Source organism: Nicotiana tabacum, chromosome 13 (assembly GCF_000715075.1).
Source record: "Nicotiana tabacum cultivar K326 chromosome 13, ASM71507v2, whole genome shotgun sequence".
NCBI lineage: Eukaryota > Viridiplantae > Streptophyta > Magnoliopsida > Solanales > Solanaceae > Nicotiana > Nicotiana tabacum.
Window position 1 is genome coordinate 133,259,684 of NC_134092.1, and position 72,089 is coordinate 133,331,772.

Sequence of the window (72,089 nt, forward strand, 5' to 3'; positions counted from 1 at the left end):
AGCATGGTATCTACTAGATTCAGAAAGCAATGAACTATTTCAATGCATACTCATTAAACTTGCAAAGTGAGGGACTCAGATTATTGAAAGAGAGAGGCGGACTTTACACGAATTGATCGCAAGGTCTGCAAATGATAACAGCCATTACTACTGGTTTTTATCTAACATTGAGCGAGGCAAATCAGATTTTTATTAGAAACTCCTATAGGCATGCTTTCTAGGCGTTACTGATTTAAGACTTTGTAGATGCGATGTCCAAATGCGAACCTTGTTTTAAACCTTATGCAGAATTGAACATTTCTGTAGGCATGATTTCTATATGAAATTAAATATGCAGAATCCTATAGACATGATTTCTAAGTGAAGTATGAACATTCAGAATTCAGAACATCCTATAGGCATAACTTCTATATGAAGTTAAATATGCAGAACCCTATAGACATAATTTCTAAGTGAAGTTTGAACATGCAGAATTCAGAACATCCTATAGGCATAACTTTTATATGAAGTTAAATATGCAAAACTCTATAGACATGATTTCTAAGTGAAGTTTGAACATGCAGAATTCAGAACATCTTATAGGCATAATTTCAATGTGAAATCCGAATATGGAAAATTAGAGTAGTCCCATAGGCATGAATTCTATGTGAAATCCGAATATGCAAAATTAGAGTAGTCCCATAGGCATGATTTCTATGTGAAATCCGAATATGTAAAATTAGAGTAGTCCTATAGGCATGATTTCTACCCTTTGCATGAATAGTTACCCAGCCCTATTTCACTAGCCAGCCCCAAATGTTTATTGCAAATTATTACAAACCAGAATAAATAAAATTACATTAGGAAAAGTAAAAAGTACAACTAGAGGAAACTTGATTCTGACTTCCTCTCTGAGTTACAAGATAAACCCAACTCAAAGACCATTGATCCAAAGCCTTTCTCCAATTTGAGTGTGTCGGAGCTACCTAATAGCCTCAAAGGGACTCCAGGCAGTGCTAACACCCAAATTGTAATATCATAATAGGGGCAAGTGCGGTGTGGAAGTGTCAGCCCTCAAGTGTCCAAGTTCAAAGGGAGCTCAAGGGGTCCCAAGGCAAGGCTCACAAGAGCGGGGCAGAACTTAAAGTCTAAGAGAGAGTACAAGTGAGGAACAAAGTTCTAAAGGGGTGAAAGAGAGAGAAACATCTACAAACAAGTACACAAAAGGGGTTCAGGGGAGTAGGGAAGTTGCAAAGAGCCTATGTGCTTGGGCAGGGTAAGCTTTGAGCATGCACAATAATAGATAATGCTGGCATGCCTATAAGCCTATCAGAATATACAATATCAGAGAAACATAGAGGTATGGGGTCAAGCTTGAGTCATGGGCAGTAATATTCAATACTGTCATGCCTCAAGCAAACCATATCATCAAACACATTGGAGTGGGGGTTTAGGGATCCATAATAGATTCAGAACAGGCAGAAGGAAATTATAGCATGCTAAAATAAGTACTGAACTAAACACAAGCAGTAGACAGACAAAAGGGTAAAAGTATGAAGTAAACACATTGTTGTGATGCTGGAAATTTAATCAGAACATACCCGTTTAAAGAAACAAAATACAGCAGTAGCAGTACTTGAAAGAAAACATGCCACAATACAAGTAACAAGAGAGAGAGTGCTTTTTGAATGTGAGTGTGAGTTTAGAAAACTAAGAATGTTCGTGTGTTTGTGTCAATGAAAGAGCCGGGTATTTATAGTGTGAAAGAAGGCAGAAAATAAGGCAAGAGAAAATAATTATGAAACTGGGTATCAATTAAAATCAATCAGTATAAGACTCCCTTTAATTAAGGAGTTAAAATCAAATGGTAACATGCAAAATAAGGAAAGAAATCACATAGGGCTGAATATGGCAAATAAGAAAGTATTTCCAGCATAGTATAAGTACACAGTAGGCAATAGTGGCTAGGTTCATTAGATTCTAATTAAGGAAAGGTCTGTAAGAATCCCATACCAATGTAATCAAGGTAAGGGGATTAGTCAAATTGAGTAGAAAAGGTAGGGGTCGAAAGTTCAAAGGAAAGTATTCAAATAGGTCCAAGAAATAGGGAAATCAGTACAATAAGGGTCAAGTAGAAAGCCTTTCTGAAAAATATAGTCCAGTTTCAACAATTGCAAGAACCAAATCACATAGAGAAACAAAAGTTGAAACAAAAAGGACTTCGAGTCCAGTAGAGCACATTCAAACAGATGAAACAGTTTTCAGAAGTTCAAATAGGTCCAAAGGGATTTTTTGAAACTAATCAGATTCGGAAAAGATGAACAAGTAAATCACATAGTAAATAGCCTCAAAACTCGAATGAACCCCTGAATCTTAGGGTTTTCGCCATCGATCGAGTGTAGAGATGAAAGACAAGTAATCAAGGCAACAATACTAACGAAATAAGTTCAGAAATTTCAAAAGGAACTAAGACCTTTGACATGTACTTTCCAGTAGAAGAACAACATAAGAAACACAGTAGAAGAGCAGCACAAAGAAACACAGTAGAAGAAACACATAAGAAATATAGTAGAAAAACAACATAAGAAACACAGTAAAAGATCAACACCAAGAAACACAGTAGAAGAACAATATGTTAAAGAAAACCAGAAAAGCTTTGAAATAACTTAACAAAAACCCTAAGTCAGAAAAGATAAAGGTTTTGAAGGTAAAGTTCTGAAAGAGACTTTGAGAAAACGTTTAAAAGCTTAAAGAGAACACAAATCTACAACAGATCTAAAAGAATCAGAAGAACCTCGAAGGTTAGGGTTTCAGAAGAAACCCAAAGGGTGAGAAAGGCTTGGAAACCATTGATCTAAGCAGGAGAGGTCGGGATCAGACTTGAATAATCATAGCCGGCCGGAGCAAGGCCAGAGATGGCCATATAACTCGAATCAAACAAAGTCTGGGCCAAGATTCTTCGTGGTTCGGCCTTGAAACTTTAGTAACCAGGTGTGTAGGAGTTATAGGAGGCCAATGTAGGACTTCAATAGCCTTGGAAGCCATGGATTCTGGGGTTTTAAGGCGGAAGTGGAGGGAGGTGGCTAGGGTTCGAGAAGCTTTGAGAGAGAATTGAGAGGGGGGGGGATTCAAGGGCGGCTACATATGCAAATGGCTAGCGTTTGGGGGGTAGGCCGGGTTAAAAAAGGAAGGGGCAAATGGTGGCCATTGATCATTTCGATCAACGGCTTGGATTGAATGGGGATCCGGGTGGGTTATTTAAATAGGTTGTGGGTCGAGTAGATTTAGGATTTGGTCTGGGTAATTGGGTTATTAGGTTGGGTTTAATTGGGGTGCTAAATCTGGCTAAAGTTGAAATGCAAATGGGCTAACATTTAAATTGCCATTTTCCCCTTATTTTCTTTATAAAAAATAGTAAAATGATTTCTGGACATAAATTCAAAGCACTAAAATGATTAATAATACATAATTATCAAATTAAAAATACTGGATTCAATTATAAACATAAATACAATTTATATTTTAAAAGAGGCCAATATTGCAATTATATGCAATTTGGCTTTAAAAATGCCAAATAAATTTGTAAAAATACGCAAAAATTATCTTAGCTATATTTTAGTACAAATATGAGAATCCAATAAATTAATTACCAAAAAGATAATTTTGGGAATAATTATTGGATTTTCTTGATAAAATAGGGCAATAAATTGATTTAAAAATTCTTAAAAATTAAGGAAAAATAAGAAAACCTTTGGACATACTTATATATATATGCATATACATGCTATTTTGAAAGTATTTTGCATATTAAAAAATATACAGGGAAAATTGGGTATCAACATGTACGAGGTTGTATGCCGTAGAGACTTTATGGGTTGTCACTAGATGTTGCGTGCCCGCAAGAAGAAATCAGGGTTGTGGAAAATGGGTAAATATATTAGCACCCACAGATGTGAAATAGACACATTCAATGAGAATCACTTCAACCTGGATGTAGACTTGATTTCTCTTGTCTTGATTCCATATTTGGAAGTGTCCATTAGGTTCAAGATTAAAGAGTGTATTACAACCGTCCACCAGGAGTATGGTTGTACTATAACCAAAATAAAGGCATATCTCAGGCGCAAACGTGCGTTTGAACTTAAATATAGTGACTGGGATAAGTCTTTTTCATCTCTGCACAGGTACATGGCCGTACTGCAACACTTTAACCCCGGGACTATTGTTGAATGGAGGCGTGAGCGGAGTCCGGACAGACCCGAATATATTTTCAACTATGTGTTATGCTCATTTAAACCAGCAATTGATGGTTTTGTGCATTGTCGTCCTGTAATTTCCATAGATGGTACTCATGTCTATGGAAAATATGATATTAAGCTTTTGATTGCAGTTGCAGTAGATACCAACGGACAAATATTTTCACTAGCTTTTGCCATTTGTGCCAACAAAAGCGAAGAGACGTGGACGTTTTTTTTGAACCACTTGAAGTGGCATGTTATCAAATAGCGTTCAGGTATTTGTCTAATATCTGATCGACATGGTGGTATTTTAAGTTCTGTATGGCATTTACCTGAATGGCAAAAACCCTATGCATACCACTGTTACTGTGTGAGACACATGATGGCCAATTTCCAGAAGAAATATCACGACAAGGCCTTGCATGATTTAAAGTGGATGGCTGCAACTGAGCACCAACAGTGCAAATTCACGAGGCGCATGGAAGCGATCCGACAATTAGATCCATGAGCCTATACTTGGCTGATGGGACATGAGCTTCACATGTAGACATTGCATGTTGATGGTGGCAGATGATAGGGAGCCCTGACTACAAATGTCTCGGAGTCATTCAACGGCTTGTTGAAGTCTGCACGTGGATTGCCTGTCACTGCCATGGTCCGGATGATATTCAAACAGATTGCAGAGAGGTTTGTTGAAAGGTATAGACCTGCATCGGTATTGATGGACAGGGGTGTTCAATTTATGCCAATACAGATGAGGAGATTTGAGAAGTACAGGAGGCGAGCACATTGAAATTCATTTTTACAGTACGATCATGACCGGGGTGTTTTTGAAGTTAAGACCGCTATCTGCGGACACCGGAGGAATAATTTACAGACGGTGAATGAATCCAGCAGGTTGTGTTCATATGAGAAATGGACCATCTACCATATGTCGTGCACACATGCCTTGAAGTGCTTTCAACAAGCTGGTTTAGGGGCAACCAACTATATTGATAGGCAATACAATGTTGTTGCATACGTAGACACGTATAGTGGGCAGTTGCAGCCATTGGGTGTTGAGCATTATTGGCGACCAGAACCTTTTAAAATAGTGTGTAACAAGGACTATTTGTGCAAGCTACAAGTGCAAAAGAGAACGCGTATACGAAACTGAATGGATGTTGGTGACACCGTTTATACGCGTAAATGTGGCATATGCTCGCAAACAGGACACGACCATCATAAATGTCCTTCAGGTGGTGTGCATGGCGGTGGTAATCCAGCTCCTGGTGCAAGTTCGTCGAATGTATCCAACTATCAAGGATACACCTAGTCTTTTGTTTTTATATTATTTTTGTAATACGTATCTGTACTTGTGTATGTTGCAATATCTATCAAATAAAATTATGTTCCACAATCTTGTTACATCTTATTTTTTAACATGATCTTTTGAATTAGGATGCTGATATGGTAGTTCAAATATTTAACTTATTGGTGTTAGTAAAGAAGACCAATCTTAAAATTAAAAAGAAACCTATAAAATCAAGACATCCTTTATTATCCTTCTTAAAATTTAATATGTAAGGCATGGTATAATACTACATTTTGTGTGTTGTCTTGTCGGTCTGAAAAAAGCTGAACCGATTGCACAAAAGCTATTTCGTCTTAGAAAAATTTAATATGTAAAGCATGGTATAATACTATATTTTGTGTGTTGTCTTATCGGTCTGAAAAAAGCTGAACCGACTGCGCAAAAACTATTTCATTTAAGAAAATATTAATATGTAAAGCGTGGTATAATACTACGTTTTGTGTGTTGTCTTGTAGGTCTGAAAAAAGCTGAACCGACTGCGCAAAAGCTGTTTCGTTTAAGAAAAATTTAATATGTATAGCGCGGTATAATACTACGTTTTGTGTGAAATCTTGCCTATAAATAACGGGCGCATTCTAGTTATTTTCTGCGCTTAATAATAACCAATAGCAAATATTTCCATAAACCAAGGTTTCTTTTTACGCTTTAACAAATGTCTCAACAACCCTTTTATGTCCCAAAGTGCGAGTGCGGCAAAAAATGCATAATGCACGATTGTTGGGAAGAAGCTGGACGCCGCTACTGGGTGTGTATGAAAAAGTTTTATAGGCAACCCGACGAACCTGTTTGCAATTTTGAGGTATAGATTGATGAACCCTGTGAGCAGGAATACTACAAAGACAAGTTGTATTTTCTTCATAATATGTGTTTGAAGCAGTGGGAAAGAGAGCGACAATCCAACCAAGAAGTTGCGGAGTTGAAGGCGAAACTCAAGGAGGTGGAAGAAGAAAAAAAAAGGAAGACCAACTCAAGTGGTGGGAGCAGAGAATACTAGGCGGTAGTGACTAAACAATGACATGTACATGTTGAGCGTAGTAGTGTATCTTTATGTTTCCCTTGTCATGTATTATCATTAGTTGTACTGAATTTATGTTTTGTTAGGTTTGCTATGTTTGTGTTTGTGTTGTACTATTAAAATAAAATTGTTGTTCAAATTTTGTTAAAATAAAATTCTTGCCATTATTTACATAATGTAGTATTTACACAAAATACAAACAAAAATAAATCAATGAGTCCCGCAGCTTGTGTGCTTCAGTGCAGCCGCTGGACTGAGTCGCATCCCCTGTCGCCCGGGTACACTATTAGGATCATCCTCATCAAGTCACCTCTTTATGTAAGGATGCGTAGTAGCATCGACAGTACATCTAGCAGGATCGGTAGAAGGGGTCGTCGGGCCGTCAGCAACCTACAAAACAATTACTAAGCTTAGCATATGAAAATGTATATTAGTAAAGTACGTGTTAAGTCAAAAACATTTTCTCACCATAGTCTCGTCAGCCTCCAGAGTATAAGCATTCGTGGTGTTTTCATCATCGCATACAGTGGCCTCGGTGATGGGCTGGGACGAAGCCTTAATAAGAAAACTAAAAATTAATTTATGGTAAATCATTAAGGAAAAGAAAACAAATTGAAATTTTACAGTAATACAAACATACCTGCGCCTGTGATAGACCCGCATCAACCGCCGGGGATGAGCCAAAACTCAACCTTCGCCCGCCATCCACGTCTTGGGTCGGCCGATCCTCAGCTGCGGTAGATATGTTGTCACCTGTAGAAGCGGCAGAAAACCACATATGTCGACTTGGGTGCCCATGCTAGCCCGACACATACTCTTGTACAGGTAGGAGAGAACAGCAACACCCCAGCTGTACTGGGGTAACTCATCTAGCTGCTGAAGATGATGTAGAAAGCGCATACTCACTAGATTTTCCGAAGTGTTTGGGAACAAGACACCGCCAAAAAGAAGGAACAATGCCAACCTCGTGTACCTGTGAATATGGAAATCCTCTGTCTCGCCGGTGATGTCGGGGTGCAATACCTCCATATGATGTCTAATAGCTGTCACAGAAATACGACTGCCCCCTCTAACTGCAGCTTCACCCTGTGGCCTGAAACCAGTATACTGCCCTAGCAAATCCAAATACTGGCCACACGTCATATCTCTCATATACTGGGGCAGTGCAACGACCAGTCCATCAACACGCAGCCCATATAAAACCTGAACATCCTGAAGCGTGATGGTGGCCTCTCCAGTGGGCAGGTGAAAATTGTGCGTCTCCGGTTGACACCGCTCTATCAACACCGTGATGAGAGACCAGTCGAGTTGCAGCTGCCCAAGCTCAAAAATCCTAAGGAAGCCCGTAGCACGCAGGCGATGGACTAAGCGAGGATGGAAATCTCCCTGCCTCAAAAAGTCCCACAAGTCGTCCGATTTCCTGGCGCGGAGAGTCTGATCCAATAGATGTCCCTCCCATATGTAGGAGGACCTATGGTCGCCCTGTAACACTAATATCTGATCCGAGGCTGGTCCAGGATGCACAAACGGCAAGTCCATGACGTCTACTGTAATTTAAACAATATTAATTGTGTGTTTGTGTAATAATAATTAATGTTTATTATTTAATAGGACAAAGTATATAACTATGGGTTTCAGTCTCGATATTTGAGGTCCAGTAGCACCAAGCTATCCTGAATTCTTATGTGTGTCAATTTCAATATTTTTAGAATTTTGTTTGTGTTATAATAATTAAATAATTAATTATTTAATTAGATAGAGTAAATATCTATGGGTTCCAAGCTCGATATTTGAGGCCCAGTAGCACCAAGTTATCCTGAATTCTTATGTGTGTCAATTTTAAAAATTTTAGAATTTTGTTTGTGTTATAATAATTAATATTTAATTATTTAATTGGACAGATTAAATATCTATGGGTTCCAGGCTCGATATTTGAGGCCCAGTAGCACCAAGTTATCCTGAATTCTTATGTGTGTCAATTTCAATATTTTTAAAATTTTGTTAGTTTTTTAAATTAAATAAATAATTTTTAATTGGACAGGGTATATAACTATGGGTTCTACGCTCGATATTTAATTTGACAACATATATTAATTTGTTAGTTTGTTTTATAAACTAAATAATTAATTTTTGTAAAGTGTAATTGGATAGAGTTTGTAGTTAGTAGATACTTAAACTACAGAGACTCTACGCTAAAAGGCTCTATATTTTACTACGCTAAAAGACTCTATATTTTACTACGGTATAAGGCTCTATATTTTACTACGCTAAAAGGCCACTATTCTTTAAGCAAATAAATAATCTATACTAATTAAAAACAACAAACATATGAACATAACATTCACGAAATTACATATAAAACAGTAAAAGATATTTATGAACAATTTTATTAATTATAAAAATTAGTTCTCAACTTTTAACTATTTTTTTAAAACACTAATAATTTAATCAGGGTAAAAATACCATACAAATTTAATCGCAAACATAACACAAATCAACGTGGAAACACATTCAAGAAAACAAATATGCATAATTATACGAGTTTCGACATAAACTAAATCGGAATACCTCGTTTTATGTTTTTTGAAATGTCGGAAATTTGAAATTTTGAGCCCGAAAGAAGGAATCCACAACAATCGAATTTTTTAATTCGGGACCTACACTCTTCACTTTTTGGGTGACGGGTGGGGCCCAATCGAATTTTTTTTTTAAAATGAGGGGGGACCGCTGCTGGAAGGTGGGGGGATTTTTTAATTTGAAACTAACTGGTTTCTGTCGTGGGGAAAAGACGAGTTTACAATTTAATAGGAAAATGCAGTATAATACTATGTTTTCCTAAAATGCAGTATAATACTACATTTTCCTATAAAATATAAACTAGTAATTAAAACGTAGTATTATACTGCATTTTAGATTAACGGCTAACTTTTTGTTAAACTAAAACGCAGTATAATACTGCATTTTAGTTAGAGATATAACTTTTTTTAACTGTATAAAGGTAATTTGAATCCAAAATACCATTATTTAGGTTTCATACTCCATAGAAACATGCCATTATAAGGATAAATCGAAAATTTTGAAGTTAAATATTTTCAAATATAAAAAGGTTACATTTATTTCTACCGAAATAATAAGCAAAGAGTGTAACATAAAATGAAATAGATAGAGAGTAATAAATTTGAAATTACTAGACCTTAGCGATATCATTGTAAGGAATTGAGCAACTTTTCCTTTGATAACTTCTTGTAGCACACTATTTTTGAGTCTTTGTCATACAAAAGTCCATCTTGTAAGGGGCACTTACCAATATATTACACATTCAATACTTCACCAAGAGCTTTTTTTTCTCTCATATGAGCTACAAGGACATTACACAGTAACATATGCATATGGTCAAAATCAAGGAAGCCCAAATTCGAAGTCTTAAATTGGGCTATAAATTCGAGTCCGGGCGACTCGATGTGGGGGTCGGGTCCAACTATGAAGAACACACCTCGAGAGAGCAAATCAAAGGCTTGGCACGACATACATCGAGGGCAGTACAATTTCGATGACACTCAAGAAAGAGAGAAAATTTCTCAAGAACACGTTGATCAAGGCATGATTTAAAGGATAAGATTTGTACGAGTCGGTATAAGTCCGTACTAAATTGTTATACACCTGTACCAATAGAATTCTTTACCACAATTAGGAATGTACTATATTGGGGTTTTTTCCTCCTATATAAAGAGGACCCCTATCATTTGTAAAAGACATACTATTCACTACAACAGAACATTCTACTCTACTTTTCTCGTGCTCCACTATTGTTCTTCAATTTTATTATTTTACTTTATTGTTCTTACTTTATTTGCTCTTAACTCACCTCGAGGCCCCCGAGATAGTAGAGCTCGAGGTTCCCGTTGCTCTAACAATAATGATTTGGTTCATCAATTCTTCTTATTTAGACCTAATATTACCTGTATATTCACTAGTATTGGAATAGATCACATATCTAAAACCACAAATCACCTTTAATTATTACTCACATTTTTTAAGGTAAATAGTTTGGCGCCCACCATGGGGCTAAAGATAATAGTGATTATTTCTTTACTAATTCTCGTTACACACATTATCTTTACACTTTTTTCTTGTCAAGATTTTTTGATTCTCAGGCTTAGACATGTCTAGCACACAGAATTCACCTATTGACAACGACGAAGGTCTTGGAGAAAACAGCGGTATAAGGGTCGGTGTACCACCCATAAACCCTGAGAAAGTGCCAAATATGGAGACGGTTGATATTAGCTCGTATAACGCTCTAAACGCGGATTAAGGTGCAGACCCCGTAGGGAATGCGCACAGGGAAGCCCGACCCGATGGCCAAAGAACACGAGGAATGGAAGAAGGAGGAGTCAGCCTCTAGGTGATATTCAAAATGTTGCAAGCCCTGCAAGTCTCCATCGCTCAACTTTAGAGTTAGAATAGAACTCCAAACACAGCCGAACCAGTGAACACTCGGTGTACTAAACCAGCGCTTGAAAGGCCCGCTGAAAGCGACTTGGGGACTGACCCCACTGTTATGAGAATGCTCGAAGAGCTCGCCAAAAGGACCGAGATCGGAGAAAAGAAGATTGAAGAAAAAGACAAAAAGGTAAAGACATACAACTCTAGGGTCGACCAGATACCGGGAGCACCTCCGATTTTGAAAGGACTGGACTCGAAGAAGTTCGTGCAAACATCATTTCCCCAGAGTGCGGCTCTGAAGCCCATCCCGAAGAAGTTTCGGATGCCAGATATCCCAAAATACAACGGAACCATTGATCCCAACGAGCACATCACCACATATACTTGTGGCATAAAAGGAAATGATTTGGAAGATGATGAGATTGAGTTTGTTTTGCTAAAAAAGTTTGGGGAAACTCTGTCTAAGTGTGCCATGATTTGGTACCATAACTTACCCCCAAACTCAATTGATTCGTTTTTCATATTGGCAGACTCGTTTGCAACAAGGAAGTCCGATGTATTAAAAATAAAGCAAAGGGAGAATGAGATGCTGAAGGAGTTTATGTCCCATTTCCAGTCAGAACGAAGGGAGTTACCACCAGTCTCCAATGGTTGGGCCATACAAGCCTTTATTCAGGGGCTAAATGAACGAAGTTCGATAGCTTCGAAGCAGCTGAAGCAGAACTTGATCGAGTATCCCGCCGTGACTTGGGCGAATGTGCATAACAAGTACCAATCAAAAATTTGGATCGAGGATTACCAGTTGGGAGCCCTCTTGGGCTTAGTTTATCCAAGCAGCTTACTAGCAAAGGAGTCAGGAAATGCAGACAGGGGGTCAAGGACGAATAAGGAAAGATATCAGCCATACATCGAGGATTGAAGGAACATTTCAAGGCATAACATACCTCGGCATGATCGAAGAGGAGATCGAGGTCAAAGCTCCTGGGGACTCATGAGCAAAATCGGGTTTGATAAGCACTTGGGACCGGTGGAGGCACCCCGATTATAGGAGTACAACTTCAGCATTAATGCCTCGGGCATCGTCTCAGCCATTGGCAAAATTAGAGATACTAGATGGCCCAAGCCTATACAGACCGATCCTTCTCAGAGGAACCCCAACTTGATGTGCAAGTATCATGGTACTCATGGGCATAGGACCGAGGATTGCAGGCAGCTTAGAGAGGAGGTAGCCTGGTTGTTCAACGAGGGGTATCTTCATGAATTTCTCAACGACCGGGCCAAGAACCATTTCCGAGAAAGAGATGCAAACAGGAAGAATGAACCTGAAGAACCTCAACATGACATTCACATGATCATCGGTGAAGTCGATGTCCCACAGGGACCTATATTCAAATGTACCAACGTATCCATCACAAAAGAGAAATGGACTCGGGACTACATGCCCGAGGACACTCTCACATTCAGCGAGGAAGACATCAAGGCCTTATCTCAGCCTCACAACGATGTATTGGTAATTTTTATCCTTTTAAATAAAGTTCAAGTTAAACGTGTTCTCGTGGATCCAGGTAGTTCAGCAAATATAATCAGATCAAGGGTCGTGGAGCAGCTCAAGCTGCTTGACCAAATTATACCTGCCTCTCGAGTCCTGAATGGATTCAACATGGCTAGTGAAATGAAAAAGGAGTAAATCATCTTCCCAGTCAACATGGCCGGAACCATACAAGACACCAAGTTTCATGTCATCGAAGGAGATATGATGTATAATGCTTTACTTGGAAGGTCGTGGATCCATAGCATGAGGGCAGTGCCATCAACCCTTCATCAAATAATGAAGTTCCTAACAAAGGCTGGCGTGAAAACAGTATATGGAGAGCAACATGCAACTAAGGAGATGTTTGCAGTACACAACTTGGCACCGGTATCGACACCATCCACATCGGAGAAGTTAAAGGACAACAAGGTTGCCAAATAGAAATCACAGCCCATACCCTCGGTTGTGCCCGATAGATAGGTGGTCGATGAACAGGTAGTCAAGGACGAAGAAGAAGATTTCCTCACCCCTCGAGCCTTCGTTTCCCCCGAGGAATCGGATGCGATGAAGTCCACGGTCGAAGAAATCGAGCATGCCATATTGATCGAGCATCTTCCAGAATGAAAAGTATACCTGGGACGGGGTTAACCCCCGAACTCAGGAAAAACTCATTCAATTTCTTATCGATAACATTAATTGCTCTTCCTGGTCCCACTTAGATATGATAGGGATCCCACCGGATATAACTACCAATCGACTAAGTGTCGATTCCAGATTTAAACCGGTGAAGCAAAAGATGAGACCTCAGTCCGAGGTAAAGCATGCATTCATCAAAGAAGAGGTAACCAAACTTCTTAAGATAGGGTCTATTAGGGAAGTAAGGTATACCGAATGGCTAGCTAACGTAGTAGTAGTCCCTAAAAAGGGAAACAAACTTAGAATGTATGTAGACTATAAATATTTGAACAAAGCATGTCCTAAGGATTCTTTTCCATTGCCTGACATTGATCGTTTGATCGATGCTATGGCCGTCCACGAGATCCATACTTTTCTCAATGCCTACTCCGGTCACAGCCAAATTCAAATGAACCCGAAGGACCCGGAAAGACTTCGTTCATCACGAAGTATGGTACGTATTGTTATAATGTAATGCCCTTAGGGCTAAAAATTGCAGGAGCCACATATCAACGCCTAGTTAATAAGATGTTCGAACATCAAATAGGCAAATCTATGAAAGTTTATATTGATGACATACTAGTTAAGTCCCTGAGCATAGAGGACCATTTGACTCATTTGTAGGTGACGTTCAATATCTTAAAAAAGTACAACATGAAGCTCAACCCCGAGAAATATGCTTTTGAAGTCGGCTCGGGCAAGTTCTTGGGCTTCATGGTGTCGAACATGGGGATCGAGATCAACCCTGATAAAATCAAAGCCACCGAAGAAATCACCGTAGTGAACAACATGAAATCCATACAACGGCTGACCGAAAGGATAGCTGCCCTAGGCCGATTTATCTCGAGGTCATCAGATTGGAGCCATCACTTCTTTTCCCTACTCAAGAAGAAGAACAACTTCGTATGGACTCCGGAGTGCCAACAGGCCTTGGAAGAATTAAAACGGTATCTCTCGAGCCCATCCCTACTCTATACTCTGAAGGAGGATGAAACACTCTACTTGTATTTAGCCGTGTCTGAGGTGGCGATAAGTGGAATGTTGGTTCGAGAAGAAAAAGGTACGCAATTTCCTATCTATTATGTGAGTCGAACCCTAAGAGATGCTGAAAACAGGTACCCACATTTGGAAAAGTTAGCTCTTGCATTGATAAGCGCATCTAGGAAGTTAAAACCATATTTTCAATGTCATCATATATGTGTATTGACTACATACCCACTTTAAAATATCTTGCATAAACTCGAATTATCAGGCTGGTTGGCCAGATGTGCCATCGAACTTGAGCGGTATGATATCGAGTATCAACCCCGAATGGTTATCAAGTCTCAAATTTTAGCAGACTTCGTAGCCGATTTTTTGCATGCCCTCGTACCCGAAGTAGAAAAGGAACTCTTGCTAAAAATAGGTGCGTCATCAAGGGTATGGATACTCTTCACAGATGGTGCCTCGAATGTGAAAGGATCCGGGCTCGGCATCATTCTAAAACCGCCTATGGGTAGTATCATTAGGCAATCTATCAAAACTTCTAAATTGACTAATAATGAGGCCAAGTATGAGGCCATGATTGCAGGACTAGAACTAGCCAAGGGCCTTGGAGCAGAGGTCATCGATGCGAAGTGTGACTCCCTTTTGGTAGTAAATCAAGTAAGCAGGAGCTTCGAGGTTTGAGATGATCAAATGTAGAGGTACTTAGACAAACTTCAAGTGACATTGCACTGCTCCAAGGAATGGACACTGGACCATGTACCTCGAGAACAGAACAGCGAGGCCGATACGCTTGCAAACTTGGGGTCGTCAATTGAAGAAGATGATATTATCCCGGGGATTGTCGTCCAACTATCAAGATTGGTGGTCGAGGAATACCATGCAAAAATTAATTCAACAAGTTTAACGTGGGATTGGAGGAATAAGTACATCGATTACTTGAAGCATGGGAAGCTTCCCTCGGACCCAAAAGAATCGAGGGCTCTTCGAGCCAAAGCAGCTCGATTCTCACTCGATGAAAATGGAACATTGTATAGAAGAACCTTCGATGGACCACTGGCAGTATGCTTGGGACCCGGGGACACTGATTATGTATTACGAGAAATCCACGAGGGCACTTGTGGGAACCATTTTGGTGCCGACTCTTTAGTTCGCAAGGTGATCAGAACGGGGTATTATTGGGATAGTATGGAAAATGATACCAAGGAGTTCGTTCAAAGGTGTGATAAATGCCAAAGATTGGCACTGATGATCCATCAACCCGATGAACAACTCCATTCGGTCTTATCCCCGTGGCCATTCATGAAATAGGGGATGGACCTCGTCGGCTCCCTACCAACGGCGCCAGGTAAAGCTAAATTTATTTTGTTTATGACTGACTACTTCTCAAAATGGGTAGAAGCACAGATTTTCGAGAAGATAAGGGAAAAAGAAGTCATCAACTTCATATGGGACCACATCATATGTCGGTTTGAGATACTTGCCAAAATAACATGCGACAATGGGAAACTATTCATCAGCAGCAAAATAACAAAATTCCTCGAGGACCATAAAATCAAAAGAATTGTATCAGCGCCTTACCACCTAAGTGCAAATGGTCAGGCAGAGTCCACAAACAAAATAATCATTCGAAACTTAAAGAAAAGGTTAGATGATGCAAAGGGGAAATGGAGAGAAGTATTGCCCGAGGTGCTATGAGCATATCGAACGACGTCAAAGTCGAGCACAGGGGAGACCCCATTTTCTTTGGTATACGGGTCCGAAGCATTGATCCCGATCAAAGTCGGGGAACCTAGCGTCAGGTTTCAGCATGCCACCGAGGACTCAAATCACAAAGCTATGAACGCTTCTCTCGACTTACTAGATGAAAAACGTGAGGTCACATTAATTCGAATGGCCGTACAAAAACAAAGGATCGAAAGGTATTACAACAAAAGGTCGAACTTTTGATATTTCGGAGTCGGAGACTTAGTCCTAAGGAAAGTCACCCTCAACACTCGAGACCCAAACGAAGGGAAACTAGGCCCCAGTTGTGAAGGACCGTACCATGTCCTCAGAGTCGTAGGGAAAGGATCCTACATACTTTGCACAATAGAAGGCGAGCAACTACCAAACAACTGGAATGTATGGTTGCTCAAACGCTCTTACTACTGAGGTATGACTTCCTCCCCTTTTTTCCATTCGTATTTAAATCTAACTCCTTGTAGATGTTCTATTGGAAATATCGAGGCACATTTCAGCTCGAAGACCTTGGGTTTTAAAGCATGCATTGCACTCTTTTTCCCTTAGATTGGGTTATATCCCAAATGGGTTTTATCGACAAAGTTTTTAACGAGGCAACACCTATATGCTACATAAAGAATATTCAACAAGTATTCAAGGCTTCTTTTCAATCAACCTCGAACACTGGGAGGCATCAACCTCGGAGGATGCATCCTCGAAGAAAGCAATTCATGCCAAGGAGGGCCTTGATAGGGGAATATTGTAATGGTCTAAACGGTCAAATGAACCGTGTCCATGTAGAATAGTCGAGCCCCCAACGGCAAAACATGTATGCATGTATCAATTATTTGAAAAAGCATTTTTATTATATCAAAACACTTTGTGCCTCAAATAAGTCTACTATTTTCACATGTAACGACTCAAGGGCCAAAACCCCGAATGCACCCGAATACTCGGGGACTGTCATTGATAATCGACATATCGAGTCATCGAACACTCGAACCTATAAGACCTAAAAGAGGCACACTCAAACTTATAAGACCTCAAAGAGGCACACTCGAGCTCACAAGACCTCGAAGAGGCATCCCCTCGATATTAAGGCTAAGGCCATCACACTTGGGGACTAAAGGCTACGACCATATAAAAAACTACGGTCATATGAAAAGGCTATGGCCGAAATAATGCGGTTTGGAGACGTCCGACTTCCGCGATAAAACTAAAAGGCCTTCATATACTTCAAAAAAACTGATTAAACCATGCTACCCTCGACAAAAGCAAATTATAAGGGGCTTCGATAAAATCAGCCCTCGACCAATACGAAGGCTTTGATAACATCAGCCTTCAAAAAAACCTCAAGAGGTATTCGATTAACATTGCATATCAAATTACAAATGAGATTCCAATCAATTGAACCTTCGAAAAAATCGAACGAATATGATACAAAAAATACATTCTAAGGCATACCAAAATTTTCACTAAGTCTTTAGCCGGAAAGAGGGAAAAATGTATAGCCATTTTAGAGGCCGAATTAGACCTACCGAGCCTAAGGGCCAACCCAAAAGAGCCTAAGGGCCAACCTAAAAGAGCATAAAGGGCAATTCTAAAGAGCCTAAGGGCCAATGTTTAAGGAGCTTAAAGGCCGAAGCACACCATGCTCGAGACCTTACCTAGATCGAACTCAAAAGTCCTTCACCCCGAGCTGACGTCGAATTAACTTAAGACTCAGCTCGAAGTTCGAACCTTAAGGGGGTAACCTAAAGGTATTATATTCTAGGTCCAATATATCGGACTAATCGTCAACAACACCAAATCTCATTTCAAAAGTGAAGGCAAGGTAGAATTTAACACAAAAACAAAGATAAAGCAAAAGTCATTTATATTCAAGAAATGGTCCAAAACACATTTACAAAACTTGCCCATGGAGCCCTTACATAAAATTAAAAGGGACCTAGTCTACCGTCGGGGTCACTCGCTCGGGGGCAGCATCTACCGAAACTATATCTTCGGTGGCCTGACCTTCGGTAGCCTGATCTTCGGGGGCCTCTTCTCCCTCAAGGACTTCGTGTTCATCCTCCCACTCTCGGAGCTGCTGACAGAATCCTCATCAGTAGAGAGCAGTGCAACTGCCTCTTCTTCTAAAGCCTTCATCTTCTCAATTTCTGCAGAAAGATCAAAGGCTTTGGCATGTACTTCCTCGAGAGCATGCCTTCGAGATTCCAGCCAAGCATGGTTGACGGTGCAAGATAACTTAAGGTCAGTTGCAGTAGATATCTCCTTAGACCGTGCATTGGCGGCTGCAACATCGGTTTGGTAAGAAGACACGAATGCATCAGCTTCGGACTTAACCTTAGATAACTTAACGGCTTCCTCAGTGTAAAGCTCCTTAAGTTTACGGCCATCCTTCTTTAAACTCCGAAGCTGACTCTTGTCCGAGGCTAGCTGTTCGCGAAGACTGTCTTTTTCAGAGGCCAAGCGATCCATATTTTGCTTCCACTCGAGGGTTACAACCTCTTTGGTCTTAAGCTTATCCCGGAGCTGCTCCACCAAGTCAGCCTTTTCCTAGAACTGCAAAGGTGGAACATTAGACGCCAAAACAAATAAGAACAAAATACGCCCACAAAGGCTATTTTAACTTTTCAACGAGCTCGGTCCACTCTCGGGAAGCCTTCACAGAACTAGCTCGAAGATCATTGAGTTCCCCATCTCTTTTGGCATAAAGAACCTTGAGTTCGTCCATCTCTGACATAAACTTCCTGAGCTCATCTTCACATCAGGCAAGCTCAGCTCGAGACTTGGAAAAAGCCTGATCAAAGAGCATTGCAGACTAAACACAAAGGAAGGAGGTCAGAAAAACAAGAATCAAACTTTGAATGAAGTTGATAAGCCAAAGTTCACCTGCTTTCGAAGCTTCTCAACCTCTTCGAGGATGGACGAGGCATCAAGATCGGGGCCCTCTTCGATCCCGACAAGGTATTTGCCGAAGATGCCATTCTCCCGGTAGGATGCTCGCACATCAAAAGTCTTCATATCTTGGGCATCCTATATTTGCCCTCAGAATATGATGCGCCTGGCGGAGAGTCATCTACATCAATCACCCCGAGTGGCTCTATCGGGGCCTTCTTCTTCCTTTGAGGAACCTCAGGGCTAGGTTCTCTGAGTTCATCGGCCAAGTGCCCTTCAAGACGGGGCGCTTTCTTGCTACTGGTCGGTTCGAGAACCTCGCTCGATTTCCCTCCGAGAACTTCCTCAGCTTGAGATTGAACCATTTTAGTGGCCTCCAGCTCAGTAGCCTTTGAAGGATCGGTGCCTCCTCCTCTCCGAGTTATTAACGGGTGATCATCTTTGTCCTTAGCCTCATCTCTCTCTTCGTCCTCAGCACGAGGACGTGCAACAGTTTCTAGAGTTAAGGCCACCGTATCGGCCCTAGGTTTTCGAATCTTGGCCTTTTTTGGCTTCGGGGACTCCGCGGGCGACCCTTTCCTTCTTTTCTTGTCCTTGGTAGGTTTTTGGGTCTCTCCTTCGCCAGCTGGGGGCTGCCTCATCAAAACAACATCTCTAAGGCCTGCATAAGCGCAAAATTAAGTGTATTGCTGAGGAGTATTTCACTAAGGGATTTGAATATGCAAATAATAAGGACTCACCGTGGTTTTTGGCCTCCCATCGGCCTTTGGCCAAATCGCGCCAAACACTCTCGGCGTACATGAAAGTGGAAGCTAGTTGCCGAACCCAACCTGGGAGGTCCGCAACCGCACCTAGGTACCATTCAACGGTTGCATTATCAAAGGGGAGTTAGTTCAAATAAAAGGGAAAATGTCTAAGTAATGAAACATGCTCGATAGGTCTGTACTTACGCTTCATATTCCATTCCTCAGGGAATGGCATCTTTTCAGCAGGAATAAGATCGGAGGTCCTAACTCAAACAAAGCGGCCCATCCACCCTCGGTCTTTATCCTCATCAATGCTAGCGAAGAAAGACTTCGGAGATCGACGTCGCAATTTTATCAGACCACCTCAATAGAGACGAGGGCTGAATAACCTGATTAGATGGTCGAGGGTAAAAGTCATCCCCTCGACTTTGCTTGAAAAATACCTAATTAGGTGAACAATCCTCCAGAAGGAGGGATAAATTTGGTCGAGCGTCACTTGGTATTGCCGACATAAATCGAGGATCACTGGGTCTGGAAAGGGCAAAGAAGGATCTACGGGACCTAAGGTAAATGGGTATGTGTATACGCTTAGGAACCCCGCTTTGTGAGTGGTAATATCCTCATTGGGTGAAAGGATCTCCACGTGCACTTCATCCCCCCTACGGCAATCTGCCTTCACTTGTTTAAGTTCGGTTATTAAGCTAATATACCGAGACATGGGTTCACATCATCCTGCAATCGAAGCAGGCTTGTCGACCTTGAAATCAGAAGACGTATCAGAAAGCCCGGGGTGCACTCCTCAATACTGGAGGGTACCACCATTTTATTCTTCGATGGACGTGAAGACAAAGAGGCCTTCTCTTTTTGTGGAACTGTCTTAGAAGTTTTTGCCCTTTTTTGGTGAAAATTCAGAAGAAGGAGAAGGAGCTGGTTAAGAAATAGGCACAAGGAAGGAATAAGTGCAGAGAGGATTTGATGATATTGTAAAAGTAAAAGTTTGAAGAGTGAAGGATTGAAGTATTTATAGAGGCTGTCTAAGCGTGTTGGAGAAGCTAAACGGACGATCAATAACCGTCTTTCATTAAAGGTTTTTCGAAAACTGTGTAGGCATAACTTTTGCACGACTTTTTAGTCACACGGACCGCCGACCTCACTAGACTGACGTCATGATTGGGACATCGAAGGAGCGAGAATCAGATTGTTTATTATCTTTTCTTTATAAGAAATGCGGGGACTATCTGTATACGGTCTAAATCAAGGAAGCCCAAATTCGAAGTCTTAAATTGGGCTATAAATTCGAGTTTGGGCGACTCGATGTGGGGGTCATGTCCGACTATGAAGCACACACCTCGAGGGAGCAAATCGAAAGCCTGGCACGACCTACATCGAGGGCAATACAACTTCGATGATACTCAAAAAAGAGCGAAAATTTCTCAAGGACACGTGGATCAAGGCATGAATTAAAGGATAAGATTTGTACGAGTCGATATAGGTCCGTACCAGGTTGTTATACATCTGTACCAATAGAATTCTTTACTACAATTAGGAATGTACTATATTGGGGTTTTCTCCTCCTATATAAAGGGGACCCATCATTTGTAAAAGACACATTATTCACTGCATTAGAACATTCTACTATGTTTTTCTCGTGCTCCACTATTGTTCTTCAGCTTTATTGTTTTATTTTATTGTTCTTACTTTATTTGCTCTTAATTCACCTCGAGGCCCCCGAGATAGTAGAGCTCGAGGTCCCCGAGATAGTAGAGCTCGAGGTCCCCGTTGCTCTAACAACACTGATTTGGTTAATCAATTCTTCTTATTTAAACCTAATATTACATGTATATTCACTAGTATTGGAATAAATCACATATCTTTAAAATCACAAATCACCTTTAATTGTTACTCACATTTTTCGAGGTAAACAACATATAACATAAAACTATACATTAAGTTGAAAAAAGAGCTCCTGAGCTTTGTTCGTCGAGTAGTAAGAGCTCAATGTGTGATATGTGATGTGTGAGTTAGGCGCAAATATGAGTTCGGAAGCTGCCACAAACAATAAGGGTGGATTGGTGAGCCTATTATTCACAGAATTTTGAATCGTGCACAAAAATGTCACTTGCTCATAGTATATCTCTACTATATCAGTAAAAATAGCACGGACTAGCCAGTTTTCGGACTGATCATTCAAAAATAGCCAGTGTTTACAAATTCATTGAAAAAATACCACTATTTTGCTGCAACATGGACTAGTCCAGCATAATATACTGGAGATCGGTGCACCTGTGTATGAACTTCCAGCATAATAATGCAGAAAGTTCCAGCATAATATACTGGATATTTGAGCACCTGTGTATGAACTTTCAGCATATTATGCTGGACCGGTATATTATATTGGAACTCCAGTATATTATGCTGGAGTTCCAGTATACTTATGCTGGAACTCCATTATAATATGCTGGAGTTCCAGTATACTTATGCTGGAACTCTAGTATATTATGCTGGAGTATTTTCCGAATTTTGAACAGTGTTTTCGTTCAGATTTATCTTTACATGAAAAGTGGCTAAATTTCGAATACTTTTAAAATTGTGGCTATTTTTGAATGACCACTTGTAAATCTGGCTATTTTTGAATTTCTCCCACTATATCACCCTAACCTGCAAAGCTTGAAAAAGCTAATAAATTTGGCCGGCTATTTGTGTTAAAATCCAAATGATCTACTTGGTTAACAATGAAGCCCCATATTCTCGAGAAAGACATCAACCGGAAGATTAGAAGTTGAACCAAAATATTGACTCATAAATTCATAATACAAAACGATCAAATGATCATATACCAAGACAAAATGATGTTGACGTCGATGACCAAAAAATAAAAAAGTCAAGAAAATAAGAAGAGAAAGGCAAATTTTGTATTCTAAAGTGGAAAGGGGTCAACTTTGGAACTCATTTTATCTTTTTATTTTTTCAAAAACATTATATGTATATAGCTTTCTCGACATCTTTGTGACTCAGTTTATAGGGTTACATGATTTTATTTGAAGATGTTCTTTAATTGCTTCTAGATTAAAGAACAATTGATACAATCATGAAAAAAATTTATCTCCAAAATAAATATAAAAAGAATTAATTAATTGGGAAATAAAGCGTATATAGCTCGAAAGAAATCAAAGAGGACCCCTTAATATGTCATGAATAACCCTATATACCATATTCTTTTATCGTAATAAATAGCAAATTTAGTAATTAAGTATGTCATATATTCTTTCTTTTGTCTTCTTTACTATCTAAAGTCTATTAAGTTTTTCGGAAAAAAAAAAACCAGAAATAGTCATATTTATAACTGGTAATTGAAAATTAGCCATAATTTAAAAAATAAATGAAATTTAGTCACTTTTTAGTCATATGGGCTTTCAGCATAATATGCTGAAATTTTATAATGTGCTAGAGTTCCTTCACAATATGCTGGAAGTTTATACACATGAGTTCCATAATCTCGCATATTATGCTAGAACTTTCCGTGTGTTGGAGTTCCAACATAATATGCTGGAAGCTTATACGTAGGAGTGTTTCGGTAATACAGTGGCTATTTTTCAATGACTTCACAAACATTAGTTATTTCTCAATTACCAGTCCGAAAACTAGCTAGTCGGTGCTATTTCCACCCTTTTTCGCCACCCAGTATCCGATAATCTTTTCGGGCCCATTTAATTAGAACTCGTGCTGCACAAGACTCATTAAAAGAAGAAGCGTTCTTTACCAGAATTTTTTCATATCAGGTCTCGAATCCGAGACTTTTAATTAAACAACAACAACAACCCAGTATAATTCTACTAGCGGGGTCTGGGGAGGGTAGTGTGTACACAGACCATACCCCTACCCTGGGATAGAGAGACTGTTTCCAAATAGACTCCCGGCATATTTCCCTCCAAGAATACCCCAACTTGCTCTTGGAATGACTCGAACTCACAACTTCTTGGTTAGAATTGGAGGTTGCTTACCATCATAGCAACCCCTCTTGTCCAAGAGACTTTTAATTAAAGGTAGAAAAATTCTATCCATCACAACTATGGTACTATCTAAATACTTTATCATCAAAGGAGAGAATAAAGTGAGTAAGCAAACAAACTAAGTTACGCAATTCTTGAATACCAGCTAATTAGCCCATTGTATTACTCCTATAAAAGTAAGAGAATCTCCTCCAAGGAGCTCAAATTCTGTCTATTTGCATAATTAAATATTCCACAAACCCCACATAGTCATATAAATATAGAAACATATACAGTTATTAGCTCGTAAAAAATCAGAAGAAGAACAAAAGAAAGAGAAAAAAATAAAATAAAGAAAGAAACAACAATAAGAAGAATGGGAAAAGCAAGATTAGTAGGAATTGGAATGGATTATTCAGCAACAAGCAAAGCAGCATTAAAATGGGCAATTGATAATCTTATAGAAGAAGGTGATCAGATTATCATTATTCATGTTGCTTCTCCTAAAGCTGATCCTACTAATAAGCAACTCTTTGAAGACACTGGTTCCCGTATGTTAATTACTTCCTTAATTTGTTATTAATTATTCTTTACAGTATTTAACTTATATGCGTTGATAGTGTAAATATTTCTCTTACTGTTAGTATCTTTTACTAATAGCTTATAGTAAGTTATATGGCATAATTGGTAAAGTTGCTGCCATGTAACACGAGATTACGGGTTCGAACCGTTGAAATAGTCTTTGCATATAGTGGGAGTTTAGTGCACCGGGTCTCCTTTTATACTAAGTTATATACTTCATTTTGAAGTCATTAAATTAGAAAAGGAGGTGTGACTTGTGAGAGATTGGTGTTGGTGGTTTTGAGGAGCAGTAGGGGTAGGCCAAAGGAAAAGGTGATTAGGTAACATGACAATACTTCAGCTTATCGAATCTTATCGAAGATATGACCCTTTTTAGGATGGTGCGTAGGTCGAGAGTTAATACTTAGTCGAGCGCTTTTCTTTTCAGTACTATTAGTATTAGTGCAGTCTTGTATTTTCTTATTCATCGATTTTTATTATTACTTGTTGTTTTTTTCATTTTAGTTTTTTGCTATCTCGTTGTTGTTACTCTTTGTTGCTAGTGGTGCTTTTTTATTTTATTTTTTATTATCTTTTCTTGAATCAAAAGTCTATCGGAGACAACGTTTTACCTTCTGAAAGTAGGGTAAGATATGCGTACACATTATCTCCCTAAACCCTATTTATGAAATTACACTGAGCTTATTATTATCGTAAATTAGAAAACTTATTTTTGTTGATCATCTTAAATGGATACATTGTCTAATTAAAAGAATTTATGCATTGTTGTACAGAAATTAAACTCTTTTTTAAACTGTCATGTTTAGATAATTTATAATTTTATTGATGTATTTATTCATCTTTTCCACAGCTTTGATACCTTTAGACGAATTTAGAGAGATTAACGTGTCTAAGCATTATGGACTAAACCCTGATAAAGAGGTTCTTAATATGCTTGACACTGTTTCCAAGGTTAAGAAGGTATACTTTTAAAATCATTCTCTTCTTCTTTTATTACTAATAATAATTTTTTCCTCTAATAAATTTATTATTCTGGAAAGGTTTTTCTAATTATTTAGTAAATAATTTTCTTTTTTTAAAAAATAAATAAATAAATAGGTGACAGTGGTGGCAAAGGTGTATTGGGGAGATGCGAGGGAGAAACTTTGTGATGCTGTGGAACATCTCAAGCTTGATACTCTTGTGGTTGGAAGTAGAGGTTTAGGAGTCCTTAAAAGGTAAAATTCATCTTTTAATTACGTTTCAAGTGATTTAAGTAAATTTTAAATTGATATTTGATTATTTCTAGTCTAGAAAATTGTCATTTGTCCCTTTTTCAGAATCCATCTTAACATTTTTTTTGTGTGATTTACAACTAATCACATGTTTATATACTAAGGAAAATGATATTATATAACCGCTCTTAAAATAATAGCCGAAAATGTATATTTTTTGTGTATATATACATTTTGTATGTGATATACAAAAATTCTACAAATTTAATATATTTTTTCAGCTACCAAATATAAATAGTTTCTGACATAGCCTAAACGAAACAAGCTTAATAGAGAGATGATATTTTTATCATGGAAAAAGTTAATTACTTTATCGTTAATTATTTTTTGTTTTCAACTTTTCATGAATAAAAAATTTACCATAAAAGAATGGGGCTAATTTACAATTTGACATATTTTCAGGGTGTTACTTCGAAGTGTGAGCAAGTACGTGGTGCAAAATGCATCTTGTCCCGTTACAGTTGTGAAGGGCAGTTCTCTCTCCTGTTTGTCCGGAATCTGTCGGAAATAATTTCTCTTAACTTTATATAAGAATAAAAATAAAATTTGTATACGCACTATTATTCTCAAACTCCACTTGAAATTATATTAAATATATTATTGTGATAGTACTTTACCACTGTTTGCTTTTTGTGTATTTTGTTGGGTTGTGAATCACATACTTAGATATTATGTGGTTTTTTGTTTGAGAGTGGTGAATGAGATGGTTGTGGGGCAATATCATATTTCAAGATTGTATAATTTTGATGCTTTCTATTTTCCTTTATTGTTGTCAAATCATTTGTCTTTATCAAAGGCTTAATTGGAATTGCAAAAGACATCCAAGTTGCTTGACTTTTAAGTTCTAATAGTTAAGTTAAAATTTTAATACTATATGATATTCATAATACAAATAAACTGTTTGAGTAAAATGTATTGGGTTCAACCTGAACTCGTATCTGGACTTTTCTACCTCTGCCAATGTATATAATTTTTGAATATAAAGGATCGATCACAAGTTTTTCTATATAGGGTAATAAAAGAAAATCATATTGAGTAAGCAAGAAGACCTCAAGCACTCGCAACCGCATCTACCGTTTTCACTTATCCGCCCTTTTCCGCATCTGCAGTCCAATACCCGCTTCTGCGGTCACGCAGGTGTGCTCCTTCTCCCGCACCTGTGGCTCCTGGCTTTCCTTGGCTTGGCCGCTTCTGCAGTTGCACGAATGATAGCATACAACGTGTGGACCAACATGAAGCTCAAAACACCCTGGCTCGGGTAGAGCAGGAAGTTAGTCTTCATGTTATTTTTGAAATGTTGCAAGAACGACAAATGGCTATAGGCCTCGGCCTCGCAAGCGACACAACGAAAAACCTCTACTTGCGGCATTGTATTGGCACATCACCCTTGGCATAGGTCTCGGCCTCGCAAGCGATACAACGAAAAACCTCTAGAACTTTTTTCTAAATCAAATGCATGATAAACAATGCTTCGCAAAAAAAGAAGAGCTTGCTGTTGCTTGACAAAAAAAAACATATTAAGAACACAAGAAAATTGGGATTAATAATACAATAATATAGTCCAAAATCAACCAGTTTTGCACTAGCAATAAATAGCTAGCTCCTCAAGTACTACTCAAAAGACCCAACAATTCAAATATAAAAACAAGCAATACCAATATTGCTAGTAGTCATAAATCATCATATTATAAACATATTTTGTTAAATTAAATTAACAAACTCCATTAGTCTTCTTCTTCTTATCAGCAACAAATTTCTTCCATGCAGCAGTAATCTCCAGCTGCACTTCTCTATCTGTTTTCTTATGCACGCCGCTGCCATTCGCCTCGGCCACGGCGAGCTTAGCGTTGACCCTCGCCGGAAGTGTGTCTAGCTCGTGGAGGACTTTTTCAATGTCTATCACCTGTTGAATCGGAAAAATAAATTTTAGAATTTTTCGAAAATTTGAAAAACTCCAACAGGCTGTTTTTAAAATTTTTTACTCGGATCACTCACAAAAAATTCAAAAACAACCGAAATTATATTAATATCTAAACACAACTCTAATTTTTAAAAATCATTTTCACTTCAAAAAAAGTTCACTTTTTTTTAATGGAATTTTACAATTCTTAAGTCCAAACGCCCACTAAAATTTAAAGTACGATTAAAAAAACACAAAGGGATTGAATGCAAATAGCCTTTGTATATTAATTATGCATATATTATTCATCTACTGATTATTTTTTATTTAAGTGGTCGACTGAGCTGCTATTAGGGTTAATTCTTCTAGTAAATATAACAAGTGACAAGTCTTTCAAATTTCTGTGCTAATGAAATAGTGGAGAGTTTTGGTTAGTAAAGCATGACATATTTCAAGTTTTTTTTTAAGTACATAATTTGGAAAGAAAAGAAGTGTTTTTTGGAGGAAAAGAAAAAAGATATTTTGATAATAGATGCCAAGACAAGAATATCTTTTTTTTTAAAACTTTTGCATGGGTTGAAATGTCCTTTCATTGTAAGACACAACTTTTCGTTTAAATGAAGAAGTAACGATTTATATAGTCTAATTTCAACTTATTTGGAACTGAGGCGTAACGATACTTACCAGTCGCTCCGCGAGTGTACGGGAGAAATCTTCTCTAATAACAACTCTGAGAACTGTGACATGTTGAGCATTTGGTGGCATAGTATATGCAGGAATAATCCATCCAAATCTTCTAAGAGTTTCAGAAATTTCGAACTCATTGTGTTGACTGTTGTCTTTAAGAGAGAAAGCTACTAATGGAACTCCAATTTCTTTGGAGATTATATTGAATCTTCCACTTTTTTCAAGTCCTTCTCTTAGTACCCTTGCATTTTCTTGACAATTCTCCATAACATTCTTGTAACCCTGTTTTAACATAGAAGTTTCAGATTGTGAAGAAAAAAAAATCTAATGTACTAAGCTCTCGATATGCGTGGGGTCGGGGAAAGGGCCGGACCACAAGAGCCTATTGTAGGCAGCCTTACCCTGTATTTCTACAAGAGTCTGTTTTTACGGATCGAACCCGTGACCTTCTGGTCACATTGTAGCAACATTACCAGTTACGCCGAGGCTTCACTTTCGGAAATTTCAGATTGTAAAGAGTATATTTAAAGTGTGTTGTTTGTGAAAAAGATATTATTTTTAGAGTTCAAGTTTCTTACATCAGGTCATTCAAAAGATATCCATAGGCTAGACACCATAAAATGCGAGATTTGTAATCTTTAAATTAAGACTGGTTACTTGATATAACACATAAAAGTAATATGATAGTGTAAAAATTAGTTAGAATGATGATGTATATAATTTAAACTCGTATTTTTATGCAATTGATAGTTGATTAAATTGTACTAATAGAACTTAGAAGTAATGATAGCAATTGCCTGCCCATAGCTCCATTGAAAATAACAAAATTAATCTTAACTTACCTCAAAACCCAAGCGAATAAGTTGGTAATATTGAGCAATTACTTGGCTAGAACCTGCATTACAATAGCAAAAATGATTAGATTTGTAAGGCTAGTGATATGACTCTAGTGGTACTTTTCAATGTTTAGCCTTAGAAATATATATATCTAGCTAATTAGAGCATCATATGTTTTATGATAGTAAAAGGCAGCTTGGTGCATAAAGCATCATGCATTCACATAGGGTTTGCGGAAGGACCATACCCCAAGGAATGTAATATAAACAACTGACCTTAATGCAAGCATTAGCGGCATCTTACATGGCCCAAACCCGTGACCTATAAGTCACATAGAGACAACTTTATCGTTGCTCTAAAGTTCCCCTTCAGAAAAAGAGAATGGCATCATCCGAACTCGATTTTGACGAGTTATGGATTTGATGACAAGTCCATAACTCATTAACCTCAAATCCTAGTTCGCCTTGGATTAAGCACATATTTAAGGACTTGTAATGAAGGAATTATACCTTTAGAGAAGTTGAGAGTGAAAGTAGGTTGATCAGCACCAAGATAATTAATGTGGAAAATAAGTTCATCAGGCAAGTCTTCCTTATTCCTCCAAATGGCCCAACCAATACCAGCATAGACAAGACCATATTTGTGACCACTCACATTAATACTCTTCACCAATGGTAATCTAAAATCCCATTCAAGCTCAGGATAAAGGAATGGTGCAATGAATCCACCACTTGCTGCATCCACATGAATTGGAGTGTCCCACCTGTTACAAATTATCAACTATATATTATGATATTTACATATATAAAAAAGCAGCTCGGTGCATAAAGTATTCCGTATTCACGCAGGGTTCGGGGAAGAATCGCACCACAAAGGGTGTGATGTAGACAACCTATCCTAATACAGACATTAGTGGTTGTTTTCATAGCTCGAACCCGTGATCTGTAGATCACACGGAGATAACTTTACTGTTGCTCCAAGACTCCCCTTCTATTGTGATATTCATACAAAGAGAAGGAAAAAAAAAAGATATTTGAACAAACACGTATTCACCATTGACCAGAAAGGTCGGAATTATTGGATATTATTCGGTCGACACTATAACTTAACAACCAAAAAGCTCTACGAAATCGTGACTTACCCGGTTTCTTTGTTCTTCTCAATCAAGAGGTCATTCAAGCGCTTAACATCTTCAAATTCACCATTGAGAGTGGAACCCAAGATAGCAGCTACACAAATTGTATTCTCATCCACCATTTCCACAGCTTTCTCAGGGTCCATCACATAGTATCCATCACTCAATTTTACTTCTTTCAACTCCACTTCAAAATACCTTGCAAATTTCTCCCAACACACCTGTTAAAATTACAAAATTAGCACTCTCAATTCCTAAATTTTGGAAACAAATCCATGTGTTTTATAGAGTTTAACTTCTCTACACGATAGTGCAAAAAAATTTAAACGTTTGGCCAAACTGCAAAAATCAGCTTATTTTGAGAAGTGTTTTTTTCAAAAGTGCTTTTCTCAAACGTAATTTTGGTGAGAAGCAGTTTGTGTTTGGCTAATTAGTTTGAAAAGCACTTTTGAGCAGCAATTAGTGTTTGACCCAGCTTTAAAAAACTGCTTCTAAATGTATTTTTCTCCAAAGTGCTTCTCAAAAAAGTGCTTTTGGAGAGAAGATACTTTTTTCTGCTTCTCCAAAACTGCTTATGCTTCTCCTCAAAAACACTTTTTTCCTTCTAAAAGCTTGGCCAAACACCTCAATTTTTGGCTAAAAGTGCTTTTGGCAAAAAAAAAAAAAAAACTTTTGGCCAAAAAGAAACTTGGCCAAACAGGCTATAAAAGATAAATACAGGTGACAGTCCATAAAAAATTGAATTAGTAGCCTAGAAAGTAAGATATATTATCTATCACAACATATTAAATACACTTATGGTAACAAAAATGATTTATATTTAATAAAATTAGAGGAGTTTTAATCTAAATAGCCATCCACCTAGCCGTTTAAACTGATTGCATCGGATGTAAAAATTTGTATAATTAATGTATAATCTATGTATATCAGCTAAGAAAAGTAAAGAAGAATTAGCCCAAATAGCCGACCACCCTACCATTTAAATTAACAATAACCGCTGAATAGATAATACATGCATAATTTATGTATTATTATGTTGAGTTTTTGTTTAAGATGAAATAGTTTTAAAATTAGAGTGAATGAGAAATGGAATTTGGATTTGGATTTTGTCAAATGATCGATCGATTGATAATTTTTTGGACCAAATTTATTTGTTAATAGTGAATATTAACGTGATATAATCCGTGTTTGTAACGGATGTTTTCCAATCCGTGTATTGTGCTGCAACACTAAGCAATAAGCAGCCTAGTGCACCTCCCACAATGGTGCAAGTGCTCCTCCCACCAAGCAAGTGTACATTCCACCATGTAAGTGCTTCCTCCATGATAGCCTAGTGCTTGTTTCACCATGGAGGGGGCGTATTTCTCTCAAATAACTGCTATAAATAGAACATAAGTTGGAGAGAAAGAAGAACACATTGGAAAAAACACTCGAAACACTCTGTATACACTTAATATACACTCTATATACACTGGATATACACTCTGTATATACTGGATATACACTTCATATACACTGCGTATACACTGGAAAAACGAATTGCAATCTGATATTCTCTTCAGTAAGAATTCAACATTGGCTATACTTTGTATTCCTTCCTCTCAGAATTTCCATTCGACTTCTGAGTTGTCCTCCTTATTCTGCATTATTTTTAACTACAAACAAAGCATCCATAAGTGTGATTTGCTGCGGAACTTTGTGTTCGCTGAAACACTGGGGTTTGAAGTACCGCTACACCAGTGTGTAATTCGGGAGGAAATAATCCATAACCTTGGGTACTAGGAGGGGATTAAATTCCTTAAGGAAACACTATGAATTCAGTGGGCTCGAATTAATTTGTGTTTTATTTATATTTACGTTTATAAGCTAACGTTCTAATTTCCAGAATCATTATTTACAAGTACAGGATACAGAAGGAACAACAAGCTTAAGGAATTTAATGAAAATTCTGAGAGAAAGGAATGCAAAGTATAGCCAATGTTGAATTCTTACTAAAAAGAATATCAGATTGCAATTTATTTTTCCAGTGTATACGCAGTGTATACAGAGTGTATATCCAATATATACAGAGTGAATATCCAGTGTATACAGAGTGTATATTAAGTATATACAGAGTGTTTCGAGTGTTTTTTTCCGATATGTTCTTCTTTCTCTCCAACTTATGCTCTATTTATAGTAGTTATTTGAGAGAAATCCTCCCCCTCCATGGTGCAACAAGCAGTAGGCTATCATGGAGTAAATACTTACATGGTGGAATGTACACTTGCTTGGTGGGAGGAGCACTTGCACCATTGTGGGAGGTGCACTAGGCTGCTTATTGCTTAGTGTTGCAATACAATACACGGATTGGAAAACATCCGTTACAAACACGGATTATATCACGTTAATATTCACTATTAACAAATAAATTTGGTCCAAAAAATTAATCAATCGATCGATCATTTGACCAAATCCGAATCCAAATCCAAATCCAAATCCCATTTTCCATTCACTCTAATTTTAAGACTATTTCATCTTAAACAAAAACTCAACAATCCCCCACATGAATGGGGAATGGCTATATCACGGAAGTATGCATGAAAAACTTGTGTAATTTGCAAACAAGGATTAATTGCATCTGGATAAGTAGGTTTCCCTTTGAACTTTCCGTAGTGAACTTATGTCGGATATACTCGGTCAATCGGTAGATTTGATATCTTTGAACCGTCGAACTTTAGTGTATACCTAGACAACCATAAGTCACACAATCAATCCCTTAACCGTCTTTGGTTCTCATTGTTGTGTTCGTTTCAGCCATGAACACCGCCTGGTTTCATAAGTGCGTAGGGAATTGGCCTTGCAAAATTCTCATTGAAGCGGCTAATACTTCACACTTACATAGGTGATTCCTAAACGTGTCATCCCTTAGATACACTATTTGATATACCTTGTATTAAATTTAGAAATCATTAAAAAGCCTTAATGTTTTATCCTTGGTACTGAACATTGTCTCATCACGAGAATGGACTAAAAATATTTGTTGACAATGTTGAACCGTCATTAATGACTTTGTTTGATCTCCTTGAACCTAGATCTTGGGATCTCCAGTCTTCTAGGTAGAGTTACCGCCACAATGACTTGTTCTCGGCCATAGTCCCATTCCCCTCGATGATTTCTCAACTACCTCTCTAGTTAGGCCTTTTGTAAGTGGATCCGACACATTATCACTTGACTTTACATAGTCAATTGTGATAATTCCTCTAGAGAAAAGTTGCCTAACGGTTTTATGTCTTCGCCGTATATGACGAGATTTACCATTATACATAACGCTCCCAGCCCTTCCAATTGTTGTTTGGCTATCATAATGTATGCATATTGGTGCCAACGATTTAGGCCAAAATGGAATGTCTTCCAAGAAATTCCGGAGCCATTAAGCTTCTTCACCGGCTTTATTTAAGGCTATGAACTCAGCCTCCATTGTAGAGCGGGCAATACATGTTTGTTTGGACGACTTCCAAGATACCGCTCCTCCACCAATAGTGAATACATATCCACTTGTGGACTTCGAATCAGTTGAACCGGTGATCCAATTTGCACCACAATCTGGTCCAAACGAAGTAGACGTTCTTTGACGTTTACTACGTCTTGGATCCCCCTGATTAAATGTACTTTCTTTTGTTTCTTCCCGAAGTCGTTTAGATCCTTCACCAATCGACTCACATTCCTTTTTATACGGATATATATTTTCAAAGAACTCAGCATTATCTGATTCTATAACCGTATTATTATGAATGTCGGGATTTTCTGATTTATGAACCAGAAATCGATATGCTTTACTATTAGTCGCATATCCTATGAAAACACAATCAACTGTTTTCGGTCCTTTGGGTTTAGGAACTTGCACCTTTGCCAAACACCTTTGCACCATGGAGGGGCGGATTTCTCTCAAATAACTGCTATAAATAGAGCATAAGTTGGAGAGAAAGAAGAACACATCGGAAAAAACACTCAAAACACTCTGTATACACTAAATATACACTCTGTATATACTGGATATACACTCTGTATACACTGCGTATACACTGGAAAAACGAATTGCAATCTGATATTCTCTTCAGTAAGAATTCAACATTGGCTATACTTTGCATTCCTTCCTCTCAGAATTTCCATTCGACTGTCCTCCTTATTCTGCATTATTTTTAACTACAAACAAAGCATCCATAAGTGTGATTTGCTGCGGAACTTTGTGTTCGCTGAAACACTGGGGTTTGAAGTACCGCTACACCAGTGTGTAATTCGTTCTATCCTGGGAGGAAATAATCCATAACCTTGGGTACTAGGAGGGGATTAAATTCCTTAAGGAAACACTGTGAATTCAGTGGGCTCGAATTAATTTCTGTTTTATTTATATTTACGTTTATAAGCTAACGTTCTAATTTCCAGAATCATTATTTACAAGTACAGAAGGAACAACAAAATTATCACGAGTTTTGTCATGTTACGAGAGCTCTTATGTGTCCTTTCCTAAATACCTGTTGAAGGTTTGATTATCCCAAATAATTAAGTGAATTCAATCGGCTATTTGTGTAAAGATCCATGATAGGCTAACATTGGCCAAAATACAAAATTAACCGATCGGCTGAAACTAATTGCATTTACTAGATATGTATATATAACATGCATACCAACAAATATATATTTCGTCGGTTATTAATTTTTAGGAGCGGCTAAAAATATAGATTTATCTTACCTGGACATTGGCACCAGTGACAATATTGGGCTTGTCACAGGGCTTCCCTTGGGCTTTCATTTTATTTTGCCATTTTCTCTTGAAGGCTAATCCAGCAAGCATAATAGCCTCAGAGGATCCAACAGTTCCAACTCCAACTGCAGTCTCTCCATCTCCAAGTGGTGCGTTAAACAAATGAGCTATCATATTTACACATCGATTCTGCAAAATAAAATAAAAAAATAAAAAGATTTAAAATTATTTAATTCTGACAAATTAAACGTATTCTTAGTTTGTCGATATAATTTTTGATTTTAAGTTATATACATCGTCTGTGAAAATTTTTCATTATCACGTCACTCATACTCCCAAAGAATATTTGTAGGTAAGCTTCCTTTTAGTGTGAAATTTGCAATATAAAAATAAGTCAATATACTTGCTACAATAGATAAATCTGGCCTGAAGGTGTAAAATTTTTGTTCAGTATTGATGTATATATAACAACAACAACAACAACCCGGTATAATCTCACAGGTGGGGTATGAGGAGGGTAATATGTACGCAGACCTTACCCCTACCCCGAAGGGTAGAGAGGCTGTTTCCAGGAGACCTTCGGCTCAAAAAAAGCAACAGGAGCCGATATATTAGTACCATAAAAATGCATAATAAAATAATATGTAAAGGGGCTATAACTTAAATTAAAATAATAATGTTATTAAACAATTTATGAGTTTACATAATATGTAAAGGGGATATAAGATCACAGGTGGTAGAAAGTCCTATGCTATACACCCTTCGTCTCATATTAACAGTCATGGTTACTAAAAATAATTGTCTCAAATTATTTATCATTTTAGAAGTTCAAGACAAAATTGATATTTTTTTCCTTTTTTACCCTTAGTAATAATTGTTCTTGAAGATGAAGATAAAATATAAATAGAATAAATATTCAATGAAGATAAATTATATCTTAAGACATAAATAAGGGTAGAATAGTCCAATCCCTTTCCTAATTAATATTTCTTAAGAGGCGTGTAATAAAAAAACACGACACATAATATGAGATAGAGGGAGTAATAGCACAGAGTGAAGGATAAAATGGTAATAGGAAAAAATATCTGCTTAAAAAATTGTGGCATATGGTCATTCATTCACTTTAGTTTAAATCCCCCGTCAAAATTTATGCATTAATTAATTTATGCATTAACTAAACTAATCAAATTTTCAGAAATTTGAACTCTTTGCGTGGTGGGGCCAGGAGTCACTAATTGACTTTTCTTTAATAACAAAAAATCAGACTTTCTGGAATTTTTTTTTTAAATATAATTATGGGACATTTGTTAGACTAGTTCGTCTAGCTAGGTTGAGAAACAAATTCAAACAGATCGAAAACGACTTTAAACTTCACAAAATCATAGTCTAGTTTAAACAAATCAACTGCCAAATTAGACAAAACAGTTGCTTATTAATACTCTCTCCGGTCCATAATAAGGGATTTTTCGACTGTTTTCGCACTGATTAAGAAATTCACCTTTTAATATTAATTAGCAATAAAATTGATCATATTAACATTTACTATCTCTTCACATAAACACTCATACCATACTCCAACACTATTGACTCCAACGGCAATGTAGGAAACAAATAATTAATTCATTCTTGAAATCTGGAAAAATCACTTATTTTGGACCATAATAAAAGCCAAAAAATCACTTATTGTGGACCGAAGGGAGTAATATTTTTTTACGTCGACTGTAATGCTTCTAGAATATTCCTTTTTAAAGGAAAAATGGAAATCCTAAACTTCAACTTTCTTTTTTAAGGTCTTTTTAAGTACCATAAAATTAAAATTAAAATTAAACTACTTGCAATCGCCTACAAAAATAACTATTAATATTTAATTTAAACTCGCTTTTAAAAAACTAATATTACCACCCAAAGAAGAATGGCAAAAGCCATCGTATATGTCGGTAAAGTAAACCATAAGGAAAAAAACAAATTAAAGGAAACAACATTATTTTTCCATTACCCCACAATTTGTCCATTTTAAAGGATGTCCCTATCTGAAATATTGAGATAATAATTAAAAAAAAAATCTCAAAATGGAGAAAAATAAGTACAACTCTCTCTATGGTGCCCCCAAAAAAAAAAAGGAGGAACAAGTCCAACCATCTTTGTCATTTTTATTATTATTTTAGCAACGAGTGCAACTGAATTTATTATTTTTGTCACAAAATTTAAATTGAGATGTGAAAACCATTAATATTCAATAAATATTAAATTTGAACACATTATTTAAAGTATAATAAGTTTAGTGTTAATAATTTCAAAAATTGAATCGATTAAATTTAAATTCCGAATCAGTTTCTACTCAGGTGGTCCATATCTTTCTTTTTCCTCTTTCTAAACCTAACCCTTTTTGTTTTTAATATTTGGAAAATGTGTAGGAGCTGCTACTAGACGCGGAAAGATTTATTAAAACTCATTAAAAAGTATCGAGATCGAAGATTATGGAGCATTTAGTTAAAGCTTTCCAAGATTTAGGGATCTACATTTATGTTTGTTTTTCCTTTAGTTTTAATCAGTGTTTATTTTATATTTTTTGTTGGACCCTTAGTTTTTAATCAATGTTTATTTTATATTTTTGGTGGGAGGGAAAGGTGTAACTTTTATTGTTTTACACTATCAACCGTGAAAAAGATTAGCAAGGTTCATGCTATAGTAAAGTGAAAGATCTTTTACTAAAGTAGAACAAAGACAGGTGGTAGGGGATGAGCAAAATGCAATAGATGTTTATTATTCTATCCGTCCAATTTTACTTGTCTATTATTGACTCGACACACGTCTTAAAAAATAATAAATAACATAATAATTTTACTATATTACTCCTATTTATTATATATTGAAAATGAATTGGAAATAAGTACTAATACTTAATAACAAGGGTAAAATAGGTATAAAATAGTAAATTATCCATTGATTTTTTGAACTGGATAAATAACAATTGATATCTATTTTTTATAGTGGACAAGAAAACTTGGACGGAGGAAGTACTAATAACTTATATATATGGCATGTTTCTTTTTTGTCTTTCTTTTTTTTTTGGATGGGTGTTTGGAATAAGAGCGTATGCATCGATTTCAGTAGTTTTGGTCCAAAATTTTTGTTTGACTTAAAAAATCGATTGAATATTTATAAATTATTAACTAGAACGCAGTAACTTAAAAGGATTGAAATTTTAAATCCATAAACTTAAAATTCCGACTTCGCCCCTGTGTCAAGTTTATGGGAGTCCCAAGATATTTTATTTATAGTACTTATATCAAGGACATGATTTGCATTATTGCATGTATTGGAACAAAAAAAAAAAAAAGACGTGGGCCTATGATGCTTGAGTACCACTTAAATTTGTTATTTGCCCATTGTTTATTCTCCTACGCTACACTTAAAAGTAGAAAAAAAGTTAGATATTTTTGGGGACATTTTACTGTTCCACACACTTTGTTGAATTTGAGAAAAGTTTCATTGAGAGATGAATAAATTCCAGAATAAACCTAACAGTACTATTTTTCTTCTTTTTGTGACGCAAAAGTCACAACAAGGCATTCTACTATTATTACCAAAGAAAACGAAAATGAAGATTCAAGTTATACTAGTATATATTTTCGGTGTAAAATATCTTTTACAAATTTGTGTAATTTAGCTTAGAAGTTTTTAGTTACCATTTTATCAGTTATTATTACCAAAGAATACGAGAAAGAAGAATACACATTGACGACAGTATAAAAGATCTTTTACAAATCAGTAAATTAAGGAGTATCATTTTTATCAAATTATTACTTTTATATATATTTATTTATAATTTTGAGCTAAACTAATATATACAAACACTAAAAATTCTTCACACACTGTCACATCACCTTTATCTTTTGTAATAAACTTATTTTATTTTCAAGATCACTGATCTCAAAGTTTAATTGTAAATATATTTTTTACACTATTGATGTATATAAGTTAAATTCTATTATAAGTTACTTGACCGTGTATAATATTTTTAACACGATCAGCCAAGGACGAATTTAGGGGGCGGAACTCGAACCCTCTTCACCAAAAAAATTGCACTGTATAATACAAAATAAAATCCGATTATAGTTTATATTTTAAATCCCCTTGATACATTCTACCGGTCACAATTTCTTTTAAATTTTTTTTTTTTACCCCTTTAGCAGAAATTCTGTCTCCGTCACAACAATCCAGAAAAGAGAGAGAGACTTGCCTGAAGCTCAGTGGTTACAGGGTATTCATCCATGTCAACGTAGTTCTTGTTAATGGAATCCATCATTAACTTATTACACTCTGGTTCCATCCATGTTGTCACAAAAGATGCTAAATTTAGCCTTGGATTTCCATCTAACATAAGCTCATCATTTATGATTTGATATGCTGCTTCTTTTGGTATAGAATTCTCTGGCATCTTAAACCTAAAAATCCAAAAAATCAAAAGAAAAAAGTTCAAAAAGAAACTCCATTTTCAAGATTATACAAAAGAAAATCTTAGGAAAAGAAAGCGCAAGTGATGATGGGTGAGTTTAGTCAATATCCAGTAAAATCTCACAGGTGGGATCTGACGAGGGTACCTCGTGAAGGTAGAGAGACTGTTTTCGAAGACTCTCGGCTCAATGAAAAATGAAAAGAAGCACAGTAACAACAGCGATGATGGGTGTGTTTAGTTTACGACAACAACATATGTAGTGAAATTCCACAAGTGGGGTGTGAGGAGGATAGTGTGTACGCAGATCTTACTCCTACCTCGTAAAGGTAGAGAGGCCATTTCCAAAGATCCTCAGCTCAATATTAAATGAAAAGAAGCATAGTAACAACAGCGATGATGGGTGTGTTTAGTACGACGAAAGTTATTTTTCAGAAAATGTTTCTCGGAAAATGGACTTATTTTCTGAAAGAAAAAAAATTAGTGTTTGATTGGGTGAAAGATCAATGGTTAATAATAATATAAGCAAATTAATAGCATTCTGGTGAAATTATGAGTATTAAATATTGATAGTAACGTCTAAATGTTGATCAACACAATGATCTGAAGTTAAAAGTAAGAAAAATGACTTTTCCCTATATTCCTCAAATAATCTTTTTCTGACAATCAAACAACAAAAAATATCAAATTTTTTTTGAAAAATATATAAATTCTTTAAGCAGAATGGAATAAAAGAATTTACGACGTAAATTAACTCTAACTTATTTAAGATTGAGACATATTATATGTACCTGGGAAGAGAAGTTCGAACATATCGGGAAGCGAAAGTGGAGTGGATGGAGACGTCACTTTCCGACGCTGTCTTGGACAGAACCATGGCGGCGTAGTGGTGGTAGTACGACGGAGAAGATCAGAGACTAAAACAAGAGAGAAAATGGAAATAAGGAGATATTTTCCTTCCTTTCTTGAAGAAGAAATTTAGAAGAAGAGTCACTATATATAAATATAATGAAACTTGGAATTATTATGTGGAAGAGCTGGCACGACTTTATTGAATTACACTCTTTTTTTTAGGGAGAAATTCAAAAATAGCCAGATTTAGAAATGGTGTTAAAAAATAACACAATTTCAAAAGTAATCAAAATTTAGCCATCTTTCATGGAAAGATAAATTTGAACGAAAACACTATTCAAAACCCGGAAAATACGCCAGTATATTATACTGGAGTTCCAGCATAAGTATGCTTGAACTCCAGCATATTATACCGGAGTTCTAAGATAAGTATGCTGGAACTCGATCATAATATGATGGAGTTCCAGCATAAGTACACTAGAACTCCAGCATAATATATTGGAGTTCCAGCAAATATAATTGTCTAGTATAATATACTGGAGTTTGGAGCACCGGTGCTCCAGTCTCCAGTATATTATACTGGAGTTAGCAAAGTATATTGGTCCAACATAATATGCTGGAGTTCATACACAGGTGCACCCAACTCCAGTATATTATGCTGGACCGGTCTCTGTTGCAGCAAAATAGTGGCTATTTTTCATTGACTTCGTAAACACTGACTATTTCTGAATGACCAGTCCGAAAACTGGCTATACCGTGCTATTTTTACCTTTTTTTACAAGGTGCCCCATATTCTTTTTGGAGCCCGACTAATTCAGTTTCATGCCAGAAAGTCCACTTTCGAAATAGAATACTCTTTACCAAAATTGAGACCGTAGCAAAATCTCGAATTTGAAATATTTGGTTAAAGATAAATAACTATTTACCACTCACCTACAACCTTTTGTAATCAGGGGGCGGATGTCATTACCTATGCGTTCAATTGAACCCATAATTTTTGACGCGCAGTAAAAATTTATATGTAAAAATTCTTAAAATCACAACTATAGTAGATATGATCAACTCATAAATCTAAAAATATAATGGGGTCAATGCTAAAATCTTTAATAGTTGAACCTATAGAATTTAAATCCTGGATCCGACTCTATTTGTAATTTTTGTTGAAACTTAGTTAAGCTGGAGGATTTGGATTTTTCTAAGTCATTATATAGGAGTTAGTCTCATTCAAAAAGTGATTAGATAAATTAAAACAGAATAAAGATAGTGGAGTACTTATTATGAGAATTTTATATTTATTAAAGGAAAGTTTAACAGATAAGACTTTAACTTTATTAGTTGTAATAGTTGTAATGATGCTGCAAAAATAGAAGTTTAGTATAGTTTCAATTTTTTTAACTTATCACTTTTATTTTATATATTATTATTATTATATACTTGCTTATGTACTTCCAACTTATTACTCATTTGTTAGAACAACTTGTTATTTTTGATAGCAGGGAATTTACACGTAATGAAGTTTTTTTGGAGGAATTTTTTATGCATAAAATTGATGCAATACTTTATAATAAATTTTTAAATCATCAAATTCGCCCTCCCCAAAGTGACACCTGTTTTTATTCCATAGATTTTTCTGATGTTTATTCTCAGCATAAATTGGTTAATTGTCCACTCTTTTTTTGGTCCAACTCATGATTTTTTTTTCTTTTTATTAGTTATACCTATTAAAGAAGAAATAAATGTGAACTGGACATGTTCTTCTCCAAAGTATATGCTAATCACTTATAAAAAATAAATAAAATTGGAATACTTGAACTATGTAGTTTTTATTTCTGAAGAATTTAATATCTTAAAAGTAATTTGATAATTAAATTATATTAATCCAAACTGACTTAAGACCATGTTTCGTGATAAAGAGATATGTCTGAACGCTAATCTAGAATATTGGATGAAGTCATACATGAATATTTAATGTTACAAAAACTTCGTATTAAATTTGAAATAAAAGTAAAAGAATAACAAGTCCAATTCCAATATATGCACATTTTCCCCCATTTTCATATTGATATTTCAAGAAGTAGTTAATCAAATGAAATACCACTAAGGATTATGGGGGAATAGAAAATAATATTTTCTACATTTAACGAAAAAAATTCAGATTTAAGCTGTAAGAACGAAAAAAAAAATCTTAGAGAATTTTTCCTGCACAAAGTGAATTCAAATTAATCGGGTCTCAAAACAAATATTAAATTTTTTTTAAAAAAAATTAATCAAACGAATTGTGACTGCCTTGGGCAAAGGGAAACGTCGGTGATAGGTTAGCTTCCTGGCACCTTCCTATGTGTTTATTTTGATTTTTCAAATCTCCCTTTTCAATTTAATAAAAGAAAAGTGGATACTAAATAAATTAAAGAACATACTATACAAAAATATTTTATTTTGAACGAATCCCACAAGGACCATTAAATAATTAAATTTGCTCCTCCACCTAACTCATTTTAATTATTAAATAATATCCTCAACTACCAATCATATTTTATTGCATACTTCTTTTCTTTGTTTTATTTTTAAATAAATATATTATCTTAAAAATGCAATAATAAAAAATCAAAAGTAAAAGGCAAACTATTTTTTTAAATAAAAAAAAAAATCGTTGCCCATGTTATAAGAAAAGTAGATGGATAAAAAGATATCATCCATTATATCTTTCTGCTGTATATATATCAAATTCAATTGATAATACTAACACAAGTAATATGAAGGATTTAATTGATAGAACAAGTTCAATCAATTTGGGATTATTTACCTTGACCATTGTAACAAGATCGTACATGAAGGATAATTGGAATAATTTTCAAAATAAATTTGTATGTACTATGGTCTGGGGTGGAGTGCTAAGGAACATGATCCAAACCTTATACTAACCTATCAATATAAAAATTTTAAAAAAAAACAAAAAAAAACTATCATTTAATTTAATTAAAGAAGTCACTTTACACAAGACACCACTTGGCTGGCTTGACGCCTTGATTGAAGGAGACTAGTGCCAAGTCACTAAAGGAAAAATATGTAATTATTATGGCATACCCGGATTAGTGTCCTGAATTTTTGAGCGGCTAATTCGTAATTCAGGACTAAGTTTTCTGAATTTCTGAACTACTAATTTAAAATTCTAGATATAAGATTCGAGCTTTCGGACACAATTTTCGAACTTTAGGACACGATGTCCTAAAGTTTGAAATTCGAGGTTTAATAAGATGCCGTCAAGTTTGAGCGAAATTGACTAATCTTTAAATACATTGTAAAATATGGATATATTTTAAACAATATACTTAGAAGTGGCTACCTGGTATCATTCCACTACATATGAAGTGATTTCTTATAAGGGGTATTATTACTTTTACCTCGCTCTAGAAACTATTTACAGTCAATAGTCGAAAAAGTGCATAAAATTTGTATAATTTTTATATGTAACATACATAATGTATATATACATATACAAAAAATATATATTTTTTTAACTATTATTTTAAAAGCGGCTATAAAGTATCATTTTTCGTTCTTGTAATTCGCTTGAGTTTAGATGGATAGAATACTCGGTTCTTATTAAAGATTATTAGGTAAGAAATATCGGTATGGATATTTTCAATTCCCCCGTTGCATTGGCTGATTATTAATATCCTTTATAAATTTCTTCTTTTTTCTTTTTATGTGAATTGATTGTTAATGGTTATAAAATTGAAAAAAAGAAACAAGGTTCTGGAATATTTCATTCAATTCTTGCCAAATAGGATATGCGTATTTTTGTGTCTTACAAAAATACTTCTATTGACATTGTGTTCTAATATTGCATCTAATCAAGTATAGTAAACTTCTTATATTGTTATATTTTAGCATAATATTGAGAGAAAAAATCCATATTTAAAGTTCAATTAAAGGGATGTTTGACTTTTGTTTTTTTTTTTTCATAGTATTTTTTTTTTGTCTTGTTTCTGTCATTAATTTACACCTTTACGCGTATATATGTGTACATGCACACATGAATCATGATTGACTAGAATATTAAAGGAATTCAATAAAGGGAACCATACTTAATAAAAATAAAAAGTAAAAAAAATAAAGTCGAATGGGTTCTGGATTCTAGAATGATGATTTGTAAGCAGTGGGTTCTAAATTTAATATAATATGTACACATATTTAATAAATCTCTTAACACAAATATATTGTTTAAGCAAAAGATACTAATTTCGCCTGAACCCGTAGCTCGACTTTTATCTCCGCTCTGCTAATAAATTTGAAATTGCTTACCTGTCGAAAGTACAGTGGATGGATGAACCAGAGGCGAAACCAGAATTTCAAACTTATAGGTTCGGGATTCTAACCCTTTTAAATTACCGGGTTTCAAACAAATAATTTACATATATTTAGTGAAAATTTTACGATAATACATGATTTGAACCAAAATTACTGGGTTCGACCGAACCCGTAATCGACATTGTGGCTTCGCCTATGGGATGAACCCCTCTAGCTATCCTTAACCGGAAGAGTAGGATTGAGTGTAGTAATGAAAAATAAATGTTGACATGAGACGCACACCTATACGTGACTTGAATCTGAATTATCGTATTAATGATTCTGGGATACCAGACAATTATAAAAAGCAATAATTTTTATATTGAAAGTCAAGTTAATCTTAGACATTTCTACGTTGCCGACTGCTCATTGAAGAGATACTTTGAACAGTCAAATCACTAATTGTACTTGGAAAAAGACCTTCAATTGCGATGTTGTTCGTCTTAAATTCTTATGATATTTTTAAGAGTTTAAGTTTTATGCGCTGATAATATAAAAAATATTTATACAATCAGATTAGTTAGAAGTCATGATCATTCAGAGGTGGATTCAAAGAGTATTGTATTATTGATGCGTTTTTTAGTTATGTTGGGGTAGAAGCGAATTTATAATTTTGAATTTTTATGAAAAAAGGCACTTTAATGAGTGAATAAATTATTTACACATACAGTCAAACTTCTCTATAGCACCCTTGTTTGTTTCGATATTTTTTTGTTGTTATAATAAAGTGTTGTTACGGAGAACATAGATTATAACATACATAAAAATCAATTTCGAGAAAAACTTAAATTTTATAGTGAATTGCTGTTATATAAAGATGTTATAGAAATGTCTGATTGTGTTGAACAGATTTTTTTAATACAAATACAAAATTTTGGTCAAAATTATTACGATTTAATTTATAGAACTTAGCATTAGAACTTCAGCTCGGGCGCTGATTTGGGGAAAGAAAGTGTATGAAAACCGTTAATAACTACTTTTTTATCTTAATTTGTTCCATTAGAAAGTTCCAGAGCTTCAAATTTTGTTATAAAAATATCTAAAATTTTCTTTTTGAGTCAATTGGAAATGTGAAAGGGGAGAAAAAGAGAAGGAAATAGAGTGCGACAGCAATGAAAACACCCTGTACGACAGAGATGGATTTTGATGGCTCTTTCCTTTTTTGTTTGGACATTACATTTCAGTAATTTCATGGCAAAATACAATTATCCCTTTAATCTTACACACTTAACCTTTCTAAAATGTAGCTAAGACACCTCTTTGTCTACGTGGACAGCGCGCGTGATTTAAAAAAAAAGAGGCATTTGAACAATAAAAACCTGGATATTTGGTGTTTTATATGGACTGTCCATATCTAATAAAATTTATCCAACGGTTAAAAATGATTTTTTCCCTTTTTCAATTTATTTATTGTTTCATTTTTCTAAAGTAGCCCACCCACCTGCCCACCACCGATCCATCTAAAGCTCTCCACCTTCCACTATGGTTAAATTCAGGGGCGAAGCCAGGAAATTCAATAAGGGTGTTCAGAATATGAATACCTTTTGTCAGTAGGTTATGCAAGGGTATTCAAAATCCGTTTTTAATCAATAACAAATAATATTTTACCTTATACGTAGTATAATTTTTCTGCGAAGGGTGGTCAGTGACCACCCTTCAACCAAAATAGCTTCGCCCCTGGTTAAACCAAGAAAGTTGCAGAGCTAAATCGTTTTTGTCATTAACCGAATTGGAAGTGAACGCAACATTACAAGCCTGTATATTGAGGGATTTGGACCCGATACCGAGACAATTCCTCTTGTGAGGTCGGAGCTGTAAATAAAAAAACAGTGAATACTGAGGAAATTCCTCCTGCCATGGTCAACACTTAAAGCACCGTCATTTTTTACTTTTCCCTCATTTCCTTTTCCGAAGCACCAGGCCGAATAAAAAAATCGTTTCTTGATCTCGTGAAAGGGTGCTCATTTTTTTTTTTTTTTTTTTTGTATTTTCAACTTGAAATAGATTCTAAAGTTGAAGATTTTTATTTTTATTTTGCTTTTGGTAAATAGAAATTTCAAATGTTGATAAGTTTGGGCGCTTCAATTGAATGAATACGAAGGTGGTTGATTAATTTGAATATTTTTTTCTGGTATGTAAATTTGTCATGGCTGTTGGAGTTTAGAGAAGGAAGTTAATGGGGGAAGGGGGGAGGGGGGGAACGGGGGGACGGGGACGTTTGCTTCTTTTTCTTTTTCCTTTTAAATATTATCAATGGGGTATAAATTTAGTATTTTTCTCTTTTTACTTTGAGTTAGGACACGTATCACGATCTTATTGGTGCGTGACATTACACGTATTTTTAAAAACTGGTCAAGAAAAAAGCGGTGTGTCTTTTGTACACTTTAGAAAGGTTAAGTGTGCAAGGTAATTCTTGTCCGTAAAAAATGTAACAGGGATTTGGTCCACAAATCTTAGATGTAAATTTTTTCTTTAATTTATAGAAATCTTTTAAAAAAATTATTTTGGAGTTGCGTGACTTTCATTTTCTTCCTTGTAATTTACTTTTGCTGCATTTCAAGCTGAGTTTTTCATTGATGAGTTTCATACCTACCGTCAAAGAGGGTGCTGAAATAATTGAAATTGTTATACTCTTATCCAGATATATTTTGAAGTGAATGATAAGAATAAAGTGGGAAAAACGTAACGAAAAGATCTCATTCCCTCTCAACAACAACAACAACATCCCAGTATAATCCCACAAGTGGGATCTGGGGAGGGTAATATGTACGCAGACCTTACCCCTACCCCGAGGGGCAAAGAGGCTGTTTCCAGGAGACCCTCGGCTCAAGAGAGCAACAAGAGACAATTTATTAGTACTATCAATAGGCTCATAATAAAACATATAATACATAACATAAAATAAAAATAACAACAATATAAGAAATATAGGAAATACGAAAATGATGGAGAAAAGGATGTAAGGTATACTAATATCCAATAGATATAGCGCTGCATCAGTAGCTGATCAGTAGCATCCTAAGACTAACTCCTAAATGGTTAGTCTCACTCTAGTGCGCTGTATTAATATTCACAAACTACCCTCTAACCTACAACCTTAATGCTCGACCTCCACAACTCCCTGCCAAGGGTCATGTCCTCAGAAATCCTAAGTCGTGTCATGTCCTGCCTGATCATCTCCCCCAATACTTCTTAGGCCTCCCTCTACCTCTCCTCGTGCCCACCGCCGCCAGTCGCTCACACCTCCTCGCTGGTGCATCAGTGCTCCTCCTCTGAATGTGCCCGAACCATCTGAGTCTTGCTTCCCGCATCTTGTCCTCCAAGGGGGCCACGCCCACCTTCTCTCGAATATCTTCATTCCTAATCTTGTCCATCCTTGTATGCCCGCACATCCACCTCAGCATCCTCATCTCATTCCCTCTCGTTATTTCATTTATTATGATAGAAATTATTGAAGCTATCAAGAAGGCTGTAATTCATTGTGTAGTATTTAAATATTATATTAAAATGAGGTGAAAAAAAACAGGAAAAAAGATAAATGTGAGTGAAGGCTAAAGTGAGGTGTCACATAAGCTTTTTCATTCCCTACTTTATATCTATACTAGTGTAATGGTCCGCGCTTCGCGTGCGGTTATTAACAAAAATTAAAAAAAAAATACAATTGAATCTTATTGACATAATAACTCATTTAAATTATTATATGAAATCTTCTTTAAAAAGCTATGTAACACATTAATGATACGCTATTTTTCAGTCAGTACTATTGTTGTGTCTTGCCAGAGGCCTTCTAAAGGCTGATGAAGCAAGACAATATTAGTATTGGTATTGATAAAATCGGGAAACAGTTTGATTAAGGATAAATTTCTACTATCTCATTTACTGATTTCAATGCCTAATAGTAAGACACATAAAATAAACTTCCGGGGTCCATAAAGTGCCAAAATTTAGTTTCTATAAAATGTCAAGCAAAAATATCACGCACCATCATGACAAAAACACAACAAAAGAAAAAAAATAAAGAAAAATATCATCCATTTAAATTTTCATATTTCCAAGTGAAATCATCTTTAATTAAGATTCCTCTTTCTGTGTATATATCATTCAAATCTAGAATCCATACTATGCTAAAGGTAAATTAATACTACTAAATAAGTATCAAGTAAATTCATCATAATAAACCCCAAAAAATTATTTATTCAAGTCTTTGTTTGAATTTACATACAAGTATATCAAACGGGTATCAAAATTGATCATCACGACAAATACATTAAAAATATTCACATATACAAGTTCATATGTTTGCATACAATATTAACCATTTCTCCTCCTAAATGGTCCTTTGAATTTCTTTTGCATTGTGTATGTGGACTAATTTATGGAAAAGTTCTAATTGGCCGTGACTTTCTATTTGTGGTTTCCATATTTGCGCCCGTCAATATTTTTACCTTCAGCTTGAGAAGCACAAATTCCCAGCATTTGAAGCAATATATTTTTTTAATATTACATATGACTAATAAATATTATTGATAGAAAATGATATCGATCTTTAACAAGAGTCAAGGAGCACAGAACCTAATGATGTTAGATATTCAATCCTTAGAAATATTTGTCGAAAATGATAAGCTAGAGGATCTAACATTGTCTTACATACTCTCCTTGACAGCTTTGGTTCCATTTTCTCCCTAGAAGATATTGAGAAAATGAGATTTTGATTATGGAGAATCCTCGTTACAGTTGTTTCTTTTAACAAATGGATATTAAAAGAGGTAAATAAATAATTATAGAAGGGAAAAGTTGAATGTTATAATTTTAGAGACATTAGGGCTTCTAAAAATTAGGTAAACGATAATTTAGGTGAAAAAGGAAAATAAAAAAGAAAGAAAAGATAAGTACCTTTGATGGCCTAGTTTGCATATACTTCGGATTATTGGAGGCAGCAAAGTAAAGTGATTACCTTTTATATTGTGATTCTTCACTGTTCTCTTATCACTATTCATTACCATTAATACAATTCTTCATTGTTTTCTTTATTTGCACAATAAATAATAAATAAATACAAACCGGTAAGGCAACTGATATGATATCATATTGTTAATGTTAATTGCCACAATTAGTTACTCTCTCTTTATATTCCATAACTGAAATCTTCCTATCCATAAGTGTCATATGTTTCGTTAGTGGTTCTAGGTAGAAAATGATTTTTGGGTATTAAAATTAGAAAAATCTAAAAAACCCAGAAAGAAGATAAATATGAAAGCTGGCCATATAGAGATGCTACATCAGCTGGCCAATTCTCAGCTTTATATTTATATATAGATATAGATAGATTAACTAAGGAATCTTTGCATTTGACCTAGTATTATCATGATCCGCTTAGAATCACTTGAATGGGAATTTCTTTTAATACATTTTAGGTGTGTTTGCTACGAAGGAAAATATTTTCCGGAAAAATATTTTCGAATTTTCCCATGTTTGTTGGCTTAAAATATTTTCCAAGGGAAAACAGTTTCAAAAACTCTTTCAACGTTCCCCACCCTATTCTCCATCCCCACCAATCCACCCTACCCACGCACCCCAAACCCTACCCCTACACCCTACCCACCCCAAAATAAAATATTTTCTTTTTAGATATCGAGCCCAAATTTCAACGTTATGCTTGTGTGAAAAAGTAAAGTAGCACATTAGTTCCTTTAGATTTGTGTGAATTTTGAAAAGAATATTTAAATTTTTGAAGAAAATAGAGTCGGGAGAGGGGGGGGAGGGGGGGAGGGGGAAGGAGTATAGGAAATATAGGGATTTTGGAGCAAGGTGAGTTGAGGAGAGTAGCATAAAAAATTCTTTTCCTAAAAATATTTTAACTAGAAAATATTTTCCGGAATTTTTTTTTCACTCACCAACCAAACAAGGGAAAATAAGTGACAAAACCACTCATTTTCTGGGAAAGCATTTTTCATGGAAAACATTTTCCTTCGTAGCAAAAACACCCTTCATTGCCTGTTCTATTCACTGGAATAAATCAATCCTCGAATGCTATTAGTTTTCGTCAATACTTATAATTTCAAAATATGAACATCAGTTTTCGTCAGTCACCTGCCAACTCGATAAATAGAATGAGGTTAAATCTAGCCACACTACTGTTACCGGTTTGATTAAGTCACTAAACATGTTTAATAATCCAAATTTGCAAAAAGCAAAAGTATCCAAAAATCAGCAAAATGGGGGGGAAAATATTACTGTTTCATTCCAAAAAATTTCTATTCTCTCTGCACTACAGGAAAGTTTTAGTACAACATAGCAGAAAACGGTCAGAAGCTATTGATTGAAACGGCAGATGATTTTATCAATCAGATGAAAAAAAGAAGAATAAGAATTAAAATCTTACCTTATATTAATCTTTTTTTATCCATCTCTATATCTACATTGTCAAGCTCTCTGGGTTCTCAACAATCTTTGAGAATGTTTGAAGGAAGGCTGCCAAGTCAGCACCATAAATAATCCGGTGATCTGCCGTGACATTCACCTGTATAACATAATAAGGAGGTTAGGTTAAGAACGTTATGTCATGCAATTTTATACTAGCAGGGCATCGGTTAAGCTTCAAAGCCATGTCTTTACTTTACAATATCAGTAGTTGTACTCTCTTTCAAGCAACACGGTACACAAAGAAATAGACAGAAAACGGTTGGAGCCAGCATAAAATTGGACTGTACCAAAGAGCCAAATATCATTACGCTCATTCCTAAGTTTGCAGCTCGTTCGAGATATAGGACTCATCCAAGAAATGTACATGGAAAGGACAAGCACAAGGAATAACCAATTAATAAATGGTCTGATGATGCAAGTAGATCGGTGAACTAACAAGACTACATCTTCTAGCTTTATGTATATACAGGATGAGCCGAAAGTGTAATTAGACAGGACTAGATGTCTAATCGATGACGATTCAAATATCTAGACTCCGCCATTTCAAAAGATAGAAGAATATGTAACATATATAACTGAAAATAGTATGACCAAAATTGAGAAAATGCAACAGGAATGCCATACGATATGAAAATACCTCTCCAAATGAGAGGCATTATCTACATACCAATACTATATGGGAGTATCTTTCTCACCTCTAATGGCCATCACTTACTACAGGTGAGTATTGTAGAAATTAATGTTAAGATGGATGCATGATGATACAACATTGGATTATATCAGAAATGACCACATGAAATAGAAGGTGCAAATAGCGTTCAGACACCACATAAGGGATAAATAGAACCTCCTCAAAGGAGCTAAAATGTGAGAGCAAATAATAGATTCCTAAAACTTGAAAACTAAAATATGCATACAATGCTAACCTACCAAAAAAGTCTTATATTTAATGTGATGGCATGGGTAATTTGGAGAACTAAAATATGCATACAATGCTAACCTACTACAACCATGTTCACTTTCACTTTTATTTTGTTTTTGTAATGACGATGATATGAGTTGAGCTTAAAGAAAGAAGTGAGGATCCATATCGCTGACCCCAACTTGTTTGGGACTGAGGCGTAGTTATTGTTGTAAATTATGCAATCATAAGGCCACCGATTTCACATGTACAGGAACTGATCATATATTTACACAAATGCGGAGAATACCATGGACCATGATCACAAGATAATTAAAGGAATTAGTGAAAAAATCTGAGCACTCTACTAAACACATTTAGACTATGAGTGGAGTAGCCCAAGAACGTTATAGACCTCCCTGAACGCCCTTTTAAAACTCATGCAGGACAACTATGTAATGCAACAGATAAGAACAGGAATGAACTAATGAAGTAGAAGAAAAGCAGGGCTATGTCTGGATGAATGTGGGTAATAGATCTTTGAGGATATCTCATTGATAACACTTCCGTATTTCATAAACTCAATGTTTGATTTTCAGAGAATCAGAATTTTAATTAGAAGTTAACAAGTGGAAACAATATACAAGACAAACGAATGAAGTTTATTGAAAAAGAATTTAAATAATGAAACAAGATATGAGACCCATAATAGAAGAAAGAAATACAAGGATAAAGCAGTTATTATTAAAATCCTCTCAAAGCTGCCAAACGTTGAAGAAAAACAAGTAACAGGATTTTCTATTGCAATCACCTGAAGGAAGGCCAAGGCTTCTTAGATCTCAATAGGCAGATGGTGGATGTAATACGTTCTGTTTTCAATCTTTCATCATTCAAGGGGAAAATATAATAATGGCTTTCACCACAATTTAGATCAAAACTAAACAAATTTAGTTTTTGTGATGGGTCATGCAAGTTATGCAAGAAACTTATATAAAATAAGAGAGGAGCATTTATATAACTAAAACTTGTTTTTGATTTTCCATCTCCTCCAACTAAACACTCTCTAACCCGACCAACAAAAGAGAGGAAGAAACAAACAGCTTGAACACAGGAACTGGATACAAGACATACCAGCATCTTGTTTTTGACAGAGAAGAAACCTTCAGAGTCAGAGACAACAGTTGGTTTTGATGCTCCAACAGCCATAACAGCCCCATGAACATTATCCCAGTTTCAGAATATTTGCTACTTCCTAAGAACTGAATGACTTGTAAACAGAGAAGAAAATGCTAATCTAATTTCTAACCTGGCCGGGAGGAAGAATAGCATCAAATCTGTCCACACCAAACATGCCTAAGTTGGACAACGTGAAAGTCCCTGAAAACAAAACTTTTCGATGTCAGTACTCAAAGAGTTACACATTTAAAGACAAACAAATCAAATAAAGCAAATTGTTACCTGAATTGTACTCGTGTGGCTGAAGTTGCTTCGCCCTAGCCTTGTCTACCAATTCCTTCCACTTTTGAGACAATAGATAAAGATCCAACTACATCAAAGTAACAAAACGATAAGCATTATATCACTAAACTTTACATATTTCTCGAGCTCACTTGTGAATAGAACCAACCCATGTGAAGAAAATGTTGCTTCATTTAGAAATAGAGAATGTAATTACGCTACCTTGTCAGCATCCTGAAGCACTGGGGTGATCAATCCACCATTAATTGCCACAGCAACAGCAATATTTATACTGCTATTATATGTAAAGCTCTTTCCGTCTTTACAAGTGGCGTTCACAACAGGATGTTGAGCCAGGGCCATTGCTGCAGCTTTAGCTAACAGTGCAGTCATTGTAACACCTTTTGGCTTAACCTGTTATTAATTGAATTTCAAAGCATGTCAAGCCCCAGAATGTAAATGCAAATAGGTATCAGTTCATTTGCCATTTCTATGAAATTCCCACCACAGCATTTGATGCATCAACATAATACAGTCAGACCTCTCTATAACAGCATCTCTATATAATAACCACACTATAAAAGGTAAGTTTTTTCCGAACCGATTTTTATGCCATATTATAATATGTCATTTATAACAGTAACTCACTATATCAGCAAAAAAATTTATAGTATAAATAAAGTTGTTATAGAGAGGTTTGACTATAGATGAACTTACCTTTTCATACAGCGCATCAAGGGCGTTGGTACTAACTGGATATCCAACACGGAATGTGGGAACAGAGAGGCTCTCCATCATATTCTTTGATACTGCAATTTGCATTGTGGTGAAAGGAACAACGGTCGACCCTGGAATGTCAGGAAAGCTAGTTGGAGACGCTTTTGCAGGAGCAGCCGCAGCTGGGATCGGAGCAGCTACTGCAGTGGCAGCGGGGTTGCTTTTAGGAGTAATCCCGCAGCCTTCTCAACATCCTCCGGTGTAATCCTTCCAAATGCCCCCGTCCCAGTCACTTTATTGATATCAACTTTGTGCTGCTTCGCTAACTTCTTCGCATAAGGCGTGGCGACAATCTTAATCTGTCCATGAGGCGGAGCAACTTTGGGGGCAGCAGCGGCAGCATCACTGGTAGTGGTAGCAGCAGGAGAGGTTTCTAGTTCGGATTGGCCTTTGGCTCTAACCTTGGCTTCGGCAATTTCATCTTCAGTCTCAGCTAATAGCCCAATAGGAGCGCCAACAGGAGCGGTTTCGCCCTCATTGACAACGATAGCAGCGAGAATGCCACCGTAGAATGTCTCTACATCCATGTCAGCTTTATCAGATTCAACGACCACAACAGATTCTCCTTTGGAGAGTACGTCACCCTCGGACTTAGTCCAGGAGACAATTTTGCCTTCGGTCATGGTAGAACTGAGAGCGGGCATGAAAATCTCACGGATCTTCGATTGGACAACGGGGAGTTTGTATTGGCGAGGAAATGCCGCCGCCGTCGCCGCCGCGGAAGATCGGAGGGAAGAAGGAGAAGAGATTGTGGAGGAGAATGAGAGAGCTGGCGACTTGGATTGGAGAAGCGCCGCCATTATTGGAAATGCCGAAGTGATTTAGAGGAATTAATTAGTTAAGCTCTTATATGTGAAGAAGAGAAAGAAGAAAGGGGCGGATTAACAGTTGTGGTTATTACTAAAAAATAGTTGTCTCATTTTTTAAGTTATCTCAAAATATTTGTTCAAGATAAAATTAATATTTTTTCTCTTTTTTAATCTTAATAATAATTATTCTTAAAGACGGATATAACACATAAATAGAATAAATATTCAATAAAAAGAGATAATATCTTAAGACATAAATAATGATAGAATAGTCCAATCCCTTTCCTAATTAATATTTTTTAACGGACGTATAAAAAAGAAATACGATACATTATATTAGACAGAGGGAGTATATTCTTGGATGTGAATTTTTTCTTTAATTTATAGAAATCTTTTAAAAAATTTATTTTGGAGTTGCGTGACTTTCATTTTCTTTTTTGTAATTTACTTTTGCTGCATTTCAAGTTGAATTTTTCGTTCATGAGTTTCATACCTACTATCAAAGGCTATGGTGGGACAATTGACAACGAGAACACTTTTTTTAATTTGCACCGGGTGTCCGAGTCTCTAAGAGACCCGACTAATTCCGGGGGTGCACAGGCTCTCGGCAAGGAATTTCACGCAAGTGCACCACGGTTAATTCAGGTTTTACCTAATCTGATGGCCCTTAGAAAGGGTTTGCACCCAGTGGGTTTCGAACTTGAGACCTTGAAATAATGTTGTATTCTGGCCCGGGCCCGGGCCCGGGCCTTAGTGGGCCTAACGGGCCGGGTCTCGCGGTCCCGGGCTTCGTGGTCCTGGGCTCTGGCGGTCCCGGTCTTCGTGGGCTCAATGGGCGGAACCGGCCCGTGACGGGCCTAAGCCCACATGGTCATGTGCTTAACGGGCCGGGCTTGTGGGCTTTGCGGGCCTAGCGAGCTTTTTTTTCTTTTTTTTTTAAGGCAATTTCTTGTAGTATCATGGCTATATTAAAAATATATATGTAGTATATATGTATATCTAATTATTAAAGTGCTTGACGAAAAAGAAAATAACAAAACAATAGTAAAACACTAAATTGTCATGCATAATATATTTTCTTGTAGTATATTATATTGTATCTTATGTATATATATTCTCTTATATATTTTCTTGTAGTATATATATTGTATCTTATGTATATATATTCGCATAATATATTGTATCTTATGTATATATATTGTATCTTATGTATATATATTCGCATAATATATTGTCTTGTAGTATATATATTGTATATTATGTATATATATTCGCATAATATATTGTCTTGTAGTATATTATATTGTATCTTATGTATATATATTCTCTTTTATATTTTCTTGTAGTATATATATTGTATATTATGTATATATTTTCGCATAATATATTTTCTTGTAGTATATTATATTGTATCTTATGTATATATATTCTCTTATATATTTTCTTGTAGTATATATATATTGTATATTATGTATATATTGTAGCTTATAAATAATTCTAAGTATAGACAAAGAAATATTGCGAAAAGAAGCTCATGGGTAGAAGCAATAAATTTTATTACTGTCACACCTCCTTTTTCCGCCCTCGCGGGGGTACAGGAGTTTTTTTCCAATTAAAGGACAGTCGAAACGGGATTTATTTCTTTATTTCAGAGTCGCCACTTGGGAGATTTAGGGTGTCCCAAGTCACCTATTTTAATCCCGAATCGAGGAAAAGAATGACTCTGTATTACAGTCTGCGTACCAGAAATCCGGATAAGGAATTCTGTTAACCCGGGAGAAGGTGTTAGGCATTCTCGAGTTCCGTGGTTCTAGCACGGTCGCTTAACTGTTATATTCGACTTGATTATCTAATATAATACGTATTATAAACTTATGTGCAAATTTTATCCCTTAGCCGCTTTTATTATTCTTTTTATTTATTGTTATTATTTTACGAAAAATTGCAACATTGTGAAAACGTATTTCAAATCACGTCGCAATCGATTGCACCCGTGGTTATCGACACATTTCGACTCCGTTGAGATTTAGATTTGGGTTACATAAATGCACACCCGTATTTAAGGAAATAACATTATTAAATACGCGCCTAGAGCGACTAGCGTGTCATTATTTTGGGTAGGGTCGTGAAATTGGCTAAAACGGCTCCTTCCTAATTCTAAGCAATTAACTGTACATTTATTGAGGGCCCCGAAATCTATACATTTCATTAAGCGAGGCTCATCTCATTTATTTTAAATGGACAAATCTTAAAGCGACTACATTTTTTCTATAAAAGTTAGTCTCTAAAATAAAGAAAGAAAAATCCTAATTAATTACTAGCTTTTATTATTTTAAGAAAACATGACATGCTAATTGCTTGGTTAATACAAATATTGATGAAAAAAAAGGAATTTTACTCTTAATTTCGAAATTATAAATAAAATAAAAATTCAACAACTAATATTCAAAATAAACAAATATAGCTAGATTAAAACTCAACATTGTTATTATTTTAAAAAATATTATTGAGATTAATTATTCACAATCATTTGAAACTAAATTTAACAATAATTACTAAAGCTTATTAGAAAGTTTATTAGACTTAAACGTTCTTCTAATATTACTTAAGCTCAAGTCATGCCTTAATGCCTAATTTACGATGTTTAATTTAAATTCGTGTCTTAGCTAAATTTAGTTACTTGTTCATGATCAACCTATAATCTTGAAGCCTTCATAACTAGTGAATTAACCTATTTTGCCGAACCGATTTATTACAGACTAACTTATGATATTATTTTCTTATTCCAGTTATTATTTAGTAATTCATGAAATAGCTTAAATACAATCAACAAAAGGAACAAAGAAAAAAAACGAAATTAAAACTTCAAATTTTCATTCTTCATATGTATTCACGCTTCATATTTCGGATTACAATAACCAGCTTTTCAGTTGTGTACCTGATATTGGAAGCAAAAGAAAATGAATATGAGAATCAGCAGCAGCAGTAAAATCAGTACAACACAGCAACAATAGCCCAGCAACAGTAACAACCCAGTAACAGACCGGTGGAGTAGTAATCCCAAAAAAAACAAAAGCTTCCAGCTTTGATGAAACAACAATTAATTCTGATTTCAAACAACAAAAGAAAGCACAATGTTTTTTCTTAGGTTTTTTTTTATTTGAAAGCTTAAATATTTTTCGGAATTTTTTATCTCTTAAATGTTCAGCCCTTTTCTCTCTCTTATTTTCAGATTTGTTTCTCTCTCTCGTATCTGTGTATTTTTTTTTCTATCTCTCTCTCTATATTTCTTTTGATTTCAAGACTTCACATATATAACTCATCCCATAAACCTTTCAATTAATTAAAATCAATACTTTTTCTCCCCAACCCATTATCTTTGCACTCATCCCCATTACATTAAATAAACATATCACACCACCACATTTCATTTTGTCCCCCATGCTTCATTTAAAATAATGCAAGATTCCCCTTTAAATTAAATCTTGTCCCCCCTTTATATTAAATAATCATATCACAACCCACCCCATTTCATTTTGTCCCCCATGCTTCAAATAAACAATTACAAAATGTACAATTCCTAAACTACCCCTTCCGACCTTACTGAAATTACCAAACTACCCCTGAACGTATTACAAATTTACCAAACTACCCATCAGCTATAACACATCAATTAATCAAACTTAACCAAAATATAGACAATATGATCAATTTCTAACAATGTTCAAATAACAATATGAACACGGATGAACATCATAACAGCAATATCACATGAACATGATTTTAACAACATTTCAACAACAAATCACATGAACACAAATTGGACAACCAAGAACAACTAAAATTTGATTGAACAATATTTTTAGCAACAACAAACCTATTTTTCGGATTTAAACAACAACAACAATCAAACAAGTATATTTAGATTCCTAAATTCAATAATATTGAACTTAAAATCAATTCTAACAACATTACAACAAACAATTCTTATATTAAACTTTAAACAAGATTATGAGAACAATTCAAGAAATAATCATAAATGGTAAACAAGAAATCAAGCTATACAAATTTCGGATTCAAGATCAATCAAACAAAGTATGAACATGAATGAAAAGATTCAACCACAATAACAAACTTTATTCAAATTTCGAATTGAACTTAAACAAAATAAATAAACATATTCAAATCACTAATCTTCAAATAATCAATTAATCTTTCTTAATTAAATCCAACAAAAAAAATATAACAAAGATACATGATCATGAATGAAATCTATATTAAACAAACAACGGATTCAAGCGATTTAAACTAAATCTAACAATATTAAACCTAAACTAACAATTCCTTTTTTACAAAAATTAAATTAACATGAAATAAACTGAAAATCAATTAATTAAATTTTCATTTGAATCTGAAAATTAAACCAACCAAACATATGAACAAACTAAAAAAAAATTTATTTCAATGATGAACAAACAAAACAAGAATTGAATCATTTATCGATTTTGGATCCGAAAAATATCAAACAAATTATGGACAAAAAATGAAACTCAAAAACCCACTAACCGGATCGAAACAATGACGAACTTGAATGGAAACAAATTTGCCCGGAAACAAATATCGCACCAAAATCATTTGACGCCGAAGACGATCACGAACGGACAAACGAAGAGCTTGAAGGAGAGGTAGCGGACAACCGTGGAAACGATGCCGGACGGGGCAGCAGCAACACAAAAGGTGAGCAACAGTAGATGCTGGACGAAGCAGTCACGCAGCAGCATGAAGTGAGGAAGAAGAAGAAGCAACGATCAACGTGAACTTGAAGAAGAAGAAACACTCGCGATCTTGAAGAAGAAGAAGAAACACGGGCGGCGGGTGTGTGTGTGTTGTGTTGCCGTGGTTGTGTGTGTGTGTATGTGAAGGAGAAGAGGCGGGGGAAGGGCAGCCATGGATGGGGTGTTTGGATGCTTGAAGAAGAAGAAGAAAAGAGAGAAAGAGAAGGGGGGGGGGGGGGCGGATGAGAGAGAGGGATTTTTTAGGGTTTTCTTCCTTCTTCTTTTTTTGTTTTGTTTTGCTTTTTTTTTTTTTTTGAAATGCAAGATAGGGGGTGTTGGGTTATGGATTGGGTCAACCCGGTTTGAAATGGACCGGGTCATGGGGAAGATTGGACAATTGTTTGAGCTTGGGGTTGAAATTTGAAGAAATGGCCCAATCCTATTTTTCTTTGTATTTTTGCTCTCTTTTCTTCTTTTATTTCTCTAAAACTAAATTATAAAAATACTTAAATTATTATTAAGAACTAATTTAAGTTATAAAAGTGCAAATTAACTCCAAATAACAATTAACGCACAATTAAGTAGTAATTAAGCATAAAATTTTATATTTGGTCATTAAATGCTAAAAATGCAAACGATGCCTATTTTTGTAAATTTTTATTTTTTTTTAAACAAACTTAATTACTAACAAATTGTAGAATTAAATCTTACATGCAAAATGCGACATATTTTTGTATTTTTTATTAATTTAGCAAATAAACATGCACAAACAAATACAAATAATTATTCAAAATATCACAAAAATATCACAAAATTGCACATCAAGGAAAATTATTTTATTTTTTGAATTTTTTGGGAGTAATTCTCATATAGGGCAAAAATCACGTGCTTACAATTACCAAAAATGGCATATCTTTCTTAGTCATCCTTCCCCCAATGGAATGAGCACAACAAGGTACTAATACCACCATTAGAAGGAAAAAAAACTGAGGAAGATGTGCCAAAATACAAGTTACATATTATTCTAAGTATTATATCTAACAAATCTCATAAATCTTTCAAGGTTCGGAGGAGGTTGCGTTGGTGGCGGTGGAAAAGAAGCTTGTTCATCACCACTTCCGGGCGAAGCCGAATCCTCCGCAAGTTCCGCTATCATTTCTTCATAAGCTTCATCTATCGCCGGTTGTGCTTCTGCAATTCCAAAGTTTCTTCTTTCCGAGCGGATCCAATCTCTAAACAATACTGATTTTTCCAAGCTATCCCTCATAGACGCTCTATGATCACCTATTTGCAGTCTTGCTTGACTGAAAGCGCTCTCTGATGCAATAGTTGAAGCTTGAATTGATAAAATATCCCGAGCCATCCTTGCAAGAACAGGAAAATGTTTTTCCCTTGCCTTCCACCATTCCAAAAGATCAAAAGAGCCGTCTGGATTCTCCTTTTCAAGTCCCTGAGACAAATAAACTCGAAGCTCATTTAGATGTGAAGTTTCATCATAATTTTCACCTTGAGACCCCCTGAACTCCGTCCAAGATTTAAGAGCTTTTAAGCCCGCAACTCTTTTAGACGATTGTGAGCTAGACGAAGTAGGGGTTGGAATAGTTGGCCTAGCATGCTCTAAGGCAAGTTGATAAGCATTATAAACTGTTTGAGCATTAATCTTAATTGAAGCTTTTGCATCTGCAAGTGTCGCAATTTCCTCATTTGAAAGATCTAAAGCCTTATAAATATTTGAATACCAAAAATGAGGACCTCCCAATTTCATTGTAGGATTTAGCATTGCAGCAAGACCATAAATAGGAGGGATAAGAAAAAAATATTTTTTAAACTTTTGTTTCATTTCATTTATAGCAAGTTCATAAATATCCCCACCCTCACTAAATTCAACAAACAAATCAGATAGTGCTGCAATATAAACTAAACAGTTTGAAATAGTAGGATAATATTGCCCAGAAAATGCATTTGTAGCAATTTGAAAATGTTCTAAAAAATCTAAAAGAATTTTAACATTAGTCCAATCTTGAGTGGTAAGCATTTCATCATCATCCTCACCACCTACCCGAGAATTAAACGTTGCATTAATTGGGTTTCTATATTCATATGCTACTACTAAACTTTTGTACATACAATTTCATCTAGTCGGGCAAGGTTTAGGAACCTTTCTTTCTCTAAGGCCATATTCATCACATTTTTTAAAATACTCTCTAAGTCTACTTCTACGGTTTGAATAAAAAAGCCAATTAAGAGCTATTCTAACCTTTTCAATTTCTATGTTTAATATTCGCATACCATCACCGACAATTAATTGATAAATATGACAAATACATCTAACATGGAAAATATTAGTAAATGCAGGATTTAGTGTTGTTGTAAGCATGCCTATAGCACTGGTGTTACTAGAAGCATTATCCATTGAAATTGCCATTATTTTATCGCTAAAGCAAAAATATCTACAAATATCTGCAATAGTGGTAGCTATAAACTTACCTGTGTGACGCGAATTAATTATTCTATATGCAATTATGCGTTTTTGCATTATCCATTCCTCATCTAATGACTTGTAACAGTTAGATAATCACAATCATTACCACTTCTACCAATATCAGTAGTAATAGAAATCCGATTAGGTATATGAGTAAATAAATACCGCAAATATTGTTCATATTCATGTTTGAATTTATAAATATCACTCTTAACTGTTGCGCGAGGCCAACCTTTATAAGTAGGATTAAAAACTTTTCTAATATAATGAACCCAATTAGGATTAGATGCAAAAGTATAAGGTAAGCACATAACAGTAATCATCTTTGCTAATTCTTCACGATCTCTATTTGGATCGTAATATAAAATACCTTCGGTGACAGTGTTAATTCCTGGTTGAACTAGATTTGAACCTGTACTAGGGTTAACCGCAGAATCTACACTTGTCCCCTCTAGTTGCGCTTTTATTTGAAAAAAATCTAGTCTTATCTCTAGGGTGTGTTTTTATGTGCCTAGTCAGACTACCCGTGCCGCTACGGTCTCCAGTATATTTATGCACCATTAATTTCCCACAAGTTTTACACTTAGCCTTATTTTGTTCTCTTACTTGAGTAAAAAAATTCCAAACTAATGATGTTTCTAGGCGTTTAGCAGGTTCTCTATTAAAAGTAGGAGTTTCTACAGGTGGGTCGACCGGTGCATCAGTTGGGTTATTAAGAGGACTAGTAGGTGTATCATCTAAATCTGGTGCTTGGGTTTCATCATCATCCTCATTTTCCTCATTATTTTCTAAGATGGTTTCATTAGGATAAAGAGCATTCTTAATTTCATCATCTAATCTTTCACCTGGTGCAACATTATGATAAAATTCACTATCGATAAATTGAAAACAAGGGTGATCACTATCAAGAATTACGGAAGGAGGAGGACGTCTAGGTTGGCGACTACTTTCAACTTGCTTATCTTTTCTAGGTCGGGGAGCCGGGGGAAGGGTAGTTGGTTGGCCACTACTTTCACCAGTTTTATCTTTTCATTTACCAAACATTTTTTTCAAAGTAAATGCCATATTAATTATAATTATGCAAACTAAACCACACAAAAATATATTCTAAAAACGTAAGAGTTGAAACGAGTTTACAGGATTGCCGAACAACTTCTTGAAAATTGAAAATCGTTGAACACTTGAAAACTTCAATTCAACAACTTCACAATTTTTTACGAAATTTCAACAATAAATTAAGTAATTGTAGTAGAGAGATTGAGAGATATTGAGAGATATTGATGAATTAGTGAATAAAAATGAAAGAATGAGGGGGTATTTATAGTTGAGAAATGGGGAAAAGTGTAATTATATAAAGTGTGGGGGCCAAATGACCATTTTTTAAACTTAAAAACGGTCATATTTTCAGCCCAAACGGCTAGATTTTAAATATGGCCGTTGGAGAATTTTAATTTTTTTTTTTAAAAAAAATAGCCGTTGGGCCCGCCAGGCCCGCCAGGACCGGCCCAGGCCCGCCCGACGGTCCCGGGCTAAACGGTCCCGGGCTCGTGGGCTCAACCATGAAGACCGGCCCGTGACGGGCTTAGGAGGACCACCAGGACCGGCCCACCCAGGACCGGCCTACCAGGCCCGTTAAGACCTCGGGCCTGGTCCGGTCCGGTTCAGGCCCGGCCCACCGAGCAGCCCTACCTTGAAAGGGAGCAAACCCCAAGGCTCAAGTCAATTTCCACCAGGCCAACCCAACAAGAACACTTTAGTAGGGAATATTTTCATAGTAACAGTTTACGCGCACTCACTTGTAACATTCGCGACGACTTCACAGTTGCCACCAAAAGTAGTGTTATATGACACCATTTGGAGTTGCTGCCTATATTTCTGTGACGACCTCAATAGTCGCCAATAAAAGTAGTGTTATGCGTACCTAAAATCTATTTTGTGGCATATTTGTCTATTTTGTGTCCGATTATAATCGTCATAACAACTAATGATAATACCAATGATAATACAACATAGGCGAATGCGCATTCATATTGGTCCAAGTTTGGTGGAAAAAATTACAGAAAAATTATATGCAAAATAAATTTAAAAATAAGAATTATTTGAAAAAAATATTTTAAAGAACAATTTATTTGGCTTCAACAACTCACTGTTACGTGCTCACTGAAGAACACAATTAGTGCAGTCCTAAAGGATTGGGATGATGAACAATCCTTGAACAAATGTGCACAATTGAACTGAGGAATAAGAGTTGAAGAAGAAGAATATGATCTATGGATAGAATACATAATTTCCCAATGATGATTACAATTAGTGCCCCCTTCCTGTATTTAACCTCCTACCCTTCTCTAACGAGTGCTAACTGTCACACCCCTTTTTTCACAACCTCACTTAATTCGCTTAAATAAATAAACAGATTTCGCAAAGCTCGAAAGGGTTTTTCAATTTTGAAATTGACAAAATTGTGTTCAAAAGGATTAACTCAGAGTCGCCACCTAACATTTGATTTCGATGTGTCCGGTCACCGTTTTTTCTAAAAATAATTTTTCTCCTTTCAAAATACTTGAGACTCCAAAACTAAGTCTGCACCAGAGATTCGGGTAAGGGGTTCATTTGACTCGGGGAGAAGGTGTTAGGCACTCCCCAAGTCCCGTGAAAGTCACGGTTGCATACTTGATCTAGTCGGCTTTTAAAATGTTCAAGTTTGAGTAAAATCACGGAAAAGCAAAATAAACACACACGAAGCTCGATGTCGTCCCCACCTAATAAAAGAAAAAGAAAAATGAAAATAAAATAAAAATACTACAAATTTCTACTTTTGGCCTCCATTTACATTCACTTCGGGGCATACAAAGAAAACACGGTAGTTAGTTTGTGGCCTTGACCTTGAAGGTGGCTGCTTCTGCACTTGCCAAGATAACTTTAATTTCAACTTGGAAGACTTTGCTTGTTACCGACTACCCATTTTCTTTCAACCTTTATCACAGAAAACACCTCCGCTCCATTCGATCCCAATATCCTCTATCTATTGCATTTTGCTCATGAATTGATTTACCAAACTTTTTCATTTCACATGAATCCCAAAGCATGTTGATTGTTACCAACTCAGTGCGCATACTGTTCTTTCCCGACTTATGCCACTTTGATGTGCTTGCCAGACTCGGCTTTGTGATTAAAAATCTGGTAGCAGATTTTAAAATCATTTCTCACTTGTTTCAACAAAAACAGGCTCAAAAGGGACTCAAATAAAACAAGAGGAACAAAATAAGGGAAAAACGAGAAGAGATGATATCTAACAAGAAAATATTTTTACCCAGGAAAAAGAACAAAGAAAAACTAATCTAATTTGAAGGTCATCTCCACTGACCATGGCATGCATTCTGGATTAAACGGCCTGATCTGTCAAGCAAGTCTAATGTTCAATTCTTGTTGTGCCTCTAAGCTGTGAAACTGGGGTTCGACACTCCAATTGTCCCATTTGATCCACAATCCTCAGTTGACTTGTAGTGCCCTGAAGGGTTTTCACCATCAAGCCTCTCTCATTTTGCTCTTTTTCTCAACTCACCGTCGCCTTAAGGTGCCTATGAGGGTTTTCACCGATAAGACTCTCTCATTTATCATTTTCTTTCTTTGCGATGAGAACAATGTATTACCCATGATATAAGAAGATCATACTTTTACCACACACTTGATTTGACATCCTCAAAGATTGGTCGAAAGGTCTTTCTTTGGACCGTAATGTAGTCTTTTGGACAGGGTTGGAAAGAAAGGGTGGCATGAAGGCTCAAAATAATTTAAGATGAAAGGGTTCAAAATTACAACTTTTGGAATCAGATCTTTTAGCAAAATTAAAACTTCTGCCACAGTTTCTGGAGTCTGGGGATTTTTTATGGGATTTTTGCTTTGATGAAAATTTCTAAGAAAGACTGCCCCACTCTTGACTTTGTGGGATTATGAAATATTTTAATTGGTGCGACCGAACCGTAAGGCTACCTACGTATCTTGAGGTATCAAGAATCAGGTTGAACGTAGTTCAAACGACAACGTTGTTTTTTTTTCTTTTCCTTTTTCTTTTTTTTTCTTTTCTCCTTTTTTGTTTTTTTTTCTTTTTCTCTTTTCCTCTTTTTTTCTTCTTCTTCTTTTTCTCTTTTTCTTTTCATTTTCTAGTTCCTAACTCTATTTCTGATTCCAAAAGAGGGGTATGAAACAAAAAATTAGGGCTCAAAATGGGTAGCAAAGGATAAAAGTGTTTGGGTAGCAGAATAAAATGCCTTTGTCATACCAAACTAAAAATTGCCAAGTACAAACATGCAATTGAAGATAAGCAAACAAATCATACATAGTATCTATTGATGGCATCAACACAAACAATAAGTTTCAATGTGCAATACCTTTGTCCCAATGAATGACCCTTGCCAGTTCGAAGCAGACTTGACTCAACCTTATCTTGATGTGGAAGAATGCATTTCAGCACTGACTGATTTACCTCAAACTGCTTGAGAGATTTTTCCTTGTTGTATGTTCTTATCAACCTTTTGATTTCCCAGAGTTATTGCCTCAATTTCACTCAATTCAAAGTTCAGGTCATTTTAGAATGCGTGAATCTTTAATTGTTTCCTCAAACGCATCCTTTTATCATATTCAAAACTGTGCCATTGCTTCATGATTGGAATAACTTTCAAGATCAGGCTGAGAATTATGCATGCATGTCATGTCACTAGAATCGGCATGAAAAGAACTATAAAAGGAAAATGACCTAAACAAAAACTGACTAGAACTAACAGAAAATAGGAGATTGCATTAGACAAATGATGAAAAGGGTTTGAACAGGACAAGCAAAATAGACGTGGGTTACAACCCTGGAACAATCCTAAATAACACTAGATGAGTTACTACAACTAAACGAACTAGACAAAATGAGAAGAAGAAGAGTTTGGGCCACAAGACAATATCCAGATTATAACCCTGAAATAACCCGGACAAACAGAAATGACAACAAAATAAACCACCAAAACTCCTCCCTGGCTAGCCAAGAAAGGAACGTCTTTCCAATTACCAAGTTCGACATCTTAACCACTGGGTTGCACATCAAAATTATTGGGACCTTCACCAATTCCAATATCATTAACTTCAGTCTGCAAGTACCCAAGAGGATTCTCATACTTCCTGTCATCATGCATCTTTCCCACAAAGTGTACATCATCATGTGAAGGTAAAGGATTCTGTGCAATGTTCTGGGTGTCATTGTCATGGACCACAATTATCCCTTCTTGAATCATTCTTTCTATCTCCCTTTTCAAAGCACGACAATCTTCAATGCTATGCCCTTGGACATTAGAGTGGTACATGCACCGTACATTAGGATCAAAGCCTTTTGCATATGGGTCCAGGGTATAGCCGAGGAGCGGCTCAATTAGGCCAAACTGTTTTAACTTTTCAAACAAACTTGTGTAGGATTCTCCGATTGGCGTGAAACTATTTATTTGCGTTTGTTCCCCTCTATGCCCATGTTTTCTATGGTTGTTGGGTGCTCAAAAATGTTGTGAAGGCGAAAGAGTATTATGCAGTGCTGATGCTCGCCATAAGGAGTGACCCAGTGGTTGAACAAATGACTAGACGTTATTCGGAGGATAATACTGAGGTGGATTATGTGGAGCTCGAGGATAGGTTTGGAGTTGGGGTTGGGGTCGAGGCTGATCATATTGGTGAGGCGGACCCGTTGGGCCATGTCGTGATCCTAAGACAACTATGGCAACATCATCATGTTCCTTCTGACCCAACAAGCTTCCTGTGTCGTGTTGAATTGCCTGTATTGTGGCTTTTAAAGCAGGATAGCTCATGATCTTGCTTGACTTCAATCCCCCTTCCACCATTTCTCCCATCTTTACCACATCATTGAAAGGATTACCAATGGCTGAGATCAAATGGCCGAAGTAAGTAGGCTCTAGGGCTTGAAGAAAGTATTCAACCATCTCATCTTCTTCCATCGGAGGATTGACCCATGCAACTTGCTCCTTCCATCGGAACCCATATTCTCTAAAGCTTTCACTGGGCTTCTTTTCTACCTTGGTTAGGGACAGGCGATCCGGGACAATGTCTATGTTGTACTGAAAATGTCGGGCAAAGGCCTGAGCCATATCGTCCCATGTGTACCATCTGCTAGCGTCATGGCGGGTGTACCATTCTAGAGCTACCCCGCTCAGACTCTGGCTGAAGTACGCCATCACTAATTCGTCTTTTCCTCCGGCACCTCTCATCTTTCTGCAATAACCTCTCTGATGGGCTACAGGATCCCAATGTCCATCATATAAGCCAAACTTTGGCATCTTGAACCCGATTGGCAATTGGATATCAGGGAACAAACACAAATCCTTATAAACCACACTCACCTAGATTCCTAACCCTTGCATATTTCTCAATGATTGCTCCAGGCTCTTTACTTTCTTAAACATCTCCTCTTGCTCCGTGTTCTTGGGTGGTTTCTCAGTTTCAACATGAGGCTCAAAGTGGGGAGTGTAGGAGTAAGGATCTGGGACTTTGAAGGTGGGTTCCGGGGCATAGTATTGGGTATATGGAGCTTGGAATGCGGGCTCATTAGAGGGTTGGTGGAGGGTAGCTTGTAGAGGGGGTACAAAAATAGGAGCAGATGTCGAAGCAGGGTATGAGATTGTTTTGGCTGGTGGAGCATGGAAAATTTGGGCTGAAGTGCCAGAGTAATTGTGGTAAGGGGTGAAGCCTGGTGCGTGTTGTGGGGAGAGATCAACGGTATTGGGCATCTGGGATTGAGAGAGTGGTGGATTGGAAGTAGGGTTTTCTGTATAGTTAGTAGGGAATGAGGGTGGAGGGTGTCCCCTAATCCAGGCCTGATACATTTTCGCCATCTGACGCCTCAACCTTCTGACCTCCTCTTTCAGTTTCGATTCCGATTCTACAATCTCCCTTGGTGGGTCTACCACTCCAGTGTCCAAGTCTTTACTAGCCATGTCTACCTTGCTCTTTTGACCTTGTATTGTATAGATGACTCGCCAAAGTGCCACAAACTAACCACCCTCTGTTATAATAACAATGAAAGTAACAAAGAGGAGCAAAACAAAGCCAACATACTAGCTTTAGGGCATTTATCAAATAGAAATATCACATTGCGTGTAATGCCCCTAGCAATAATTAACGGTTCTAGAATGGATTTGAGGGTCACAAGTTCATTTGGCATCATCCCAATTTCACTTTTCTTGCCCAATTTCCTTCTTCATTTTCCTTTCTAACACCGGTTGGCTTTTCTTTTCTTTCCCCCTCTTTTCTTTCTGATTATCGCTCTTTTCTTTCCTCTCATTTCTCACGTCTCACAAATTCGTTCTATTTTTCTTTTCTTTTTTTCTTCTTTTTTTTATGATGATTCGATCGAAACCTATGTAGGTTGCCTACATATCATGTCCCTCATGAATCAGATCAAGCGTAGTTCTAGAAAAAGTAATGGACAAAATAAACTAAGAAACAAAAATCTTTTTGAATTTTTCATTTATAATTTTTTTGGTTTTCAAATACATAATAGGAAGTACGATGACAAAAGATTCGTCAAACTCTTACACCACCTAAAAGACTCAAAACTACTAGACAAGACAAGTAAGAGAAACATGAAAGACTCAAAATATAAAAAGGCTCCTTAAGCAGCTCCTGAATGCAGTGGTCCTGGGGTATCAATCATGCTCGAGCTGTGGTAAATGAATCCATACCTGAATGAGAAAAATAAGATCAAATAGATTAGTGACTCGAGGCACTATGTGAGACCACAACACCTCCTATTGGACACATGCAAGACATGATTGAGCTATTTTTGCAAAATGCATACGTGGCCAAGGGTGGCTAAAAGTGTAAACTCAACAAGATTGACCTCTAAGGCATGAAAAATGCATCACTTAGGCTTATATGGCTTCAAACTCCCAATAATCATGGCCCACAATTAATTTGGAAAAATGACTCATTCTGGCAAAAATGGCCGATATGGCCAAAAATGGCTAAAGATGCAAACTCAAAAAGGACGAACCTTAAGGTAATATGACACCTAGTTGTGGGATAAAGATCGTAATACATGGGTAACTGAACCACTTTTGTGAAAATGACCCTATTTGCAAAAATGGCCGATGTGGACAAATGTGGCTAAACATGAAAGATTTGGCTACGACCCCCGAAGCCAAAAATCTAAGACTCACTAGGAAGACCGGACCCTATGTGGGCTGACTATGTATCCCGACCTGAAAGACGAGAATCAGGTTCGCGTAGTTCGAGAAGATTGGATACAAGATAGAATTAAAAAAACAATGATTTAAAGAAAACATATTTTTTGTCTTTTTTTTATAAAGAAAAAATGATGAAATATGTAAAATCTTTTTGGATTTTCTTTTTCCTTTTTTTTTTGGAAAATGATGGGAAAGAAAAACATAACTAAGCCATACTTGCTTTATTTTTCATCCTTCTTTCCCAAACATCGGTCCGCCAAATGACCTTTTTTACCCTCAAAGATACAATATGTATCACATAGGGATGATTGAATGTCTTTTTGGGCTACGAGTCCATTTTTGACAAAATTTGGATAGGCTTCCTACAAAGGGACACGGCGCCTGGGACCGAATCCTACTAGGTCCAAATGACATAATGCAAATAAGAATGACCTAAAGGCTGACCTAAATTTGGGGTTCACTAATAAGGCAATTCGGGGGAGCGTATGGTCGATGGTGGCTGCTCAAGCTTTCCACCCACTCTATACGTCCGACGGCCCCCCTCCTAAAATAAGGGTGAATCAACAAAGAGTTCGTGCACGCAACGCGTACTCTGAGACATGTTGCCGAAAGAATTGACTGGGTAATGCATATGATGACAGTTATAAAGCAGCAAACACATAAAAAAATTGTAAACACATAAACAACTAGCAAATAAAGCGACATAAACAAAAATAAATCAAATAAAGCAAATAAAGAAAACATAAATAACCTCAACCGAATATTCTAAAAAGCCAACAAAATCAAGTATCAGCTCGAACCTGCAAGTCCCCAGCAGAGTCGCCAGAGATGTCACACCCTTTTTTCACAACCTCACTAAATCCTCTTAAATAAATAAAAAGATTTCGCAAAGCTCGAAAGGGTTTTTCAATTTTGAAAGTGACAAAATTGTGTTCAAAAGGATTAACTCAGAGTTGCCACCTGACATTTGATTTCGGTATGTCAGGTCACCGTTTTTTCTAAAAATAATTTTTTTAAAACACTTAGGACTCCAAAACTAAGTCTGCACCAGAGATTGGTGTAAGGGGGTTCATTTGACTCGGGGAGAAGGTGTTAGGCACTCCCCAAGTCCCGTGAAAGTCACGGTTGCATATTTGATCTAGTAGACTTTTAAAATATTCAAGTTTAAGGTAAAATCACGGAAAAGCAAAATAAACACACACGAAGCTCGAGGCCGTCCCCACCTAATAAAAGAAAAAGAAAAATGAAAATAAAATAAAAATACTACAAGTTTCTACTTTTGGCCTCCATTTACATTCACTTCGGAGCATACCCCAGAATAAAATATATACAAATCCTTCGGGGCATTCCCCGAATAAATTTAACTAAGGGAACAACCTCTCGCCTCAAAATTAACAAAAATCCTAAAGTTTGCCTACCCAAGTGGTCGGCCTAAACATGCTCCTAGCGGGTAAATGATAAAATAAATAAAGTAAAACTAAGAAGAACAATTCAACACGTGCTTCTTCGTTTAATTTCTAATTATGAAGAACGGCGTGAATTAAATACTAATGAGCTCGATTTTTCCCTGTCCCCCCAATTCATGTTAACCCATATGCATTCAAGCAATTTCAATGTCCAACCAGAAATATTAGGTCGTTATCACGTAATTCAATCATAACGCATGAAAATTAACAACACGCATAACAAATAGGAGGGGACGAGATGGACCTGCAAATTGGAGTTTATATCGATAAGAAATTTCAGCAGTTACACGAGAAAATGAACCCAACTGCTATGACCAAACTCGAAATGGTAGTCAGACTCGATTTGAAACCATGAGCCGCAATTCAAAACCTC

General features: G+C 36.1%; 2 protein-coding genes and 1 pseudogene across 3 annotated transcripts; 1 reads left to right on the top strand and 2 right to left on the bottom strand.

Annotated features, from left to right (window-relative positions):
- Window positions 1–23,811: 23,811 nt before the first annotated feature.
- Window positions 23,812–26,200, top strand: LOC107798148 (universal stress protein PHOS32-like). 2 transcript variants are annotated; one of them, XM_016621117.2, is made up of 4 exons: window positions 23,812–24,131; window positions 25,013–25,122; window positions 25,261–25,379; window positions 25,839–26,200. In XM_016621117.2, exons 1-4 carry the CDS (start codon window positions 23,957–23,959, stop codon window positions 25,945–25,947), a joined length of 513 nt encoding a protein of 170 aa, XP_016476603.1. In that variant the 5' UTR covers window positions 23,812–23,956; the 3' UTR covers window positions 25,948–26,200. The 2 variants fall into 2 exon arrangements, with proteins under 2 accessions (XP_016476603.1, XP_016476604.1); XM_016621118.2 differs by having other exon boundaries at window positions 23,812–24,050.
- Window positions 26,201–26,960: 760 nt separating this feature from the next.
- LOC107798147 (glutamate decarboxylase) lies at window positions 26,961–40,072 on the bottom strand. The gene is given in 8 exon segments (NM_001325643.1): window positions 26,961–27,339; window positions 28,021–28,305; window positions 28,866–28,918; window positions 29,370–29,623; window positions 30,002–30,216; window positions 34,725–34,925; window positions 38,980–39,184; window positions 39,984–40,072. Coding segments are annotated over 8 exon segments (1,491 nt in total). The 5' UTR covers window positions 40,070–40,072; the 3' UTR covers window positions 26,961–27,147.
- A 7,241-nt stretch (window positions 40,073–47,313) lies between these two features.
- On the bottom strand, window positions 47,314–54,795 carry LOC107764553 (dihydrolipoyllysine-residue acetyltransferase component 4 of pyruvate dehydrogenase complex, chloroplastic-like; annotated as a pseudogene).
- Between the last annotated feature and the right edge of the window lie 17,294 nt (window positions 54,796–72,089).

Coding starts and splice junctions, on each gene's coding strand:
- LOC107798148 (XM_016621117.2), top strand. CDS start 23,957: ATGGGAAAAGCAAGATTAGTAGGAATTGGAATGGATTATTCAGCAACA. Junction 25,123..25,260: donor CTGTTTCCAAGGTTAAGAAG/GTATACTTTTAA, acceptor ATAAATAAATAG/GTGACAGTGGTGGCAAAGGT. Junction 25,380..25,838: donor GGTTTAGGAGTCCTTAAAAG/GTAAAATTCATC, acceptor ACATATTTTCAG/GGTGTTACTTCGAAGTGTGA.